At 38.3% G+C, this 61,678-nt stretch overlaps 4 protein-coding genes and 1 long non-coding RNA gene across 5 annotated transcripts; all 5 read right to left on the reverse strand.

Moving 5' to 3' along the window:
• Positions 1 to 13,917: 13,917 nt before the first annotated feature.
• On the reverse strand, positions 13,918 to 14,931 carry TAAR5 (trace amine associated receptor 5). Its single transcript, XM_029943642.1, has one exon. It carries the CDS (start codon positions 14,929 to 14,931, stop codon positions 13,918 to 13,920), a length of 1,014 nt encoding a protein of 337 aa, XP_029799502.1.
• Positions 14,932 to 23,156: 8,225 nt separating this feature from the next.
• On the reverse strand, positions 23,157 to 24,200 carry LOC115295480 (trace amine-associated receptor 4). The gene has a single exon (XM_029943359.1). The coding sequence runs from the start codon at positions 24,198 to 24,200 to the stop codon at positions 23,157 to 23,159; it is 1,044 nt and encodes a 347-aa protein (XP_029799219.1).
• A 14,193-nt stretch (positions 24,201 to 38,393) lies between these two features.
• Positions 38,394 to 39,425, reverse strand: LOC115296909 (trace amine-associated receptor 3). Its single transcript, XM_029945386.1, has one exon. It carries the CDS (start codon positions 39,423 to 39,425, stop codon positions 38,394 to 38,396), a length of 1,032 nt encoding a protein of 343 aa, XP_029801246.1.
• Positions 39,426 to 40,062: 637 nt separating this feature from the next.
• Positions 40,063 to 47,286, reverse strand: LOC115296910. The gene is made up of 4 exons (XR_003911136.1): positions 47,220 to 47,286; positions 44,746 to 44,861; positions 40,971 to 41,020; positions 40,063 to 40,140 (listed from the first exon to the last, which is right to left on the reverse strand). It is a non-coding gene; the product is annotated as an uncharacterized LOC115296910 (long non-coding RNA).
• Positions 47,287 to 52,417: 5,131 nt separating this feature from the next.
• LOC115296980 (trace amine-associated receptor 2) lies at positions 52,418 to 53,398 on the reverse strand. The gene has a single exon (XM_029945464.1). It carries the CDS (start codon positions 53,336 to 53,338, stop codon positions 52,418 to 52,420), a length of 921 nt encoding a protein of 306 aa, XP_029801324.1. The 5' UTR covers positions 53,339 to 53,398.
• Between the last annotated feature and the right edge of the window lie 8,280 nt (positions 53,399 to 61,678).

The raw sequence follows: 61,678 nt of genomic DNA on the forward strand, positions 1-61,678 counted from the left end.
GGTGAATGAACAGAATTCACTGAGGGTAAACGTAAGGGTCAGGTGTAGAAGGAAGGATGGAAGATATTCATGTGAAGATCAGGGAAAGATTCAGATCTTGTGCACAGCTTTGTACACCCCAGTAATTATCTTAGGTTTTATCCTATGACTTGTGCCTGGAGGTAGAGAAAACATACTTACCAGCAGGTAAAGATCTCAACTACCACAGAAGGCAATTTTCTTGATTTTCTGTAACTTATCTTTAAGGCTCTTATAAGCTGCGTGTCATGGGATGAAAGAGAGTTAAGTTCATTCAACTTGGGTTTCCCACTCTCTTCTCCCAGGGTGGCATCTCAATTTCAGAGTAGCTACCTACTCTGCTCATTTCCACATGAATCGGTTAGGATTTTGTCTGTAGGTGTCTTCTAGGATGAAATGGCCATCTATCACCTAATGGAAAAGCAAATGTACACACAACCCTAAAAATAGATGTACACACAAATAACGTGCTTAATAATTTCTTCCTCTAGACTATGAACCTGACGATCCCTTACACGTGTTCCAGACCATCCATGCCGCAGTGAATGGCATGCTACCTTGGCTTTTTCAGATTTGACAGTTAATGTTCCCTCTTCAATCTTTCTTCTATCCCCCAGGAAAAGGTGCCCCTTCTATTGAAATGAAGAGATTAATTGGGGGTCTTAGTTCTGTGTCTAAAGGCCCTGCCTTTTCAGTGTCCTCAACTAAGACTCAGAGATTTGAGTTACTTTAGAATAATCTGTCATTTTCTCTTTAGTTTTCTTTCCCTCCTTCCATCCTTCTTCTCTCTTTAGCCTCTGCAAAATACCCTGAGTCCATCGAGGAAATCGAAAACATTCTGAAGTTCTGTCTTATCATAGTCACCAGGTATTTCTCAGCCTACTATAATTGTAGAGCCCCTACCTAACATCTTTATATGAATTTTCTTAGAATCTGTATCATAGTTCATATGTTTTACAGAAATGTTTCCTAAAATTTTTTTTGAAATTCTGGAAACCCAGAATTATCTTCTGTGAATCACGGAGTACAGATTCAGGTGCAAAACATATTACTTTATTGTTAAAGCAACTATCATTATAACAGTAGCAAACAGCTTTTGAACAGTTGCTATATGTAAGTGCTTTACATGTACTAAATCATTAAATTGTCCCATGCGAGAAAAACCCATGAAGCCAGCATGATTATTTTACAGAAACATGCAAGCTAATCACTTGCCCAGGGGTAACATCTAGCAAATGCTGAACTGGGGGTTTGTTTCCAATAAATATAGCTTCAGATATTATGTTCTCTATGCTCTGCAATTATGAATTTACCTCATTTCTGAGCCAAGATCCCTAACTTCCAGGTGATAGAAACTTCCTCTCTGTCAATCTGGGTTTCCTCTATCTTCCCTTCTGAGTCACTCACTCATAGAGATATGATCTGGGTGACCATCTACCTACACTGATGCCCAATAAGATGACCTTCCTGGTCTCTGTTCTGTCACAGAACAGTCATCCTTCATACCTTTCGTTCTTATTTTTATTGGTCAATTCCAGTGCCTTTCTCAGAAATTCAGCCATAGTTGTGGCATCACAGGCAGTAGATCATCTGGTGGGGTTTCTAGGACCTGTCATGACTCCATGGCACCCTCAGGAGCTAGAATTTTCACTAGAAAATGTCATGGTCCTTGTATGGTGCAGAGCAGTGAGGTGCTCTGTGAGACTGTCTCAAGCTACATGCTCAGACAGCCTATGCAGCCATTTCTGCCCTGTGCACAAGGAAGGAGAATGAGTTTCCCTTGCACCTGGATCTTTTCCGCTTAAACCTACCTGAATATATTAGCTTCCTGTGGTTACTGTAACAAATTACTACACACCTAATGGTTTAACACAACACAAATTTATTTCCTTCGAATTCTGGAGACCAGAAATACGGTATCCATTGTACTGAACCAAAGTCAGGGGGTCTACATAGTCTCATGCCCTCCGGAGGGTCTAGGGGAGAATCTATCCTAGCCTCTTCCAGCTTCCGCTGGCTGCTGGCTCTCCTTTGCATCTGGTCTCAACACTCCAGTCTCTACCTGTGTGATCGCACTACCTTCTCCGTGTGTGGCATCTCCCTGGGCTTCTTTCCTATAAGGACACATGAGACAGCATTTAGGGCCCACCCAGATCATCCTGGACTCCCTCTCAAGACTTTTAATTTAATCATTTCCGCAAAAAATATTTTTTCCCAAAAGAAGATTAACAGGGATAGGTTCCAAGTATTAGGAAATGGATCTCTTTCAAGGGGCCAGTAGTCAACCAACTGCACTGGTGGATCAGTTTTTATCCTTTCTCAATTCTCTTCCAGAGAAAGAGAGAGAGAGAGAGAGAGATGGGGTGCTCCTGTCTCTGAGGTCCCCACTATTTTCTCCCTTTTTGTGGGCATCCAATTATCTCTCCTACTCTTATTCTGGAATCAGGGAAATTTTGATATTGCCTATATCTTCCTCAAGTCTAGTGACTATCAGCTCTTTCTATCCTGAATAGGACCTGGGCTTTTGAGGTTCAGGTGCTTGAAAAAAACTTCTGTCTTTCTCATTTCAACTACATCAATTAGAGCACAATAGATGTTCTAAAAGTTTTTTTTCCAAGTGTTCCTTTTCTTAGTGTTTTTGATTATATGGAGATTTAAAATTTGTGGTAAATCTTCCAAAGTTTTCCATTTGAAACTATGAAAATATTCAATATTTTTCTAAATTTTTATGGTTTTGTATTTTATACTCAAATCTGTCCCATGGGATATATATATATATATATATATTCAGGCATTTGTGGAGGAAGGATATAACTATTTCCCCCAAATAGATAGGTAAATGTCCAAACACAATTTTTTGAATATATATTATCTTCGCATATAAATATGTGATGTTGTAAGTTTGCATTATACTCAATATATAAATATATAAATATTTAAAATATATTATGACTTGCAACTATTCCCACATGATGCTGAAGAAGTGAAGTGGATAATCATGTTGGAAAGATAGTTATTGTTATAAATACATCTTTTGGTCACGGTCGATTTCACAGTGGAGAGATGTCCTATGGAGTATGTCCCTTAAACATCAACTCTTAAGCTTGTGCCAGACTGAATTTGACATGATTGCCTTGCTGGTAGAAGAGCATTAGTGAACAAGAGGAACTCTACTCCTCACTAGAGCATGAAGCAGAGGGAGCTGAGGAGATTTAAGAAAATAACTCCAGCCAAAGAAAATGTTGGAATGAAAGCTGGTCAAAAAAGCAAGCGTCCAGGGGAAGACAAAGAGGACATGACATTACTAGAAAATAGGAAGAAGCAAATGAGCAAGCATGAAAGGTGAAAATACCAAGAAATCACACCCCCAGAAGGCTGGGAAGTGGAAAAGTGACAGGACAGAGAAGTGGGCAGAATCAGCAGTAGGAAGTATAAGCTGTTCACTCCGTCAGTAAATCAGTCTGTAGCAGATGCTTGGAAAAGCTCACCTGAAGCCATGTTTGATTAAGTCTGAGGAGTGCCTTTTTTCAAATTTGATATCTTATTCCTATACTGCTGGGAGCCACACCAGCCTTGCTGGATGACACGGTCACAGTAAGGAAATGGTGGACGCCGCACGGCTCCTGTCACAGGGGCGGAAGCTAGCATCTCTTTCTGTTAACTCATTGCTTGTGTAAAATTAAGCCTGTTGCTATTGATTAGACCTCACAATGTTCCAAATCAGACCGATATTCCCCAAAAACCTCATGGGAGGAAGTATATTCCAACCTCTATGAAGAGGAAGTTAAACAGGGCACTGCAGATGTTTGTCGGAAAGGCTCTTCTATTGAGCTTCACAAACTTAAGACATGAAAATAAAGGGGGTTAAAGAACACAAAGATAATGTTTAGCCTGGCCCGGAGTGAAAAGCCTAATTTAGGAAATAGAAACAAACAAGAGCCAGGCACAAGTTACTGCGCATACATATGCTAATTTGGTGCCCACTGTGAGGATAGGTAAGAGTAGTTACAACTTAAACTCATATGCAAAGGCTGGCTCTTCTAGGGGCCTATGGCGTCTACACCTTCAACATCAAAGAACAAGGTTGACACAAGGTTTATTTACTAACAGCCAGTGCAAATACATTCTTCCCCTTGTGAGCCAAATAGAATGCCTCCTAGCCTTGTTTATGACTGAATCTTAGCGTTATTGTTATAAAATGTGTTTGCTGTCTGCTTCTCACTGAAAACATCCTGCTATCTTCTTAGTTGTAAGATTTACTTACTACGGGTTCAAACAAATGTGTATGTTATCTGCTTTTCACTGAGAATATCCTGTTATCCTATGATGTGTAAGTTATCTCATTGTAATTAGAATAGTTCTGAAGAAATGCCTCTGTAAAACCTGTTTCTGCACCCTTTTCAAAGCATCTTTATCACTGAGAATTATTTGTAAAAATTCCACCTTTTGATGTCATTAAGTCTATAAATAAAGGCCCAAGACCTGGCTAGGAAGAAGGAGATATAAGGAGATAGATACAGGAGGAGTGAAGGAGACAGAGGAGTTAATCGGAGATACAGGATACAGAGGAGATACGGGGATAATAAGGAAATAGGACAAGACGATGCCAGGCTGGACCAATTAAGAAACTGCGCTGCGTGAGTGTCTCTTCACTGCTTCTCGTCCGTCGCTACCCCTTCAGGGAGCCCTGGACCCACCAGAGTGGGCCTCCAGCAATATGCCATATTGCATGTCACAATACATGGAAAATTCCCAACACATCACAAATTCCTCAGTTTTAAGTTTGGACTTATGTTGAAAACACATTTGTAGCAGACAACTGCCTTTAGTTCTTGACCTGTCATGTTGTTTGAATCCTCTCCAAATCCCAGGGTCAAATCAAACCAGGGATTTGACCCTGAATTTTGAAATCCAGGTCAATAAGTTTGGTAAATATTTCAATGATTATTTTTCTATATTTTTATAATCATTGATGCATTTGGGTTTAAATCAACTATCATAGTATTTTTTCATTCTTCACAATTTTTCTTTGTTCTTTTATTACTCTGGACTCATTTCAGATCTTTTTTTATTATTCACTCTTTCTCTCCCATGAAATTATAAATTAGACTTACATATTATTCTGTTGGAATCCTAAAGTTATAATATGTGTCCCTGATAAATTAAATTCTCCAATAAATTAATAATTTTAGCAATTCAGGGCAACGCAAATATTGCCAGGAATTGCAAGATACCGTTTAACTCCATTTGTCTTGGCCACCTTTTGTTGATAGTGCCGTCATTTATTTTAATTCTGTGTATAATTTAAGTCAAAAAGAGATTTTATTTTTACTTTTAGCATTCATTTTATTTTTCTGATATTGACATCCTATGGCACACTTCATCTAATTCCCACACCACAATGCTTCCTCTGGGATTTGTTTTTGTGCCTTGAAAATTCTTTTAATGTTTGTGGGGGGAGGGGGGTTGCTGGCAATGAAGATCCTTGGGTTTTGTTCACCTACAAATACTTTTATTTCACATATTTATGAAAGGTATTTATGCTAATTTCAGAATTCAAGGGTGTCAGTTATTTGTTATAAAGGCTTAAAGATCAGGACATCTGGGTGAGTCAGTTGGCTAAATGTCCAACTCTTGATTTAGGCTCAGGTCATGATCAGGTTGTTTGTGAGATGGAGCTCAATGTTGGGCTCTGTGCTGACGGAGTGGAGCCTGCTTGGGATTCTGTCCCTTTCCCTCTCTCTCTGCCCCCCTCCCCATGTACATACACACACACACTCACACACACACACACACATACACACACACGCACACTCTCGCTCTCTCTCTGTTTTTCTGTGTGTGTGTGTCTCATATAAATAAAGAAAACATTTCAAAAAAGAATAACATTCCTAAAAATCACGGTTGAAAATAACCTTCCAAGTTCACATGTTATGCTATAGGATTCCATGCAGGGATTTTCCCATTGACGGCATTGGTTATCTGGAAGGACTGTGTGCTTAGGCAAACAGTGCTGGTAAGACAACAGAGATAAGATTAAAAAGAGGTGACCCTTCAGTCCCACAGTTACATCCCATATCAGTGGCTGTTGCCAAGAGAAATACAAAGATAGAAAATAAAGATATTTATGACTAAAAAGAAATTTTATCACATCAAGGGAACCAGATATTTTTAATTGAAATCAACCCCTCAGTACTCTCTTATTATATAATTTAATTTTATTATAGAAATCAAAAGAGTTACAATAAAAATGGATCCTATCTGATAATTTCATTAAACACCCTTGTGGATTTTTTTCCCAGATGTATTGAAAAGTAAAATTTCATTTTCTCTGTGAAAATCGAGAACAGAAATTTCCACATGTAAACAGCAGCATCATGAGCAGCACCTGGTCCTCACCTGCAGCCCATCAGCTCTGCTCCCAGAACACGACCATGACTGGATCCTGCATGAAAGCTCCCAACTCACCCAGACCCCGACTCATTCTCTACACAGTGTTGGGCTGTGCTGCCTCTCCAGAGTCCAGCCCCAGCAGGTCCAGGGCTCCCTGAAGGATGGACGGTGTCGGCGAGAGTGAGAGAGCCTCAGCTTCTTTCTGCTCACCAGGCAGGCGTCAGCCTTATTTATTGAAAAAACGTATAGGGTACAAAACAGAAGTGGCAATTGCCTTAGACAATAATTTCTGATAACAAATTCTTTGGTTTATAACAATTTCCCAGAACATAGGTAGGTGGAAGACTCATGCAAAACCTTTATTGATAGGTGACTAGATGCTTATCATTTGGGGAAGGGAGGGATCTTTAGCATTCAAATACAAGAGGATGTTTTTAGCACAGCAAAGGCAAGAGTTAGGCCTTTGTGAGCAGGGGTCAATAGCCTGTTTTCTGAGGGGAAGAAAAACAGGTTTTCTCAGAAAATGTAACACTTGCTCCTATAATCATAAAAGAAGAAACTCCTGTATCAAGTTTTTTCACAAGGTACAATTCACATATTTTTAGCATAAGAAGGCAAGTCACTCATGATATCAGTCAGTCAGGTGCCTTGGGCATCGGTGCTCAAGCAGTTGAGTGGGGATCAAGTGGGTACAGTCGCAGGTCGCCATCTGATGGTGGGAGGCCTTGCAAACCTGCCTTACTTCAGAAATGGCTCCTAGCACTGCCTGTTTCTGGAAACCTCCTGGTGGTGATTTCAATCCTGCATTTCATGCAGCTGCACTTTCCAACCAATTTTCTCATCACATTTCTGGCCTGTGCTGACTTTCTAGTGGGGGTGATGTTATGCCCAGATTTTAATAACGCCCCCAAAAACCAGAGCGCCAGGGAGGCCGAAGCACGCACGCAAAAGCAAAGGGCTTTATTACGAATTTAGGCCCGCCCAGCCTAAACTCGGGCTCACAGACTTCAACAACACACTGGATCCAGGTGGAGTGAGCCCCGAACATGGCAGGGCAGGGCCTTTTATGAGTTTGGGAAGGGGGAGTTACAGGAAATTGTAACACAGGTACAGGGGTCCAATCAATATAGCATCACATCATTGACAGTAGCTTTAACCAATTACAGAGTGGACCCAGAACCCTCAGGTAGGGCGTGACTAGTCTTAACCTCCATCTTTAGGCCCGCCCTCAGAAATGTTAATGGTGTTAGCAGGCCTTCAAGGTCAGAGGGGAAACCTAAATCAAACCTGCTTCCTTACAGTGACAGTCTTGCCCTTCAGTATGGTCAGGTCTGTGGAGAGCTGCTGGTACTTTGGGCCAAGTTTCTGTGTGCTGTGATACGGTGTTTTGTTACTCATCTCTCTTCCACTTGTGCTACATCTCCATCGACAGGTACATCGCTGTTACTGACCCTCTGCTCTATCCTACCAAGTTCACGGTGTCTGTGTCAGAAATATGCTTTGGCCTCTCCCGGATCCTGCCTCTTGTATACAGTGGTGCCGTGTTCTATACGGGTGTCAATGATGATGGGCTGGAGGAGTTAGTAAGTGCCCTCAACTGTGTAGGAGACTGTCAGACAGTTGTAAATCTGAGTGTTGATAGTTTATCCTTCTTTATATCTATTCTTGTTACAATACTCTTTATAGCAATATTTTTCTTGTGACTAGACAACAGGTTAACAAGATTGAAAATACTGGGGGCAAAATAGAATTGCTATCAGCTAGTTATAAATCCAGAGTAGCCAAGAGAGAGCGAAAAGCAGTGAAAACCCTGGGTACCACTGTGGTAGCATTTATGATTTCATGGTTACTGTTTACTATTGACTCATTAATTGATTCTTTTATAGGCCTCAATACCCCTGCCTAAACTTATGAGATTTGCTATTGGTGTGCTTATTGTAACTCAAGACATGAGCCTTTTGATTTATGTTTTATTTTACCTATGGTTTAGAAAAGCCATAAAAGTTGTTGTGAATGGTTGGCTTTTAAAGAACAGTTCAGCCACCATGAATTTGTTCTCTGAACAAACTTAAACAATTGGACTGAAGAAGTTAAAGAAATCTTTGCAATTTCTAAATGAAATGGGTTTTAAAAATCAACTAAGACTATTAATGAGGAGAAAACAAATTACTCTTCAAATGAAATAGCATAGATCAGTATCTTCCTCTCATGTTAAGTGTGAACTTCTTTGTCACTTCTCCAATAGCATGTACTTTACTAATAAATGTTAAATTTTTATTTGGACTACTTCAGAGCTCGGCATATCCCATTTTCTAAAGATGCTTTTCTCTTTCCTTTCTTCTAATTCAAAGTCTCTTCCCTTTGTTCTGATATGTGACCTATAAACATCTTCATTATTTGATCCACTTTGCTCTTTTCTAACAAAGCTTTTTACTCTAGCAAACAGCCAAAACTTTCACCTGTGAATTGTATTCTATAGGTTCTTGCTTTCTTTTGGTTTGCTTAATTTCCCAAGGGAGCCTTTTAGGGGGTAGTTGAGTATCTTGTGCTTAATGTCTGAGGGGAGAGATCTGAAATATTTATCTATAAATTGTGTGTAGACTAACACAACCACTGTGTCTGATTCAGAATCAGTGATTTCTTGGGGGTTGGAGGGCATTTGCAAACACACACGTTATTTTGACTAAGCTGTTGTGATGGCCAGACAAATTACTGTCATCCCATGAAATTATTTCCTCCTCCAATGTAGGAAGCAGAAGCCATTGTACTTCCCAAAATGATGGTAAGATAATTCTTGATCTACTCTTCTTGCTACTGCTATTACTACTCAAATCTGTGCAACTGGTTGGTATGGAAAGCACTCTATGCTATGCTATGCTATTTTGTTTAAACACATTGAATATTATTACTTCTCCAATCAGGAAGATTCTCTTTTGAAACCAGTCTTTAGTTCTTTCTTTTTCTATAACAAAATTTAATTTCAACAGAAAAATTTGCTAGTTTTTGGAGACAAGTGCAATATACATCAATAAAAACATTCACATATTCATCTTCTTTTTTCATTCATGAAACATGAATCACATGCTCCCATTGTACCAAATCAGTGCTGGATTACATATAACAGTAATAGGATCCTACCTTTATGTTTAAGAATCTGTAACTCTGGCAAGAAACAATATGTTAGCTGTGAAAATTTTGAAAGGATAAACACTGGCTCAACTAGATTAAACATCAATAGTGACAAGTCATATTGATAGCAGCATGCCCTTGTCATGATGTATTGAGAATAGCATATCATTTCAATGCCTTTTCCCCCCAAAACCTATAACCCTAGTGGAATCATGAGAAAATCATCAGACAAACCCTCATAGAGGACTATCCTACAAAATGCCTGACCAGTCCTCCTCAAAACTATCATCAAAAATAAGGGAGTAAAAGAAACTGTCAAGGTCTAGAGGAGCCTAAAGAGACATATTAACTAAATATATATAGTGTCCTAAATGGGAAGCTGGAACAGAGAAATGGCATAAAGAAAAACTGAGGAAATCTGAATAATGTATGGACTACTTATTGACACATGAATAATAATATATCTATATTGGTTCATTAATTGTAAGAAGTTTATGATACTAATCTAAAATGCTAATAATAGCAGAAATGGGGTACAAGGTATAGAAACTCTCTGTACTATCTTTTCAGCTTTCCTGTAAATTTAAAATATTCTAAAATAAAATGTTAATTTTAAAAAATATAGGGCACACAATTATGTGAAGACAATGGGCATGAATTCTTATATTACTGATTCATTGATCCATTTCACAAAGACTTAGTGTTCTGGGTTCTGATTCAGTGCTTCAGGAATACAAAACAAGAACCTTAAACTATCTTGTAGAAAAAACTGATATACCAACAATGTTTATGGTTTGGAATTCATGGAGGTTTAAATGATAAAAGATGTGTTTGAGTAGCACAAAAGAAAGGAGAACTGGCATCCTGATGGAAGATCAGGGAGACATATTAAAGAACTGGCATTTACTCTGGAAAACAATGTGGAGGTTCCTTAAAAAATTGACAATAAAACTCCCCTATGACCCAGCAGTAGCACTGTTAGGGATTTACCCAAGGGATACAGAAGTGCTGATGCATAGGGGCACATGTATCCCAATGTTCATAGCAGCACTTTCAACAATAGGCAAATCATGGAAACAGTCTAAATGTCCATCAAATGATGAATGGATCAAAAAGATGTGGATTATACATATACCATGGAATACTACATGGCAGCGAGAAAGAATGAAATCTGGCCATTTGTAGCAACTTGGATGGAACTCTAGGGTGTCATGCTGGGTGAAATAAGTCAGGCAGAGAGTTACAGATACCATATGTTTTCACTCATAAGTGTAACAGGAGAAACTTAACAGAGGACCCATGGGGGAGTGAAAGGGGAAAAAAATAGGTGGAGAGAGAGAGGAAGGCAAATCATGAGAGACTCTTGAATGCTGAGAACAAGCTGAGGGCTGATGGGGGAAGGGAAAAGAGGAAGGGGGTTGATGGGTATGGAGGAGGACACTTGTGGGGGTGAGCACTGAGTGTTATATGGAAACCAACTTGACAGTAAACTATAAAAAAAATAATAAAGAAGTGGCATTTAAGCTCGGCCTTAAAAGATTAAGAGTTTTTGCTAGAGGGAAAGGATAGAAATGGATTTTCAGGCTGAAGGAATGGCATGACCAAAGCAACTGAGAAAGACCACAGAATATTCAGGAAATATGGAGATAAACAACTACCAGGGGAATAGTCACCCTTTTGACCTTCCTGAGGTTGGTGTTCAAGCCCCTCCACCTCTCCCTCTCCCTCCATCTCACCAGGTATCCTCCATTTTAACTTGATGGCATTTTTACCTCCACTCATTTCCTTTGGTTTTGACTCCTCTGAATCTCATTGTCTTCTCAGCCAACGTTTCCCAAAGAAGTTTTATCAGACAGTCATCCTATGAAGTGCTCCCGGGGAAAGAAGTTCCTGCATCAACGTTTTGGAATTGCTGCATACAATTCCTGCTCTTGGAGAATAACACTAGACATGACATATTAAAGACTCTGCAAAGTCCTGTTTCAACAAAAACCTGTTTAACATTGTTTAAACATGCACGTAAAAGTTATTTATGCAGAGTTCCACCTCATGATATATTGGAGTGTCCTTCTAGGACAGACAGTGCCATACTCAGTAGATTGTGAAGAGGTCTGGATTTATCTCTAGGAAGAAGAAAATGTATTTTTTAAATATTTTTAATACTTTTTTGAGAGAGAGGAAGTGATAGGGAGGGAAAGAGAGAGAGAGAAAGAGAGAGAGAGAGAGAGAGAGAGAGAGAGAGAGAGAGAGAGAGAGAGAGAGAGAGAATGAGCAGGGGAGGGGCAGAGAGAGAGTGAGACACAGAATCTGAAACAGGCTCCAGGCTTTGAGCTGTCACCACAGAGCCCGATGTGGGGCTCAACCTTGTGAAGTGTGAGATCATGATCTGAGCCAAACTGAGACATTTAACTGACTTAACCACCCAGGTGCCCTGAAAATGTGTTTTTTTTTTAAGTAATGAGTGATTTATACTTTGAAATTTTTAAAAATGTTTTATTTATTTTTGGTACAGAGAGAGACAGAGCATGAGAGGGGGAGGGGCAGAGAGAGAAGGAGACAGAGAACCGGAAGCAGGCTCCAGGCTCTGAACTAACTGTCAGCACAGAGCCTGACGCGGGGCTTGAACCCACGAACATGAGATCTGACCTGAGCTGAAGTCGGAGGCTCAACCAACTGAGCCACCCAGGCGCCCCTACTTTGCAATTTTTTAATTCCTATATCTAAGTCACAGTGTTCCTTGATGTTTCAAAATTGTATATATTAGAATAAATTTTAATCTATAATTCTTTTTAAAATTTAATTATGTAATAATACCAAAGAATTAATTGGAAGAGAAAGAATAATTACTTTGAAAGAAAAATTAAGCATTAAAAATACATAAAATATGTTTATAATAAATACATTTTTTGAGAGAAAGAGAGAGCATGAATGGGGTAGAGGGACAGAGGGAGAAAGAGATAGGGAGAAAGAGACTGAGAGAGAGAGAGAGAAAGAGAAAATCTTAAGGAGCCTCCACACTTAGTATTGAGTCTGACTGGGGACTCCACTCAGGGATCATGACCTTAGCTGAAATCAAGAGTCAGATACTCAACCAACTGAGCCACCCAAGTGTCCCTACAATAAATAATTGTTTAATTAAGAAAAACAATAAAGTCAATACAAGTTATCTCTCTAGCCAGTAGGAAATGAAAGAAGGAAGAAAGGAAGGAAGAAAAAAAGGAAATGAATTCATTTCAGGTAACTTCCATGAGAAAATAAAACATTACATTTTATTTATGGAGATTGATTAATTTATGTTTGTATCTAGATTACATCTATCTATACATTTGTACTTTAGAGACTTCAAGTTAACTTACAAATAAGTTTTCCAAATCACCAATTATTAATTTGAAAAATAGTCTGTAAGATATATGGGAGTTACTAGAGACCTCTAGGAAAAGATTTAGAAAGAAAACAGGCAAAATGTGCATAGAAGATGTTGTACCTTTACTAGTAACAGGTCCTAAGAAACACTTGGTTCAATGTTGAACAAGCAGGTGGCCTAAGTACTTGTTTTCCCAAAGAAAATCGTGTTTTTGTGTCCCTGGAAAGATAGTAGATCTAACTTACATGATATTTTTTTTAATGGAAGAAATATTATAATGGCCAGATGTGGATCATTATCACTTTACAAAATATTTCACTATTTCCAAGCTTCAATTATTAAAGAAAAGCGAGAAAATATTCCTTCAAGAATACAGAACATTTACTCAATGATTATTGAAATGGACAAAACTGGCTTACAGTTCTGTTTAGGGAGATAGGGATTCTAATAGGGACATTTTGAAGAAGAAACACTCCAAACACTTGAGTATGACCATGAACAGTGATGTCAAACAGTGTTTCCCAAAGTTAAATTATTATGCAATATTTGAGCTTCAGGTTACCTGAACAAACAGTACAAAACCCGAGTTTTCTAGCTGAAAGTTGATGAGATGGGAAGAAACTCAAAGGTTGTCAAAAGAGTCTCACCCAAGCACTGCCAGGAGGCAGAACCAGTATGAGAACTCAGAAATCCCCACCTCGCCCTCTTTTCTCTCCCCTTCTGTATCTCCTCAGTCTCAAGGAAGTGATAAACAAAGAACCAAGTATTTTCACAGAATTTTAATGTGGCCAATAAATATTTGGTTGATTTCATTCTCCCCTTTTCCTACATTCTACTACAGAAACATTGAATAAAGAGAGTGCTCTATTTCTTTTTGAATTAAGGTTTTTTTTTCTCTTTCACTTAAGCCATGGTGCCCTAGAAGCATGCCCGCAAACTCATGACACCCTCCTTCACAGAGAACTCATCCTTCCTACAAGGACCTGCCCCTTGCCTGCATTCATTTAAAGAAGTCATTCTTGGTACAAATCGATAGTGGGTGTCCGAGGTGAGAAGATCTCTCGACTCAGGCAGAGTTTCAGTGCTTTTCTGAACCACCGGTAGGAAAAGACATAGATGATAGGGTTGCAGGCTGAGTTGAAGTAAGCAAACCAAATAAAGATGTCAAAGACCAGTGGCGGTGTGATGAAGTTAAGGAGGCTGTCCACCAGCGTGTCAATGGTGAAGGGAAGCCAGCACAAGAGGTATATGCCCACAGCAATGCCAAGGGTCTTGGCAGCTTTTCTTTCACGCTTGGCAGTCCTGGCCAGGTTTTTGCTCAAGGTGCTGATCTGCTGAGCCTGCCTAATGGCAACCACAAAAATCTTCACATATAAGCTGATCATGATAAGGCAGGGGAAGAAGAACATGGGAAAATTTAACCAGCCCCAAAACTTATTGAATAGCAGCTGGCAACTGCCCACACAAGGCATCTCTTCCAGCCACTGACTGAGCCCATCATCGACCACATCTGTGTAGAGGAAGAAGGCAGTGTAAGCTGCTGGAATCCCCCACCCTGCCAGGATGTACCTGATGGCCACCCTGACTGTGAACTTGGAGGGATAGACCAAGGGCTCACAGACAGCACAGTGGCGGTCAATGGAAATGAAACAGAGATGGAAGATGGAGGTGAGGCAGAAGAGGGTATCCAGGTAGGTATGCAGGCGGCAGAGGAAGTCTCCAAGGAACCAGCAGCTCTCCACTGAGCGAATGGTACTGAGAGGCAGCACCAACAGACCCAGAAACATGTCAGCCAGGGCCAAGGAAAGCAGCAAGAAGTTAGTGGGAGTGTGAAGCACTTTGAAGTAGGACACAGCAAACACCACAAACAAATTTCCTAGGACTGTAATCAACATGCCTACTGCGCCTGCCAGGTAGATGGCCAACCGGATGCCCAGAGGATGGACTGTCCTAGGACAAGATCCATTCATTTGGTAGCAGAATGCTGCGGAGTGTTCTTCAGCACCTTGGTTGAGGACAGCACTCATTTATGGTTCCTACTCTTAACTGGCCACCTGTACTGCCAAAAAAAACAAAAAACAAAAAACAAAACCCAAAAAACAAAAAACACAATATGGAGGAGAAGCTGAAGGGCATTTTGTAACCTGGTATAATTTGCTTAGATACTGAAGCAAATATTGTCCAAAAACCAGCAAAATAAATGTGAGATTTAAGGTCTCATAAGGGTCACTTCTCTGTTAGCTCTGGCTTGTCTCACTGGACACTTTTGAAATTAGTGTAGACTATGTCTTTAAGGGAAAAGAAGAAGAATGTAAGCTAACTGTTCCCTCATAGACAAAGCAGGCTATGTCACAGTAGTATTATAAATTATTTCGGTAAGTTCACCTATTGTCACATGTAAGGTGAGAGTTCAAGTTATCAGTCTGAACCAAGGGAAGAATTAATTCTTACTAACAAATCATTGCTTGGGGAAAGAGTAGCATCTGGATCCTCTCTTCAAGAATTAAGTAAAGTGACAATAAAATCAACAGATTGAGCTGTTTAATTGCATGCCAACAAATAAAATAATTCAAAATACAAATAATTAAAAGAGTAGAGAATTACCGATTTCAGTTTTGCATGCGGCACAATGTCTAAAGAGAATAAATACACATTGTTTATTCATCCTGGAAGGGCTATCTGTTGTGGAAAAGTGTTTTTCTATCAACACCAGTCTGCAGTTTTAAACAAGTTCTAATAAACTGAATTCAAGGTCTTAAAACTACTTACAGAAGTAGGAACCAGAATCACTTCATCAGAAGTCTTTCTTGTAGCAGGTGAATTCTCTTCCATCAGCAAAGATGACAGATGTGCAACCAGTTAATGATTTTATAGTCCAAATAGAAACTAGTTCTCGGTGTGGTATGCCATGCAAATGAGTGCTGGAAGAGCACCAAGGGACCTAGTTTGCACTATTCGCAAGTCTCTGTAGTTTGAAGCTACTTCTCAGCATGGGATCATTTATCTTGCCAATTAATTAGAGATGAAGATTGAAGACACCGGTTTTATATAATCTTTTGTTTAATTTTATTTTTAGTGAGCTCCATATATCCTTTCTGCTTTTTTTTTAATTTTTAAAAAAATTATTCATTTTTGAGAGACAGAGAGAGACAGAGCATGAGTGGGGACAGAGAGAGAGAGAGAGAGAGAGAGTAAGAGAGAGAGAGAGACATAGAATCTGAACCAGGCTCCAGGCTCTGAGTTGTCAGCACAGAGCCCAAGGTGGGGCCTGAACCATGGACCGTGAGATCATGACCTGAGCCACCCAGGCATCCCACTGCTTTAGAATTATCCGTGTACAAGGCTGTCTGGGTGGCTCAGTCAGTTAAGGGTCTGACTTCAGCTCAGTTCATGATCTCACAGTTTGTGAGTTCAAGCCCTGCATCAGGCTCTGTGTTGATAGGTGGGAGCCTGGAGCCTGCTTTAAATTCTGTGTCTCTCTCTTCTGTCTGTCCTTCCCTCACTCGCATTCTGTATCTCTCTCTCAAAAATAAATAAACATTAAATATTAAAATTTTTATTTATGTACATTTCTTTCAAAAAATAGTTGCAAATAATTGATCATAAGCCCTTAGATTCATTTCATGTTGGTTAAAGAAATCACAGTAGATGAAACAGTTCCCTGAGCACAGCCAAGTTAGATTCTTGTTCTGTTACCCCCTCAGTCATCCCTCTGCCTCTCCGATGGGAAGAATATCTACAACTAGACTCAGATGTCCATACTCTATATGAATATTATCAAGGAAAATAACATATCCAATCATATTCTTCTCTGTCTGATTTTTGGTGCCAAATCTCCAGGGGGGTGGAATGCCTCTTTATGGCCTTCAAGAGAACATTCCTCAAAATAAACCAAACTGATGTTGCAAAAACCACGTAATTGTAAAGGTGACAAAAGATTACATCTGCCAGTGACGCCTATAGTAGGAGATGTAGAGGTCAAAAAGAATGAAGTAAAAAAAAAAAGAAAAAGAAAGTGAAGGAGGCTGGCAGGCACGTCCACCTTCTCCACAAAGCCTGGGCTGACCCAGTGGGCATTGCTGGTAACTTGCACTGTATCAAGTTCATACGCATAGAAATAGATTTTTGACTCCAGAACTTGATAATCAGACCAGGACAGATCCCGTGTTATCACATGCCATGACACCTTTTCGATTTATATGTTGTAATCCACCTGCAATCAAACAGAGAGTTCCATGGCTCTTAGTCTAATATGACCAAGAATTTGTGAAACATAAGGACGAATATTTTACAAATAAAAGAAGGTCTCAGAAGGAAACTCTCAAAAAGGGTCTTGTGTTTTGTTTGTTTGTTTGTTTGGGGGGATATATTACATCAAACCTGAAATGTAACATGTAATCACATATGTGATTCCTCCAACAAGAGTACCAACTTTCTGTGCCCTGTTTTCTCATCTATTAATTGAATATAATACAATACCTACACCACAATTTTGTCGTGAAGATGAATGAGTGTTAATAATGATTCCTGTTAGGGCACCTGGGTGGCTCAGTTGGTTGAGTGTCTGACTTCAGCTCAGATCATGATCTGGTTTATGAGTGGTCATGGTGGTTTATGAGTTTGAGCTGACAGCTCAGAGCCTGGAGCCTGCTTCGGATTCTGTGTCTCCCTCTCTCTGCCCCTCCCCCACTTGCTCTCTGTCTTTCTCTTTCTCTCTCTCTCTCAAAAATAAATAAACATTAAAAAAAAAAAAAGAATGTTCCCTGTCACAGGGCAAGCTGGACAGACAAGAGTGGGAATAGATACTAGTCCAGGTTCTGGGTTAACCCTCCCAAGTTAGGGCTCTCCTTCCCTCTTCCAGAGTGACTTTCAGAAATACTCTCCAGTTACATAACAACCAGGAGCAAACTAGTTGGAGTTTGGATCTTCTAGATTTTTTTGCTTAGCTTGGGATTGATTGATGTTCCATTTCCACAGTTGTCATATATTTTAGAAACAGGACATAAGAGAATGTGGAATATTTGTAAGATAGTCAAAAGTGTTATTTAGATTTAGGATCTTAATAATTAGTTTTGCTATTTAGTAATGCTAACGCTACTAGGATAGGCTATAAGACAGAAATATTAATGTTCCCCTGCCCCTAAGCAACGTCTGACTCCCTTGAAATAAGCTCTGAGTGTTGGTCCAGGAGAGAGAAATGTTACTGTGAGATATTCTAAAAAAGCAAATAATCAAACTGGTGATCCCCAAGGGACCCATAAATGCTCAGCAATATTTGGGACAGGCAGTTAGTAAGTTTTTAACAATTGCCTCTATTCATATTTACAATCTGAAACTGCAATCACCATTGAGGACTAAGGTCCCAGGAAGATTTTCTTTTTTCTTTTTTTTGACAGAAAGAATACTAAAAGCAATTCCCGTGAGGATACAAATAAAAAAAGCAATTGCAGAACTTATTTAGGGAGTATAAGGTGTCCTGTTTTTAGTAGCCTCTCCGCAATCCAGTCAAGCTCAATTAAATGCATGTGAAAGGGAAAACCTAGGTTAGCAGTAGATAAGGCAAAAAGCATGGGCTTAACCAAGAGATGCACCAGGTTTTGAATATTATGATCTTGGAAAATTTGCCTAATCTCTTAAAGAAACAGGATTTAAGCTAGAGGTTATAGGGGTGCTTGGGTGGCGCAGTCGGTTAAGTGTCCTGCTTTGGCTCAGGTCATGATCTCACAGTTCATGGGTTCGAGCCCTGCATCGGGCTCTGTGCTGACAGCTAGCTCAGAGCCTGGAGCCAGTCTTCAGATTCTGTGTCTCCCTCTCTCTCTGACCCTCCCCTGCTTGTGCTGTCTCTCTCTGTCTCTCAAAAATAAATAAAAAAAATTTAAAAAGAGGTTTAAGCTAGAGGTTATAGGGAGTGCTAGGAAGGTTAGATAGTTCAGTGGTTGGAAGCAGCTTTTTTACTCAATTTGATGACACATTCCTTTGGCCTAAAATGCAGTCTTCCCTACACCCCAAACCAGGAGAAATTTTCCTCTTCCATATTCCCATAACTTATTGTGCTTGGCTCTACCATAAGACATATTACCATGCAGTGTAATTGAGTGGCTATGTTTCTTCTATTAGACCTTGAACCCCTTGAGGCCAGAATTTCAGTTTTATGTGTCTCTGAACCACAAACACTCAGAATAGTACTTGGTATGTAGTAGATGCTCAGTAAATATTGAACTGAGTGGCTTTTAATATAGACGGCTGTCCATGGCTGCCACCATCCTCCTGAGATAACACCTGCTCTATTGAACTTAGATACATCCTGGAAAGGAGAGCATTGGATTTTTAATAGTAATGGAATGATTCACTTTTCCTTGGCCTGGCCACCTTTCACTTGGGAGGAGCATGTGGAGCTGTTTTGAGAAACATGAGCTAATGTTCACAGACATCCTTTGTAAAATACAAAAGTGCTTATGAAGTAAGGAATAATTATGACTGCAGCAGAAACTTCCACCTGCTCTTTCATTTCTCCTCTACTTAGCTATGCTTTCAGTGGACAAGAGAAAATGTGGCCTGTGTCCACAGATCTGAGTTCCTGGATACTAAGTCAATCATTTTGTGTAATTCTAGTTTTTTACTGTTTTGTTTGTTTTTGACAGACAGAGAGACAGAGTGTGAGCATAGAAGGGGCAGATAGAGAGAGAACACAGAATCTGAAATAAGCTCCAGGCTCTGAGCTGTCAGCACAGAGCCGGAAGCGGGTCTCAAACCCATGAACTGCAAGATTATGACCTGAGCCAAAGTTGGACGCTTAACATACTGAGCCACCCAGGCACCACGTCCTTACGCTCTTCTGAGGATCAAATGAGAAAATGAGTATATACTGAGTGAATGGCTGCCCTTCCCATTCAGCCTTCCAGTTCTTGCAGTGCAAATAGCTTTGATGAATCCCTAAAAGGGAAGAAAGTCTCATCATGGGAAGCAGACTGTAAAATACTCCTGCCATTAAATGGTGCTCTATCTATTGACCCACCTAACTCAGGAAGAACATCTACGTTGGCCTAAAGACCAAGGAACTCCACCTGCTTCTTTGAGTCTTCAGAAGGAAGGAGTACCATTAGCCTCTGGAATGTTGCCTTTGGGATTAGGGGCAGAGAAAATCTTCTCCTGAAGGATTAAATGACTGCAATCATTAAAGAATAAACCGATACTTTACCAAGCATCTCAAAACCTAATTATGATTTCAAATACTGTCTTTTGATAATACTAATAATAATAATTTGCCAAAACACTTCAGGATCTAAATTTGCTATATTTAAATGATCAAATTATAAGTATTGTCCTCAGGAAGCTATAAATATTTAATAGAACATGTAGTTCCAGAGAGTATTGGGAATTCTCAACAGAATAGAGATGTTATTAAATGTATTTTTTAACAGTTTTGTTTAATGTTTTATTTATTTTTGAGACACAGAGATTCAGAGCATGAGCGGGGAGGGACAGAGAGAGAGGGAGACACAGAATCAGAAGCAGGCTCCAGGCTCTGAACTGTCAACACAGAGCCCGACACGGGGCTCAAACCCATGAACGTGAGATCATGACCTGAGCCAAAGTCAGAGGCTTAACTGACTGAGCTACCCATGTGCCCCTTAAATGTATTTTGGAATAATGAGTAGTTCCCAATATATAGTCTAGAGTGAAGATAGAGTCAAAAAAGCAAAGGTTCTCAACAGCATTTAGCATTATATATATATATATATATATATATGTGTGTGTGTGTGTATATGAACAAGTGGAAACCTTAAGGATTAACATGCCCTGCATGTATGTGTGATATCATTTGGCCAGGTCAAAGAATGGAAGGGGTTTGGTTAACCAAATATTCTGATTTTAAGTTAAAAATTACTATAGGAGCACCTAGATAGTTCAGTTGGTTAAGCATCTGACTTTGGCTCAGGTCATTATCTCATTGTTTGTGAGTTCAAGCCCCGCATGAGGCTCTCTGCTGTCAGCACAGAACCTGCTTCAGATCCTCTGCTCCACCTACACACCCACCCCCCGGCTCTCAAAAATAAAAGAAAATAAATACTGCCATAAAATGCACTAACATTAAAGCCTATGCTAGTGGTGACAAGATTTCTCTTTGCAAGCTACCAGTGTCTGAAAGTTATAGTGATGGAAAGCAATTTGCTTCCTGTAAAAATAAGCAAAAATTATAAATAAATTACATCAGCCACATACAAACAAATCTAAGTTTGCAGATAGAGTCTATTCAGCTGGAAGAGTCCTTCTATTGAACATCTCCATTCATGAAATTTATGTCAATCTATAATATAGTGAACAACATTTCCACATGACCAAACTTTTCAGTAAAATACTTCCACTATTGAGGCATTAGAAAAGGGAAGGGAAGATCTGACTTGTATCTGAGGAATCTCATTATATGAGAATGAAAGCTTCATTTTGAATGTTGCAAATGTTTCTTAGTCAGTAAGTCATTTTGCGCTATGTGGCTCTGCTGGCTCTGTCCCCAAGTTCCCCAAAACAACATCGTGCACGTGTGACCAAAGAAAACAGGAATTAAATTCAGTTCAATTTCTTCTTTACAAACAGGCTCTTTCCTCCATCTTCCCTAGAGAAAGAGTCCATCCTTTACAAAATTCTTTGCTTTGTAATAGTTCGTTTTGGTGAATTTGAGTAAAAAATGCTCTTCAAAGTTTCTATGTTTTAGTTATCCAGTGAACATGTTCAGAAATTTTAATGGGAAAGTAACCATCCCAGGCACTGTGGGATACAAAATGAAAAATATAAAGACATAGTGTCCCACAGAAGAAACTTATAATCTAGTGAGGACCAACACACCTGTGCACACTCAACTCTGGCACAAAGCAGGAGTCAGAGAAACAGGTTTGGGGTGGTGGGTGTGCATAGAAGGAAGACGCTGGATACAATGAGTTTGTGATCTTCATGGAGCATTCAAAATGACAGTCCATTGGTAGTAAGAAATGAAAGACTCAAGTTTGGAAGAAATGATAGACTGCAAATAAATATATTTGAGAGAAAGATATATAAACGTGTATTTTGAAGCTGTGAGGTTAGCTAGGGTTAAAGCAGGATTTCTTAACCATGGAACAATTGAAGTCTTGGGCCAGATAAGCCTCTATTGTAGGGGATGTTCTGTGCCTTGTAGACTGTTTAGCAATCTCCCTTACCTCTCCCCTCTAGATGTCAGTAGCATCCCTTCCTGGTTGCAAAAACCAAAAAACATCTCCAGACACTGAATGGCCACAAAAGGCAAAGCTGTCCCTGGTTAAGAACCACCAGATTAGAGAGACAGAGGATGGTCAGAAGAATGAAAAGGTTGTAAAGGACAAAGTAAGTTTATGAGTAGGAGAAGCAAGAGAAAGACAAAAGAAGAAAAAAAAAGACATGATTAGACATGTGAGGCATTAAATATTATCCTAAAACTCTGGGGTAGGGAAGGAACTTCAGTTGTGATTGAAGCTCAATCTTAGTGAATAATTAGTATATGTACACAGAGGCCCAAAGACATGGAAATAGCACCTATGTGTATATACACAGGCTGTAAATATATACAGTATATATAATTATATATTGAGAGGAAGAAAGAATATCTCCCTAAACCCTTTCTTTCTTTATTCTTCTCATTCAGTAAGACAGTCCAATTTTACCAAAATGTTTCAAAATTCACATCAATGCTTTTTGCAAGATGTTTAAGTCAGAACCGAAAAAATTGAAAGTAGCTACAACTGTCTGCTTCTTTTTCCCCTTCCTTGTCACTCACATGCTCAATAATCCAGACTCCCAATGTTCTCAAGCTGTCTCCCTAGCTACCCTAAGATAGAACAATAGTTTCAAGAAGATTTAGATAAACTCTGTGTGGCTGTCAATAAGTGTGAAGACCACCTATGTCTCCTCTTTTGATGTTTATAAGAAAAAACAAAGATCTTCATTTGATGTAAATCAAAGGAGTGAAATTCTAAATCTCTAATTTTGTAAATTCAGGAATCAGCAAGCCATGGAGCAGAGATTTTTATTGGCAATTCCTCCTGCAGAACTCCAGAAATTGACCACTTTAGTATCTCTGGTACACCCAGAATGCTAGATCTATTGCTCCTACTTAGATAAATGTCCATAACATCAACTGGAAAAATATACTTATCCAGTAAGTTTGTGGTCCTACCCTGGAGGAGAAGGAGCATCCAGGATTACTTATCAGGAAAGAATCTTAGAGGATGGAGAGCATTGCCTAAGCATCTGCAGGAAATAGGCTTAGGGTGGAAGAGTCAGGGTGGAAGATGGTTCCTGTGACAATCAACTTCAGTGCCTTGCGAAACCAGGGATAAAACATGCCATATATAATGGGATTGAAAGTGGAGTTGAAATAACCCAGCCAGAGGAAGACATTGTATAAATCTTCAGGAGTTGTAAAATTAATGAAAGGGTCTGTGATTGTCAAGATGAAAAAGGGCAGCCAGCACAAGACAAACACTCCCATGACTATGCTTAAAGTCTTAGTGGCCTTGCTTTCTTTTTTGGATGATACTTTCATTTTGCTTTCTGACCCAATGTGTCTCCTGGTGGGACCCATGCCAATTTGCTTAGCGTGCTTCCTGGCTACTGCAAAAATGTGTAAATAAATCCCCACCATAACAGTTCCAGGGAAGAAGAAGGCTATAAAGGAGGCCAGCACCCCCCAGAGCTTGTTAAATACCAACACACACAAACCTGTGCAGTCAATGGCTGCAACAAAGTCTTCTGCCCCAGCTATGTTTAATTCTGAGAATACCAGGCCAAAGGCAAAAAAAATTGGAACAGACCAACTGATGAGTAGAAAGACCTCTATTACAGGGATGGTAATTTTGGTGACATAATGCAAAGGGTCACAAACAGCATAGTAGCGATCCACTGAGATGAAGCAGAGGTGAAAAATAGAGGTGGTACAGAGCATGATGTCACAGCAGCTGTGGACTTTGCAAAAGAGTTCCCCGAAATACCAGCAGGACTCAATGGACCTGATCATACTGAAGGGCATGACCACACAGCTCAACAAAAAGTCAGTCGTGGCCATAGAGAGAATCAGGAAGTTGGTTGGAGACTGGAGCTGCTTGAAGTGAGCAATGGAAATGATCACAACTAGGTTGCCCAACATGGTCATCACTATAGCACCAATCATGACAGCGTACATGGTGCACGCACTCAGCACAGACCTCACATTCCTGGGGCATGAATTGTTGACCAAAGCAAAGCAAAATTGTACTTCTGGAGGGTTCCAAAGTTCAGGTGAATTCATCGCCCTTGTCCTGTGGGTACTATTAATCTTTTGCAAAATTACTGTGCTCCTCTCCTTTCTGTGAAAGAAAGAGGAAAAACAATAAAATCCTTGGTGGGAAAATTTTCAGAAAGGCCCAGCTAGCTGCACTTCCAGTCCTAAACTGAACTCCTTACCAACTAAGAGCACTGCTTCCCAAACATTAATGTACATATGAATCGCCTGGGGATCTTTCTAATAAAACACAGATTCTGATTCTGGGGTGGAGGTTAAGAGTCTACATTTCTCACTGGCTCTCAGGAGATGCCAATGCTGTTAGTCTAAGGACTGTCCCTTAACACTCAATGTCTAAGCAACCCAGATAAAACCACCTAAGTAACCTGGGAAAATGCCCATGTTCTGGGCACTAATTTGTAGCCCTTCCTTAGGATTCCGAATCAATAGGGAGATCAAGAATTTTTTCTGTCCCACTTATATTAACCAATTTGATGGATAAAAAAGCCTCTCAAGAATTACTAGGACTTATGGCACTTTTATTCAATGTTTTAGCTTCAAAAATAATTACAATCTAAAGATTGTGCAAATGCTTTGGATCCTGTTGCTTAATACATACTATTCAATTAAGGGAATATTTTTCTTTCCAATGTGAAGAATATTGTTCTCAGATTTTAGAGCAATTTGTCATAAACTAAAAATATGCTAAAGTCTACAAAATTACACATGAATAATGTCCACCAAGGGGGGCAGGGATACTGAATTGATAGATTCTGTAATTCTTGTACATTAGCTCCTTCCATTTAGCAACACCATTCATGAATTCAAATTTAAATTGAGGTCTCCCAGTTCACAGATTGCAAGGCTTATACTGGTGACAAATTTGACACATGGGCGTGCTCATTGTTTAAACTGTCACTTCACAGAATTTATGCTGTTGCCTTTTAAAATGTGAAAACAATGAGACTGACTCACCTGGAGTATGACAGAGGTTGGATTTGTTTTTCCAGTGCCAGGACTGGCTGTATCGTTCTGATGAACAAAAACAAGCATTACTGGGCTCTAAGGCCAGGTGAGAAGAGTGGACTTTGACCTGAGAAGAAATGAAAATTCACTGGTCCATTGTGGAAACAAACTCACAAACATGTCCTCATGAGATTTACTTGGAAAATACATTAAATGAGAATACAATGACCTTTGAAAATAATATTTACAGTATTTGTTACTATAGCTCAGCCATTTTTCCAAAGTGTATTATTTGGAATTTTAACATCATAGCACATTTAATTGATGTGGATATAATAATTTCTCAAATTAGCATTTTTCTTTAGATATGTTTTAATTTTGCCAGTCAAATTTTGTGCAATGGAGTTGAACTTGAGAAGCCAAAACACAGAGGAGGAAGAGGTAAGAAGGACAAAGACTTATTCAGGTCCTTTTAAAACTGTAGTTTATCAATTTTGGAACACACAGCACAAATTACTTGATTACTTATGACATTGGCCATAAAATACTGAATATAATGAAATCTTTTTTTAAAAATTTTTTAATGTTTTATTTTATTTTTGATACAGGGAGAGACAGAGTATGAGAGGGGGAGGGGCAGAGAGAGGAGGAGACACAGAACCGGAAGCAGGCTCCAGGCTCTGAGCTAGCTGTCAGCACAGAGCCCGATGGGGCTCGAACGCACAAATGTGAGATCTGACCTGAGCCGAAGTCGGAGGCTTAGCCGACTGAGCCACCCAGGTGCCCCTATAATGAAATCTTAAATGCTCAATTAATTCTTTAACAAATTAACTTTATTCTTTCATCATCTCAATTTTTGCAAATTTAAATTTTTTTAATTCTTTAAAAAATTATTTTTAAAGATAGCTAACAGATGCCAAAAAATTACTTAAGCATGTCACTGCATGTCCATAGACCGCATTCCCATACAAAATATACACTCTTCAATCATTTATGGTATAATTTTTGGAGTTCGAAGTTTCATTTTTAAAAACTTAATCCCTGAAAGAATTGATACAACTTAACCTCCTAGGTTTGAAAAGTGAATATCATTTATTTCATTTTACTTATTTATTTATTTAGTGGGAGAAATATGGTATGAAATATCTGCCTGAACCTGACAGCATTATCTCATGTTTCTGATGCGTGGTTATATATATATTAGGGAAGTGTTTAAACATATAAGAGGTCAAGTAAGACAAAAAGAGTTAGATGCACACATTGACTTACAAAGTTATTAGGTGTGTGAATTGTAAGGGTAATGCCAAAGGTAATAATACTTTAAGTCCATAGCTCTTGGTCCCAAATTACAAAAACAAGTAAGCAAATGCAAATATGGCTGCTGGCCTACTGCTTTGTTAAACAAGGAAATTGTCATGAAATCAATTGCAGTCTGTGTTTTGCTTGTTATTTAAGAATATAACAGAACAGATTCCTTTCTGTTGAAGACTCACTTCCAAAACAGATACAATAATTTTTAATAAGATTAAATAAAGGTAGCCCCACTAAGACCTCTCACTTTTAACATAGGATATTATTACTACACCTCGTTTTCTTCTTACCAGTTACATTTCCAGGGACCAAATGCATGACAGCATTGTAAGCAATCACCCAATGCAAGCATAGAAAATTGTTAGTTCTTTTTCCCAAGAAGTAAAAAGAAACATTTACAAACAACTCTGGAGAGGGGCAAGGATTGCATTGTCTTTTAGTTCAAATTTAATTCTTCAAGGGAAAAGATAACATCACAAGGAAACAGACACATGGACTCTGAAATAATGACCTCAAAAATACAAAAGTCCCTCAGAATTGCAAAGAAAAAATGAAAAAGGACTCACATAATAATCTTCCCCAAGCATTAAATACCTAAAATTCTATTAATATATATGTATTTCCCCCAAATAAGAAGGAAAATATTCATCAAGCTCAATAATGTATTATAAATAAAGTGGAAATTTTAGGCAGGGACTAACCTGCTTACCACGCATGATTTTTCTTCTCTTGTTAGTGACATAGTTCAGCTGCTTTACTTCTGAGACTATTACTGTGGGGGAAAAATGATTTTTATCTGACCTTGACGTACATCACTTATACAATAGTTTCTTAGGTAAGGGAGCTTACTTGTAAACAAAATTTAAGAAAGAACTGCTGTGGGTCTTCTTATCATTGTGTGTTTAGAATTTCAGTGATTTAAAAAATTGTATGATCTAGCTTTATTTTTTAGCTTTATTTTTTAGATCAGCATTTTAAGTTTGATTCCTTTCAACCTGCAAAAAAAAAAAAAAGAATGTATCTGATCTTTTTCTTCTTTTAATATATTCTCCTCTGGTTTACCAGAACTTCTCTGGCTAATTAGGTAATTTGGAGCTAAAATCATTGTGAGATGAATTACCTTTTGTGCTGGTTTCTTACCATGCAAGTGGGCATTGTGCCTCACGGCTCTCCTCTTTGCTGACACTCGACCAGAAAAGGCACTCAAGTCCAAGTTCTTATAGGTAGACTCCCGGCAGGCTATGCTGTCATCAGTACGTATACACAAAATATGCCTCCTGAGGCTGCATTACCTACTTCTGTCCTACTTTTGACAGGTGTGTCCTTTAACAGTGCGCTGCCAGCAAAGCCATTATAGCAGGTCACCAGAGAATTGGCTCTGGGGCGGTGAATCGGTTTGTGCTCTTGTCCCTGTGGCTTCAGAGGAATAGCATGGACTAGCCTAGCGCACGGCCAAAGTGGAGAAAAATGAAAAAAAAATGAAGAGGGGGGGGTAGGGAGGACTAGGAAGGAAGGAAGAGTACAAAAGGAGAAAATGTGGTTAAAATCCAAAAAATGCTCACTTCACTTATTACCAAATGATATATGTTTTTAAGCACTGTGTTCTTTAATCTTTACTGAAAATTTGACTCATTTATATAACTGCAGGATTTTAAACCTCAATACTAGGGACTCCTTGTCGAGCCTCTACAAAGAATGAAGAGGAGGACAGCAGCAGGCAAACGTTTATTAGAATAGAAGATCAGTAAGGAAGACTAGTTTTATAAGGACACTTTCATAGCTCTCTTTAAAGAGAGGGGACATTTGAAAGTGAATGCCCGCAGACTCTAGGCAAGGGTCCTTGTTTATAAGGTTCTGATCGCCTCCTCCTTCCCTTCCTCCATGTTTCTTCTCAGGTTCTACCCTTATTGGCTTGATAATTAGGTACCAGTTGCCCATTCCTGATTGGCTCCTTTCCATCATATGAGGGATGGTCTATGGCCATACCACTCCTTGTGGGTCACACCTTTCCTAATCTAGTTATTTTTAGTCAGGTCTTTGTTCAAATTCCTGAGGAAAACCTGAGGGGAAGTGGGTGTTGTCTTGTCTTAAGAGAACCCTTACCCTGAAGGGGTTTGTTGGTCAGACCTCCCAGCATTGTTCCAAAAATGTGTTTTTCTCCACCCGGGGACCTCACCTCAGGCCCCACCCTTTCCCTCTCTGTCTACTGAATCCTATCTTTTCCTATCAATATCTTTTCCTTATGCTGCCATGTATAGGTCAGAGATATTCACACAGCAATTAAGTCCATAATTTTCCAAATGAAGGTCCTAGCCAAGCGAAAAACAATAAGAACCATGTTTCAAACCAACAAAGAAAAGTGAAAACTTCTGGCACCATGTGGGTATTTTTATGGAGAAGGTGTTTCTATCGGGGCACTGCAGTTCAAAACGCGAAGCTTCAAGTCATTTACATTGATAATTTTATCATCCATCAAGGACACAAATCTGTTATGTCTAAATACTCATTGTTTTAGAGAGCATCAGAGTTTAAATATTTATGAAAAATTGAATCACATTATTCGTATTAAGAACTAGCAGAAACTAACTTTATTTCATCCTCTGAAGATTTTTCTTTATAAAATGAAAACTGTTGCTGAGTGGGGATAGTTAGAAGACATTGGGTTTTCCTTCAGTGCTCATCTGGGTTTATAAAACTTCTCTTTCCAAACGTCTTCTTAGATATAGAACTAATAACTTCATAGGATATTTTCATAAATTTTCATCGTATTAGGCAGGGTCCATTCAGGAAAGTAGAAAGGTAAATTGTTATTTTTAAGAGAAAGAAATCAACTCTGAAATTGTTTTAAGAGTTATTGGAGGACTTAATGGTGTAAGGATGCAGGTCCGATCTGGCCCTCACCACCCGGCTGTCCCAGCCTTCCCGGAGATGCGGCAGGAGGCCGTGGGTGGGGGCGTTCCCCGGCTGGCCACAGGTCCGATCCAGCCTTCCTCTTTAAGTAAAGGGGGAGGCTCCGGCTTCTCCTGAAAGGGCGTGCATTAAGGAGGGACAACTCCTGCAGCGCCCAATCGGGGAGGCCAGCAGATACCTTTTACTTTTCTAGAGGCGGGCCTAGTCACGCCCCACGTGGGGCGTCCTGGGCCCACTCTGATTGGTCAGTGCTCCAGATGGTGTGACTGGCTCCCACAACTGCCAGTATTGATGGGAGGAGGCAGGGATTGGATCACTGTACATCTGTCATCATTTCCTGTAACGCCCCCTCCCAAAGGCATAAAAGCCCCTGCCCTGCTTTTGTTTGGGGCTCTCTCCACGTGGCCAGCGGGTCAGGTGGAGACTGTGAGCCCGAGCTTAAGCTTGTAATAAAGGCCCTTTGCTTTTGCAGGCGTGACTCGGTCTCCCTAGCAGTCTCTGGTGCTTGTTTTGGGGTGATTTGGGGCGATTTTAAAAACTTGGGCACAACAATGACCTATTGGTGACTTTCAAAGTTTGTCCAGGTGAGGGGTGCCTAGGTGGCTCAATGGGTTCAGTGACTGACTCTTAATTTCGGATCAGGTCATGATCTTAACAGTTCATGAGATCGAGCCTCTGCTTGAGATTCTTTCTCTCTCTCTCTCTGCCCCTCCCTTGCTTGCTCTCTCTCTCAAAAATAAATATTAAAACAAAAACAACAAGTTTGTCTAGGCTCAAACCAAGGCCCAAATGCTTCAATGGTGTTTGATGAAGCAAAATTATTTAGCATGAAGATTACCCCTCAGTGAGCTTGTGAGCTGATAAAGCATAAAGCTCACATTCAGCTGCTACAGTCGGTTCTGAGCAATCTGATCCGTCATTCCAGATCTCCTGCCGCTCCATGAAGGGCAGAAGGACTTTTGGAGCCCTAGGACTTAATTATTACTAAAAGAACTTAATTTGTAAAAGGAGAAACGATTGCATCCTTTTGACCTTAAGAAGATCTTTACTTTCCTTGGCGTAAATTTACCAGCAAACCACTCTTAGCTACTCATCCCCCGAGATGAAGAAAGTAATATGGGGGGCGCCTGGTGGTTCAGTCGGTTAAGCGTCCGGCTTCAGTGCAGGTCATGATCTCACAGTTCGTGGGTTCAAGTCCCGCATGAGCTCTGTGCTGACAGCTAGCTCAGAGCCTGGAGCCTGTATTCGGATTCTGTGTCTCCCTCTCTCTCTGATCCTCCCTGCTCACGCTGTCTCTCTGTCTCTCAAAAATAAATAAAAAAACATTAAAAAAAATAAAGCAATATGGAATAAAGTATACATAAGAACAAAATAAAATAAAATAAATAATTATAAATTTATAGAGAATAAAATAAAGATCAAAGAATAAAGTAAAAAAAGAAAAAAGAGTGGAAGGAAGGAAAAGACAAACCAGATCAACAGAAGCCTATAAACAGCACACTTGAATTTTCATTAGGATTTCCTTCATACACTAAATAACTAATAGATCTAAATTAAACACAAGATTTACATGGTTCAGGTCAGGAATATTATACTTGAAAATTTTTGCAAAATATTTGTTCATCTGCTCCTATGTTTTCTCCCCCCCCCACCACTAGGTTTCAAATTTCTAGGGGGGGGCGTTAATTCTAGCTTATCACTGTGCTCTGTTCTGTATCCCTCTGGGTAGGCATTGATATCTATGCAATGTATTCAACCACAGAGGGAGGAGGGATATAATGCAATCATGGATATGCAGTAAAATAAACACTGAAAAGCAAACAACTAAGGTGTCTGCTGATATACTCAATTAAAAAATATGTGCTTACATGAGTATTCATTACAGCAGGATTTGTTACTGCAGAAATCAGAAATGGTAGAAATCTAATTATATAAATTATGATACTTCCAAATAATGGAAAATTTTATAGAGTTTTTGAAAAATTAGGAAAAACTGTTCCCTGATAGAGAATGAATCCTGAAGATATACACTAACTGAAACAATCAAGTTGCAGAACAGTATGCATAGTATTTTGCCATCTTTAAAAAAGGTGCGTGAGAATATTATGACATATGATTGTGGATATGCCTGTGTATTTCTAGAAAGATACACAGGAAAGTAATTGCCTCTGAAAAAGGTCTTTAGGGGCACCTGGGTGGCTCAGTCAGTTAGGCATCTGACTCCAGCTCAGGTCATGATCTTGGGGTCTGTGAGTTCAAGCCCCACATGGGGGGCTCTATGCTGACAGCTCAGAACCTGGAGCCTGCTTCAGATTCTGTCTCTCTCTCTCTCTGCTCCTCTCCTTCTTACACACTGTCTCTCTTACTCTCAAAAACGAATAAATGTTAATTAAAAAAAAAAAAGCGGTCTGTAAGTCGAAAACGGACTAGAAGGAAATTTACTTTTTAGTGTACAATCCTTGTTTCCTTTTGCATTCTTTAATATGCATGCAGTCTTTTTAAAATTTTTTCAAAAGATTTAAAACAATTTTTTTAATGTTCATTTATTTTTGAGAGGGAGATAGAGAAACAGAGCATGAGGAGGGTAAAGGCAGAGAGAGAGGGACACAGAATCCAAAGCAGATTCTAGTCTCCGAGCAGTCAGCCCAGAGCCTGACATGGGGCTCAAACTCAGTGACTGTGAGATCATGACCTGAGCTGAAGTCGGATGCTTAACTGCCTGAGCCACCCAGGAGCCCCTCAAAAATATTTTTTTTAAGTTTTTATTTTATTTTTATTTATATCATTTAAATTTATTAATTAAAACTTTGTATACCTATAGACAGCATTTAAAACCCTTATATTCATGCTTGTGAAGGCTCTGAATAAGTCTAGAAATACTGTAATTGAAATTCATAGGATTAATATAGTTTATGTTCCATTTAAAATTAATCTTTGTATATTTGTCATTTTCAGTATTTGTAATATTTGAGAGAATTTAGTATGTTAGGGCATTTATCACCATAACTCGGTGATTCCACTTAAAATGTGTTATTTTTTCTTTTTTATATTAAAAATTTTTTTTTATTGTAGTACGACACAAACATGGGAAGTGTGCAAATATCAAGCAGACAGCTTAGGAGATTTTGAATACATATAGACCTGTGTATCCAAAAGAGACCTAGAATATTTCCAGTATGTAGATGGCTCCCTTGTGCCCCTTTCCAGTCACTTCTCTCCCAGTGAGTAACCACTAGTCTGACTTTTTTCATCAAAGATTAGTTTTTCCTGTTCTTGCAATTTTTTAAAAAAAGTTTTATTTATTTATTTATTTAGTAATCTCTACACCCAATGTGGGGCTTGAACTCACGACCCCAGGACCAGGAACTCCTCTCACAGAGCCAACCAGCCGCCCCTCTTGTTCTTGCTATTTTTACAAATGGAATCTCAGTGTATGTAAACGCAGTGGTGCCTTGCTCTTATGTCAGGTGACCAAATATATGTGGGTCTGGATCTGGGCTTTCTGTTCTGTTCTATTCTTGCAACCATATAACACTGTCTTACTTGCTGTAGCTTTAGGGTAGTATGCAATATTAGGTAGTGGAAGTCCTCTTCTTCTTCTTCAAGATTGTTTTCTATATCCTTTGCATTTCAACATGAACATTTTAGAATCAGCTCCTCAATTCACACACACACACACACACACACGCACACACACACACACACACACACCTTAATGGGCTTTTGATTGGGATTGCTTTTAACCTATACATCGACAGGGAGAATTCAGGGATTATTGTCATCTTTAATCCATGCTGAGAATTTAAATCCATTAATATGGAATATTTTTCCTACTTATTTAGATCTTTTTTATTATGTTTTAACATATTAATTCAGGAGAGTTAAAATACAGTGTTATATTTATGTCAGGTATATAGTACAGTGATTCAACAATTCTATACATTACTCAGTGCTCATCCTAAGTGTGCTGTTTAATCCCCATCACCTATTTCACTCATCCCCACAACCCACCTTCCCTCTAGTAATCACCAGTTTGTTCTCTGTTGTTAAGAATCTGTTTCTTGGTTTCTCTCTCTCTCTCTCTCTCTCTCTCTCTCTCTCTCTCTCTTCTTGTTTTGTCTTTGTTTTATTTCTTAAATTCCATAGATGAGTGAAATCATATAGTTTTTTTATTCTCTGACTGAATTATTTTGTTTAGTGTTATATGCTCTAGCTCCATCCATGTCGTTGCAAATGTCAAGATTTTGTTCTTTTTAATGGCTGAATAATATTGAAATGGATGTATATACCTCCACTTCTTTACCCATTCATGGACACGTGAGCTGTGTCCATAATTTGCAATTGTAAATAATGCTGCAATAAACATAGGAATGCATGTATCCCTTTGAATTAGTGATTTTGTGTTTTGGGGGTAAATACCCAGTAGTGAGAGTATTGGATCATAGAGTACTGCTATTTTTAACTATTTGAGAAAATCCATACTGTTTTCCAGACTGGCTGCACCAGTTTACATTCCCACCCACTGGGCAAGATGGTTCTTTTTATCCTCTACATCCTTGCCAATATTTGTTTCTTGTGTTTTTTTCTTTTCTTTTCTTTTCTTTTTTATCTTAGTCATTCTATCAGCTGTGAAGTGATATCTCATCATAGTTTTATCTCCATTTCCCTGATGATGAGTGATTTTGAACATCTATTCATGTGTCTGTTGTCAATCTGGATGTCTTCTTTGGAGAAATATCTGCTCATGTCTTCTGCCTGTTTTTAATTGGGCTATTTGTTTTTTGGGGGTTATGTTGTATAAGTTCTTTATACATTTTTTATACTAACCTTTTATAGGATGTGTCATTTGCAAATATCTTCTCCCATTAAGTAGGTTGTCTTTTAGTTTTGTTGATTGTTTTCCTTTGCTGTCCAGACGCTTTTTATTTTGATGTATAAAATCTGTTATTAAATAATTAATTTAGCCAGGATTTTTATGTTGAAAGGCATAAGAAAAGTTTGGGAAGTCTACAAATGGTATCATAATTGTTAAGAATCTTAAATTACCAGGTCACTTGGATGACTCAGTCAATAGAGCATCTGACTCTTGATTTTGGCTCCGGTCATGATCCCAGGTCATGATATCAAACCCTGCACCAAGCTCCATACTGACTATGGAACCTGCTTGGGATGCTCTCTTGCTCTCTCCCTCTGCCCTTCCCCCACTCATGATTTCTTTCTTTAAAAATAAAAAATAATGAAATAAAAAAGGGATCTTAAAATTATCATATATGTAAGTCATTAAATCTACAAGAGTTTCTAAGTATTAGAAAAAGTTTAATGCATTAGTCTGGCAATTTTCCAAAAGGGAAACTGAGGGGTGCTCTTCGCTAATTCAGTCAGTAAAGCACAGGAGTATTAATCTTGAGGTTGTGAGTTCAAACCCCTATGTTGGGTGTGGAGTCTACTTAAAATAAAATAAAATTAGAATTAAAAAATAAAAAAATTACAAAAAAGGGAAATTGAACATTTTAATTTGATAAATACAAATAAAACATTAAAAGAATATTTAAGCATGTTGTTGAAGATGTTGCTAAGTTACTAACTGCAGAAATAGAGTAACTATATTCTGTTTATAAGTTAAAGTTTTTATGTTAAATAAAGTAGTACGCTAAATAAGATTTTTGAGGAAGGGCTACGTTTTTCAACATTATTATTTTGTAAGTGAAAGATTAATTTTAAAAGCCAAATTTACTGCAAATAATCTCTCCTATACACAAAAATGACATCTGAAATCTCAAACTGATTACTGACCCTAAAAATAAAAAGTTTGTCAGGTGGAGGAGGAAGGTGAGTTGCCCCCACGTAGGGCAAACGGAGGAATGATTTATTGGGCACCAACAATCCCTTCAGAGAAGTGTGGACGCCTGGAGAGTGACTAAATGTGAAAACAGAAAGGCCAAGTTGGGCTTGGACAGACTTGATGCCTTTGAGGAGAATTTCACAACTTTGTCTCAGAACAATGAAAGCTACACTCGTCACATGTCTAGCAGGAAACAGATGGCACAATCAAACTGGGTGACTGAAGAGAGTTTAATAAAGGAATTATTTATGATGATGTTGGCAGCATTAAGAAAAACAGCAAGAAACAGCCTAGTACCCAGGGGGAGCAATAACATAGAGCCACCATGCTGTGGGGCCCTAAGTGACAGGGCAAGGCAGGGGTTACTGGAATATCTGTATGGAGAGAAACTCCACGTGTCCTTTCCTGGATAAACTCAGCCAACCCCAGGGCTGAGTGGTTATCTGGGTTACCCTGATTTCAATTTCTGGTCATCCTTTGATCTCCCTCCTATGGGTGCTTCTCATTGGTACAATACCATTGGACACCCCACAGCAAGGGAGCCCCTGAATCCTAATCCCAAACTGGGCTCTCCACTAGTGTAAACAGAGAGAATCTAACATAGAAACAATGGGAGATATTTAAGAAGAAAGTGGTTAACTTCAGATAACTGTGTAGATTAGAAAGCTGTGAAACCGGAGGCAAGACCACTTGTTAACATGGATGAATATTTATATCCTTCACTGAAGACTCAATATGTATATCAATGAATAGAGACAGTTTCATATAGCCTTAAAGGTATCTATTTCATGGGGCTGGCTAGCTGAATCTATTCAAATAGATTATTTCATTTATATTTAGATAGATCTCTATCTATAGTCAGCCCTCAGTCTAACAACCACATGCCAATATCCCACATGCTAAAAATATGACCATCCCTGGAGTGCTCCCTCCCTCCTTTGCAAACTCCTGGTGCTGCTTCCATGAGAAGAATACAGGTGGACACACAACAAAGTTTCTTTGACCAAACTTTAATCAGGCTTCTTTAATCCTTGTGCTTACATAGACCTGGAACTTGGAACTTAGGCTTCCCTCCATGACCTGTAGAATCCAGTTTGAGCTAGAATCCTGTTAAGTCAGTTCAGCAAAAATCCTCCACCCTTTGTATCTAACCAGTTTCAACATCTTATCACTCTGGCCTGACTTCAGCGAAAATTCTGATGAGTCATTCTAGCAAGAATTCCCTTTAACCTTGGTGTTTCCTCTTAGCAACTTTCCACTCAATGCCCCACACCTTTTTCTTTGGGTGTGGAGCTTCACTGGAGTTTGTTGGAGTCAAGGTAGAGTCCAATCTCCCCTACTATGCTAACCACACTGTAGAAGCCTCCCTTGAGTAAAGTCTGCCTTACTGTCTCTATCAAGTGTGATAAATAACTTATTCTTTAACACACATACACACACATATACATGTGTGTGCCATGATGTTTTTAAATAGAGAAATAGTTCAGAAGTATAGAAACAGATGAGACTTTTAAAAGTGGGAATTGAGAGGAAACAAGAGTCACTGAAGAGGAAGCATCGGTCATTACTGAAGTTGAGCAAATCATTTGTAAGGTCTTCATCTGTGATAATTTTTTTTCAAGTAGTCTTTACACTCAAGGTGGGGCTCAAACTCAGGACCACAAGATCAGGAGTCACGTGCTTTACTGACTGAACCAGCCAAGCCCCCTGGTCCTCAACTGTGAAGGAAGAGGTATACTTGGGTGGTGTCCACAGTCTTTTGGGGGAATCTCAGGAAGAAGGAGCCAGGCAGTGCTACTCATACCCAGTCATTCTTCCTGGATACAGCCTGAAATGTTCATCTCAAGATGAGCAGTTATACTGCATTAGTAAATAATTTGGTAGACATGAAAGTACTTCAATTATACATTTATTATTCACCTTTGCTTTTCTACTAACAAGCACAGGAAATGAAAACTGTAATGGTGGTGAAGAGGAATCATCCTTATGGAATTATATTGTCTTACAAGGCACAAGGTGAGCCTGATGATTGTCCATAGCTGAACCTAGGACACGGGTGTCAGGTTATGGGGAGAGAAGGGCTTAGAAGAGAGTCAGGGAAAAGCCAGAATAAAATTTGCTTATTCAGAGTCTGACCTAAAGCTGAACTTGGATTCAGGAGCAATCTGCCCTCCTTCTGCTCCTCCTCTTTTGTGTCCCATAACTTAATCCCATATAGGAGAGGATGTGGACATGGTTGTTACATGCATGCATGTATTTCCAATCTACCAGATAAAAGGAAGTTTCTGTTTTTTCTTAATGTTTCACGGAAGAGCCACTGGAAGGATTCTCATCAAACATTAATGAACTGATTTAAATCATAGGCTTTGTGGTGTGAATGAAATTTGCCAGGACTGTAGGACAATTTACAGAGAAAGTGATTTAAACAAGTACAGGGAGAGGACTTGTGATCACTGGCCAATGGTGTAGATACGCCATGCAGAGAAAGAAGGTAGGGACAAGGAAATAGGAAGTCATTTAAAATATAAACCACAGGGTGAAAAATCATGAGGATAAAAGCTCAAATTGTATATGATGATTTGTAATCAACTGCTTCTCCTATGGGCAACTCTTTGTCATAAGCTTCAGGTTGTCAGGAAATGTCAGGATATTTATATCATGATAGCTAATAATTCTCCCAAGCCAAACAATAAAGGGACTGACTGCTAGTTGATAGTAAAGACCAACTTTATGTTACACTTCTTCCATGGTTCCACAGGCCTCAATCTTCTCCTTCTTCTTCTTCTTCTTCTTCTTCTTCTTCTTCTTCTTCTTCTTCTTCTTCTTCTTCTTCTTCTTCTTCTTCTTTTCTCTTTTCTGAATTTCTAGAGTGGAATCAGCTACCAAAACCATTAGCACTTTATTTTCTTTAGTCTTATATTGGTTATAATTAATTGTCTCATAGGCTAACCTATTCTGAAATGTTCTATGTTTCTTTTGTATATTTCCCCACAGTCAGATGGGAATGTTGATTAGATACAGAGTTCACAATTAATACATGGTTGATTGTTTGATTGGTCAAAGATACTGTGCAGGTTACAAAATGCTTATCCAGATTACTAAAATGTAACAGAATAATTAATGTGAAGTATGAAGCCAAAAGAATAAGTCTCATTTTCAATACTCTCTTCATTTTTGTAATAGCTTTTTTATTAATGTGCTTCAGGAAACAGATTTGCAGTTTCTGAGTGAGAGCTAAATATTTTGCCTGAAACTATATACTTAAGAGCTTTCCGAAACCATGGATAAAAAAACCCATGAATGAGGGGGTTGCATGTAGAGTTGAAGTACCCAAGCCACACCAAAAGGTCAAGTACTATTATGGGAGTGGAATAGCCTAAATATGGGTCTATCAAAACAGCAAGAAAGCAAGGCAGCCAGCAAGCTAGAAACACCCCCATTACTATTCCCAGGGTCTTAGCTGCTTTCCTGTCCTTTTTCTTAGATAAGTTTTTTTTCACTTCCCCCATTGTGTTTTCAGGCATATTGCTGATAACACGAGCATGTCGTTTGGAAACAAGAAAGATTTTGCCATAAATACCAACCATGATGGAGCCAGGAGTAAAGAAACACGTAGTAAACAATATCGTCCCCCAAAATTTGTTGAATGTAAGTGCACAGAAATGGAAACAAGCAACAAGAATCTCATAGCTCTGCATACCAGCAACATTGGCCTGGGATAGAACTAAACTGAATGAAAACAGAGCAGGTGCCGACCAGCAAAATGCTAACAGTCGCTTTATCATGGAGGTGGTCATTGTGGTCGCATAGTGTAAAGGGTAACACACGGCATAAAATCGATCAATAGCAATGGAACAGAGGTGGAAAATGGAGGTTAGGCTAAGCATCATGTCAAAGCTTGCGTGGAATTTACAAAAGCCATCCCCAAAGTACCAGCAGCTCTCCACTGATCGGACCATGCTGTATGGCATAATGACAAAACCCAGCAGAAAGTCAGTGGTTGCCATGGAGAGGATCAGAAAGTTTGTGGGAGAGTGAAGCTGTTTGAAATGTGATATAGAAATCATTATAACCAAGTTTCCAAAGATAGTGATAAACATGGCTGCAGTCATAATTGAATACATTATCACCCGGACATGCAAAGAGCGGTTAACAGGAGGACAAGATTTATTTCCAAATTTTGGGCAACTGGATAAGTCTTCAGGAATATAATTTAGATCCATAGTGCTTTATCACTTAAAATTCCCTTTTTAGGAAGATGAGTCCATGTTTCTTCTCTTCTTAAAAATGATTCCAATAAATTTCAGCTCCTAATTGTATAATAAGGCTCAAAGACATATTATTAATTCATTTCAATTTCTATTTATTTAAATATTTAAACTTATGTCAGTTGTGGTTGCATTCTGAGTCATATGCTGCATTAGAAAAGGAAAAGTCTCAGCTGTTTATTCTTTCCTGTTCTATTTTATTCTGTTCCACCCAACCATTTGTTCATTCAACCTAGGTTTATCTATTGAGTGCTCTGTTCTTTTTAATGTATTGGAAGCTTCTTAAGAGTTTATTTCACTTATAGGTGTCTATGAGAGTCAAACTCAGGCAGAGCATACAATAGTGATTACCAGAATGGGGGAAGTGAGGAGTTCTCATTCATGGTTACAAAGTTTCAGTTATGCAAGATGAATAAATTCTAGAGATCTGTTGTACACCATAGTCCTATAGATAATAATATGGTATAGTGTACTTCAAAATATGTTGAGGGTAAATCTCATGTAAATATTCTTAACACACACATACAAACAACTAAAACTCAAAAGAAAAGGGCCAGAACATGTTGGTTATATCCATTACCTTGACTATGGTGATGGTATCACAGGTGTTTGATGTCCAAACTAATCAAATCATGCAGTTCGTTGTATATCAATAAACTTCTCAATAAAGCTGTTTAAGAAAAAAGAATTTAGTCAATTTTTCCCTGAACAACCACTTTTCTAGAAACTCCTTTGAAGTACAAGTTAACATCTCTCATCATAAAAATACTTAATACACAAAAGCTAAGTGAAATCACAGTTTTTTTCTTTATGTATTCTTTCAATAATTTCAACTCTTAATTTTAAGGAGTCTGCAGTTGTACGAGTTATAAATGGCATATAGTTTTTGAAATATAAGGAAAACCGTATACCTATGTGTCAAACCATAGGCACCTGGGTCAATGCTTCAAATCTCTACTGTCTACTCCCTTCCTCTCCTCTCCTGTGCCCTTCTTTTCTGCCCTTCCTTGTATTTCCTGAGTGTTGTCACTCATTTGAAATCCTAACTACTGGACATGTCAAAAATGCTCTCCCTGAGTGACTCAGAAGTATCACAAATTTCATATTCATGGACTTGGGTCAGTCAAATCTCATATAACTGCTGTTGGTCACAGTGAGCTGAATAAAAGATAATGGACAATTGCTTAAGTCCAAACTCTCAATAAGTTATTGCACCTGCTTTGCTATTTACTTTGGGCTACCATCATGAAAAATAACTGGCTGGTTCTGGAGAAGCTACACATTGTTCCTCTCACAAAGCATCAAATCTACTTAGTGCACTGCAGAAAAATAACTCCAATCTTGTCTGAGTCACACACAAGAGACACTCCTGACCTTTATCAGATTCTTCTAAGCCATAGAGATTCAACCATAGCGTACATTTGGCAAGTTCATCCACTTAGGCAGACTAACTTAGTTTTACCTTTAGAATCTTAAGAAAGAGCACAAAAGGTCCCTTACTTGTATCAAAGTGTCAGAGACTCCTTTCATTCCTTCTGATTTTGTCTCTCCTATTTGACAGGGAAAAGAAAAAGAACCTTGTCATGACCAAGGAACCTGTTCAATGTTAGTTGGAGAAGTTTCTTTTTCCAAGTCTCAGGAAGGTTTCTCTTCAGAAAGTTTTAGGGGGAACCCTTTTGAGCCAACTGCTCCATGTGGTTCTCCTGTTTGCTCTGTGTTAAAGGCTTACATCACTTCCAAAAAAGAGGAAGCAAAAAAGCCTTGCATTAGAGGTTCTTCATCTAGTGTGAGCATTACCTCTCGCTAACTGTGAGCTTCTGGTGAAATGAGGTGTGCAAGAATAAATAGCCCTACAGGTTCTTCCAGCTATGAAAATCTGTGAATGATTGGCACCTGAAAGATGATTAATTTTAAATCATCTTCCTGTTTAAAAAAAATAGAGAAAAAGGAGGAAGAAAAACACAGAATAAAGAATGTGGCTCAATGTAGGAATTCACTGAATATTAGTTTCAGTCTTGAGGCACATCTGACCAGGATCACGGATGTGTTTCTCTCCACTGTAGACACTCCTCTACTCCTCATTGCTTCTCTTTCTTCTTTGGTTTTCACCAAGAAAAAGTGAGCTTCTAACCTACACCCCATTTTAGCATATAAATGATAGCACTCGATAAACAATTTTTGAATGTATTATCTGTGTTAAAATATACTCTAGCTCACATCTTCTCTTTTCTTGCCTTTACCTCCTACAATCAACTCTAAGTAACAGCTACCTCTTATCAGATGCAATTTTTAAAATTTATTTTAGCATCACGAGGCAAGGAACCTGTCAGATCTCATTCACCCCTGGATTCTCAGCACCTTGGTTAGTGCTTGTGGCAGACACTAGATACATATTTTTGAATAAATAAAAATAAAAATGGCATATTATGTTTGTTTTTTTAAAATATCTGCATTGTTGCATTAAAAAAGATTGCTTCAATGTGCTTGAAACTTTGCTATAAAAGAATGGACTAGATCCTGGAGCATAGTTCATGAGCATATCTTCCAGGACTTAATTGCTTCTGATGGTGTCATAAAATAATCTCTCATTATTTAGACAACATTTAGACAAGCAGAAGAGAGATTGCTGTAGACATATTTTGTTGATCCCTAGGCTAGTGAGAAGAGGGTTAAAGAAGTAAGTTCTGATAGATACAAAGGTGTCAGTAAAAGAAAAAAATTTTGCTGAGTGTTTTAGTTAAATGTACCTGGGAGGTGGTGGCAACGTTGGCATAAAATTCAGTTGGTGCTTCATGAATGCATTAAGATGAGGTTATACTGGTTCTTTTCACCTACTTTTGCAATGTTCAGCACCTTATATACTTAGAAAAGTTGAAGATTTCCTTCCTGCCAAAATTCACCCACTTTCATAAACTGAATACTGTCTGGAAAGCTCAGACTCACTGTTGAACTTAAACAGTATGTAAGTCCAGGAAGACATGCACTTAAAGTTTAGTGTCTCTCTGTCACACCTCAGTTGCCCATATGACCTTAATAATGACAGCTGTGATGTTGAAACAACATCATATGAGTGCTGCATATAAGCAACTGCTCCATTTTTTAAGGGATTGAGAGGGTTCTAGGAGGTGTTTTAACGTGAGATCAAATTTTCAACTATGCACATTACTATTTATATAAGGGAAACTTCACACACTTGCAGAAGTAGAGACCTCAAATGGAATGTTTACAAAGACATATTATGTGATTATGTATGTTTTCCAGTTTCCCGACTATCTTACATCCCATGGGATGGCTTTGAAATCAAGCTTTGATGATGGGCTCTAGCACTTAATAACCATATTACTCTGGACAACTTTCTCAGTGTTCCTGAGCCTTAGTTTCCTCTTTTATAAAATGGGGACATTGTCTCTGAAGATACTGAAGACCATTAGCACTATTTTTACCTTCCTCCTTCTTTTCTGCATAAGAATTACGGCATCTCCTCCAAGTTTGCTTTGTTTTGAACTTTCAAGTACTCTGTTATGTTGAAGACATGCCTCTATGAAATTGCCATTTTTGTAAGTTAAAAATGTTAGAATATTAATAATTTAGAATAATTTACTATTGAGATCCTTTTCTTTTCCCCCCTTAGGTTTCAGTTTCAAACACTGACTGATAACAAGGTTGGCATATCTCCAGTCACATACTGCACATACGTGTGCAGGAAGTCAGATTTTCAATGCAAAATTGTATCATGGAGCTAAAGCTTACTGAAGAGAATCTTCATGTGGGCAGATGATTGCAGTAGGAGGACAAGGTGGTCCAACAGCAAAATTTACGTTCAGAATCTAATTTCTATAGCCTTAAAGTATAAGATACAGTAGAAAATGGAAATTTATAATCAATGGTTCTAATAGAAGGAGGCAAATATTTGCATATGCTATTAACAAGGCACCAACTAATATAAGTATCACCATTGCTAGAAAACACATTCTCCTCTTCTGGAACCTGGCTATTTGGTAAAGAACTTAAAATTGCTATCACCTCCTATGTATGTACGTATATGTACATATATGTAAATTAATCCAAATTAAGATTTCTCTCATTTAAAAAAATTTTTTTAATGTTTTATTTATTTTTGATACAGAGAGAGACAGAGCATGAGAGGGAGAGGGTCAGAGAGAGAAGGAGACACAGAACCAGAAGCTGGCTCCAGGCTCTGAGCTAGCTGTCAGCACAGAGCCTGACGTGGGGCTGAACCCACAAATGTGAGATCTGACCTGAGCCGAAGTCAGAGGCCTAACCGACTGAGCCACCCAGGCGCCCCAAGGTTTCTCTCATTTTTAATTGTTGAGAAATTATCAGGTATGAAGGATCAGCAAAGGAAGATGTGAGTCAGTATTATTGTTCTTTAATACTCTGGCTCAAATTAATGTAGTAAGAAGGAAATTTTAAAGTTTCTTTTTTATTTGAATAATAATTTGGATAATGATCATAAATGATGTGCTTTCTTTTTCTCTTTTCTGATTGCCCTGGAATTTAAAACTGCAGTGTAAAATACCTGAGCTGATTACCTAACAAATGAAGCATGTAAAACTTCACTCTAGCCTCTCAAACTATAGGCTCTTCTGAATGTCTGCTCATGGTGTGCCGGGTAAGACAGAGTCTCTTATCAAAACTGGCGCTGATCTAAAGACTTAGAACTAACACCAACAATGACTGTTTCATTTCTCTTGCCACAGGTTAGAAAACAATGTCAATTTTCATATAATCTTCCAAGAAATTGATCTGAAGCTGCAAAAGCCTCAGATACAAATTTTAAAGCTCCAACATCATCCTTGGCCTAAAAGCAAATTCCAACCAAAGAGTAGATTTTACCATGTTAATTTTTGATTAAACATATTAAATCAAGAGCACAGGGTAATGGTACAAGGTGTAAATAGTGTACATAGTGTAATAGTAAAAATAAGTCAAGGTTTGAAATTTATGAATCCATGATATTAGATATTTTCTGGTTAATTCTTTAATATCTACTATAGACTATAATGAATATTTTTTGACTGTAATAAATATTTAAAGACTACAATAATGAAGACTCTTTGGAAGACATTTCAGGGATGATAATAAGTAGGCTGCATTCAAATGTAACACCAAAAATGAAAACAAACAGAAGAAAAGGATTATTTTTTCTATCAATCTACTTTACAACAATCTATACTAGTTTACACATCATGACATCAAAAAGTAAAAATGGTATCTAGCATGTAAATGATGGATTGACCCCCAAATGGCTCACCAGCAACGGACAGGGATGACATCTTGAAAGTGTTGTCTTCTCCAAGGCAGCTGGGATCAGGAAACACATTTTAAATGACAGTAAACACACGCGGAGAACAGACAGGGCAACCTCCACTGCAGAGAGCACGGCAGAGAGAAGAGTGAAAATTAAGAGCAAAGAAAACCATCTTTCTAATAATTAGCTATGAACCATGGCATGCTTGAAAAGCAGCAGAACAGAGAAATCTTTCGAAAACTGTGCATCAGAAAGTGTGTCAGAAGTGGACAGTCCAAGAGGAAGTGATCTAAATACATCTTTTATCAAGACCACATATACATTTTTCAGGGGCCACAGGGGAGAGTCTGAGACAGCACACCTTGGCTACAGCGACAGAGCATTATCCTGAATGCTATAAATTCACACTTTCATCATCTGTCCGTCACCTGCCCCCACCTTCAGTCTGCGATAGTGCAGCCACTTTTGCCCACAGACCTCTCCAGGTTGCCCTGCAAATGCCCACTCTGTGGCTTTGCCAACCCCTTTTCCTCTGCCTGATTGCCCATCCCTCGCCTCAGCACGGCAAGGCTCCGCAAAAATATCATTTCCTCCCGGGAACCTATTTTTGACTCTCCCAGTTAGAGTTAATCTCATGAAATTCCAAACTGTTGGGGTGGTCAAAGATCGTAGAGGTAAGTAGTTCCACTTCCTCATCTTACAGCTGAATTTGAGCTCAAATACTTTTGTTTCCTTTATCAGCACAATTTTTTAAAAGTTCTTATTTAATTTCTAGTTAGCTAACACAGTGCAATATTGGTTTCAGGAGTTGAATTCAGCGATTGATCACTTACCTACCACATTCAGTGCTCATCCCAACAAGTGACACAATTGTTTTGGTTTTTTTTTAATGACTTCATCTTAACTGTAAAAAACTTTCAATCTATCCCATTAACTTTCCTACTTTTGCAATACTCAATACAGAGCTGCGCGTATGGCAGGGATGCAGTAACAGCTAGTTGAAATTAATTAAATTTCAATTGAAATTAATTCCAACAGATGATGCAACCTGGTTAAAAAGTATCTCCTCTCCTGGTATTAGAGACATCAGGTTTGGGAAAGATTAAAACATTAGGAAAACAGTAAATGCTGTTTATCCCCCAAATAAACAGTATTCTAAATGAAACTTAGTCAACAATTAAAATTTTGTGTGTCTTAAAGTTTCTAAATTACTTGAAAGCCACATTCCCCCCATAACTAAGGGCTTGAGGTAGGCATTGCCACTAAATGCTGATAACATTATCATCTAGGTCTCTCGGCTCCTGTCCAGTGAACCTCCCACCACCTCTTACTTTCTCTAAGTATGGCAACAATGCATTTCTGATCTGTGGACAGCAAGAAAGTCTATGGCTTAGTCTGCTTATAGTTTCTCCTACTAGGCTTGCTGATCAAAATATGCTCCACAGACCATCATTATCTCCAGGGAATAGTTTGGGAGATGAAAAATCTTAAGCCATACAGGGGTGCCTGGGTCGCTCAGTTGGTTAAGCTTCCGGCTTTGGAGCAGGTCATGATCTCACAGTTCGTGGGTTCGAGCCCCGCATCAGGCTCTGTGCTGACAGCTAGCTCAGAGCCTGGAGCCTGTCTTCGGATTCTGTGTCTCCCTGTCTCTCTCTGACCTTCCCCTGCTCATGTTGTCTCTCTCCCTCTCAAAAATAAATAAAAACATTAAAAAAAAGAAAAAGAAAAATCTTAAGCCATCCAAAAATGTACGTCTTTGCAAGATACTTATGTTATTTGTATGCCCGATGAACTTCAGAAAAAAATTCTAGACAATAGAGAAACTGCATTTTTTAGTTTGGACACTGTTTGTATCTGAAATGAGTGAATAATTTTGAGGAGCAAGGAGCAACTGAATGCCTTTAAGTCAATGCTGCTGTCAAGAGAAAAATATGAAAAATGAAATATGTAGTGAATTAAATAGTAGCCATGAATTAAGTAATATATAACAGGATTTGCTTATTAAAATATAATATTAAAGAGAATACATTTTAGCATTATTGAAACATAGAAGTACCTTGCATTTATTAAATCATTTATGGCATAATTCTTAAACTTTACAAAAACATTCTTTTATATGACACCACACAGAAATTTATATACCTTGCTGGGTAAATCTTAGATGGAAAATTTAAGAAATTTCTTTTTTTAATTTTTTAAAATGTCTTATTTTATTTTTTGAGAGAAAGAGAGAGACAGTGTGAGCAGGGGAGGGTCAGAGAGAGAGGGAGATACAGAATCTGAGGTAGGCTCCAGGTTCTGAGCTAGCTGTCAGCACAAAGCCCAACACAGGACTTGAACCCATAAACCATGAGCTCATGACCTGAGCCAAAGTCAGACGCTTCACAGACTGAGCCACCCAGATGCCCCCCACATTTAAGAAGTTTCTTTCACTTAAATGTCACAATTATCATTTTCTAGTTAAAAACATACCTTACCTCTTCTATTGCAACAGTTTCTGGTTTTCCATAAAATTTAATCAGTTCTGCTCAATTAACAAATAGCAAAAAAAAAAAAAAAAAATACTACATTTCCTAGTCTTTTTATTGACTCAGTACCTTCCCTCTCCTGAAAAGTTAGTTGTGAATTGTTGAGTCTTTTCAGGTGCCTTGACAGGTATGAGGTCAGGAAGTTCTAGAAAGTGTAGGGTTGAGGAATAAAATGCCTGATTTATATAATTTTGCTTCTGCTCTCAAGAGACCGGGAGTGGAGAACTCAGATCCAGGAGCTCTGAGTGAGGAGCTAACTGCAGGGCCCCGGCGGACTTGCTCTTCTAACCTTTTGTGGAGGATGTTGAAATATTCTGTGTATTTTTTTAATGTCCCAAGGAGTTTTCAATTTCCTTGTTTTCCAAATGAAGGAAACTTTCCTATCAATGTCATGGGCATTTGGGCTTCATTCTGGCAAGATAAAGCACCAAAGATAAGGTATCCTTTCTGTATACTAAAAACATATAAATATGTGTAGGCCAAACTAAGCATTGGCTGATATCCAAAGGAGGAACAATTGTCTGACTCCGAAAAGGTTCCTGTTTACACTTCAACTCCTGACTGTGCTAACATATGGGTGTGAGAGGGCAGTATTTATTCTTACTTTAGTGATTTATATCAGTTTGACTAAAACCCTTAATAAAAAAAGAAGAAAAGCCAGGTAAAGTGTCACAACACTTGAAAACCAAAATCAGTTCAGTGAACAAAGAATATTGAATGAGAAGCAGGGAGAGCTGGGTTCTGTTCCGGTTTTTCTAATTAGCTATAAAATCCAGGGCAAATCATTTAATATTTCTCATTTGCTACCTGCTATCAAATCCTGGGTGTGGAAGGGAGGCTACTTTACTAACTGGGAAATGATGGAAGGTGGACAGTAGACAAGAGGCTGGATCACTTTCTTCCACAGCAAACAAGTCAGGATGACTGCATTCTGAAACCAAAAAGTGCCGTGAAAACCCATAGAGAAAATTATCTGTTTCAATGAAAGGGGACTAACTGAGCAAAATGTTACAGGGGGCTATTTGATGGTGTAAAATATGAATAGGATCTAATAGATAAAAGAAAGAAGCATTAGAAGGAACTTCATGGTGCACGTAGGACTGCCAAAATTTTATCGCAGCTGTAAGCACCAGCATAAACAATAACCACCATCACAAACATCCTTTTGTTAAAAAAAAAAAAAAAAGGAATGTTTAAACCTGTTGGAGAGGTTTACATTAAGATATTTAGTTTTATTTTCTAAAGTCGTAGGTTAAGGGATTGGGAGGAAATTTAATAAATACTAATTCAAAATAATTCTACTTTCTAATAAAACTAAAATTTATTTTACTTACTTTTTTTTTTAAAGCAATTGGCCTTTTTAAAATAAAAACAGAACATCTGTGTGTGGGAGGGGGTGTTCAAATACCAAAGTTTCATAAATGTCAGTACAGTAAAACCTTGGATTGTAACTTGCTCTGTCAGTGTTCAACAAGATGAGCAAACATTACTGATACATTAAAACAATTTTTTTCTGTTTTTTATTTATTTTTGAGAGACAGAGATAGACAGCATGAGCAGGGGAGGATCAGAGAGAGAGGGAGACACAGAATCTGAAACAGGCTCCAGACTCTGAGCTGTCAGCACAGAGCCGACACGGGGTCAGGGCTCAAACCCACGAACTGTGAGATCATGACCTGAGCCGAAGCGGGATGCTTAACTAACTGAGCCATCCAGGAGCCCCCATTACTGATACATTTTAACTTCATGAACAAGCAATGCCTTGCAATAATGAGCAGGACATGATGATTCTTCTCTCCCAGGCTCTCTGCAGGATTGTGGGTGATCATCTCCCAGGCTCGGATGCTTGGTCTCAGGCTGCGGAGTTTGGCAGAAATCAGTGATTTTTCAGAACATTGGAAGGTGCCCACGTCCAGCACTAGTGTACTTTTTGTCACTTCAAAGCACCTATGGACAGTCCTTTGCTTTTCCATACAAGAGTAAGCTTAGGAGTGCTTTGCTTCATTCTAGGTCAGGCTGCCACCAGATGTAGACTCTTTCCTCTGTTGCCTTATTGCCAGTTACACTAAATACAGTAGATGACAAGAGTTTATTGATACTGTACTGTAGTCACTTCCATGCAGGCGTATAGAGTCGCCCCCATGCAGGAAAAGGCTGAAAAGAAAGACAGCTATAAGAATGAGATGATTACAGTGGAAGTTAAGAAGGAAGTCACTGAGCAGTACAAATGAGGAATGTGAGTGGCTGAAGTTGGAAGATTTTATAAGAAGTCTAAGTCTGCATCTTGTCTGCAGAGGAGGCGGAGAAAAAGGTGGAGGAATCCTTTACATCAAATGAGATTAGGGAGATGCGTAAAATGTGGGAAACAGTGCAAAATTCAGTGGCAAACATCACCTGAACAAGTCTGTAGCAGTGCGATGAATCTGTTTAATGACGATGCAATGTCACGTTTTCACGAAATCCTCACAAGGACGCAAAAGCAAGTGTCATTGTTAAAGTTAAATGACCTTGTTAAAGTTAAAGTTACATGAAAAAAAAAAGTTTCCATTGAGTCAATATGTAGCGGCGATTCTGTTAGTGATAGTCAAAGTTGTCCTACACAATAACCCTTCTCTCTCTTGTCTCACACCAACCACAAAGGTTTTCAAAGGAAAGTGCAGGTTTATTTATTTTTCTTTATATTTTATACTTTCTTTATAATTTTGTATTATTACAATATTATGGTTTGTTTGTTGTTTTTTTTTTTGAGAGGCAGAGAGAGACAGCACAAGCAGGGGAGGGTCAGAGAGAGAAGGAGACAGAATCTGAAGCAGGCTCCAGGCTCTGAGCCAGCTGTCAGCACAGAGCCCGACGCGGGGCTCGAACCCACGAACCATGAGATCATGACCTGAGCCAAAGCCAGATGCTTAACCAACTGAGCCCCCCAGGCACCCCAGTATTATTATAATATTGTAATCATTTTTATATGACTATTTTGGGGTTGTGGAACAAATCATCTGAGTTTCCATTACTTCTTAAGGGGAGATTCACTTTGATATACAAGTGCTTTAGATTACAAGAATATTTCTGGAACAAATTATGCTCACACATCAAGGTTTTACTGTATTTCATTAAAAAGAATTACCGAAAGGACACAATAGCATCCAACACACCATATTAGCTTTCATAACTGCACTTTAATTACTTTAATTACTCTTTTCTTGGAAAATCGTTTCTTCCACTTATTTTGCACTTGCAATCTCTTTCACCATCTCAAAGAATCTCCATCATCTCTCCTCTATGTTAAGGCTCTGGGGAGGACCCAACCTATCAGCATGCTAGCAGAGGTGGAAGGCTTAGACCATATGCAGCAGGGCCACCTTTGGGCAGGTCCACAAAACTGATATTCAGCTGACCACAGAATAGTCACTGCTTAGTTGAGATTTGTGCAATTAACTGGGATCAAAGCAAATTTATGGGCAATGATGTAAGCTTTTCCATAAAGAAAAAAGTTGCTAATCTGTCCATCAATATAGTGTAAATAAGGAAATTAACCACAAAACATTTTAGTGGAATGCAGTTCACTTAAACACACACCCACAGAACTAAATTAAAACATTACAAAGCAATACTTACCCTCAATGCAAGTGACGTATTCTGAGATGAACTATTTTCTTCTGTTTGTTTTTCATGAAAAATATTGTTGGCAGCAGGTGCTGGGCTGGCACCTCTCATGCCCACTGAGAAGAACAGGTTAACTTTTCAGGAATTCTGTGAGCCAATTGGCATCACATTTACAGCTTGATTTCAGCTAAATGAATATATATATGCATTCAGCTAAATGAATATATGTGTGTATATATATACACACACACATACATACACATACTGGAATAATTTTCAGGGAATAATGTAAATAACAACATATATATAGAGAGAGTATAAATATATATGTGTGTATGTGTATATATATACATACATATAGCTAATTCTACAAATCAAGGCTTATTTTTCCTTTTTTTTTTCCTTTCTTTTCAGAGTCAGGTGTCAAACACTTGGCAACACACCACTGGTTGCAAACCACTGACTTTATTTCACAAGTTACTAATGGGCCTCAACTTACAGTTAAAAAGACACTGAATTACAAATATATAGTTTCTAGTACCCAGAGCCTCCCCCCTATAAATATTAGTTTTCTTCTTAGACTCCTAGAAGAATTCTCCTGGTAATAAATAAAAGAAATTGCCAGTGGCTGTGATTTAAGATGATACAGGAATGAACCAGTGAATGAAATCTGTGACCTCACTCAGTTTTCATTCTTTCATTTAAGAAACATTTAATCTGGGGTCCCTGGGTGACTCGGTTGGTTAAGCCTCTGACTCTTGATTTTCGGCTCAGGTCATAATCTCATGGTTCATGACTTCAAGCCTTGTGCTAGGCTCTGCACTGAGAGTGCAGAGCTTGCTTGGGATTCTCTCTTTCCCTCTCTCTGCCCGTACCCTCCTCTTTCTCTCCCTCAAAATAAGTAAATAAACTTTATTTTTTTAAAAAGAAACACTTAACCTCACAATAGTAAATTCTCATAAAGGTTTAACTCTCAGCTAACCAGTGACTGGTTCCTGACAGCATATGCATGTTTGAAATTATTTCTGTATTTATTTACCTGTAATGATTCATTGTTGATGTTTCAAAAGACATCCAGTCAGACACTAAGGAACAAAAGTGAATGGAAGTATCACACAAACTGCCCGTTGTGCTAAGAGGTAGCAGCGACTCAAGCTCAGCTTATGCTCCGATCCCTTCCAAATAGTATCAAAACTGTATGTTCTTCTCACACCATTCCTACCTTTTCCTTATCTTCTCTTTATCTCTTTATCCAATAAAATGGTGAAGAAACAGGGAGACCAACATAAGAAGTGTCTTCCTCTTTTTGCCCTAGAAGTAATAGGTATATGAAGTATTCTGAAAAAGAGAGATTCTTGGTTCAAAGAGAAGATTCCTTTTATTGTTTCTTCTCAAGTCTTAGAGACTAAAAACTTGCCTTGGTAGCCAAAACCACACACACACACCTACATACACATATACACACATGCACACACCTCTACATGCTTTAAGTGACTATTCTTCTAGGTTCCAGTGCTTTTGCTTCATTTCACTCATACAGAAGTCTATTCAGTTTCTTTTTGAGTAAACAGATTAGTAGTATGGAAATGTGAGCTGAAAATTTTACCTAGTAAAATGTACTTTAGCGCTCTGCGAAACCAGGGATAGAAGAAACCATATATTAAGGGATTACATGTGGAGTTAAAATAGCCAAACCATGTCAAAGCATCAAACAAAACGACAGGAGTAGAGAAGTTCAAAAACGGATCCAATAAAATCGTGAAGAAACAGGGAAACCAGCATAACAAGAAAACGCCCATCACTATTCCTAAAGTTTTGGCCGCTTTTTTGTCTTTCCTCATTTGATTATTTTGATTTTCGGGCAAGTTATTGATTGCACGAGCATGTTTTCTTGATACTGCAAAAATCTTGCCATAAATCCCCACCATCACAGACCCAGGAGTGAAGAACCCTGCCATGAACAAGGTGGTTCCCCACAGCTTGTTGAACATCACTGGGCAGGAACTGGAACAAGCCACCAAGATGTCGTAGCCTTCTATCCCATCGGCGTAGGCCTCAGAGAAGACCACCCCAAAAGCGAATGCTCCGGGGACAGACCAGCAGAGAAGGAGCAACCGCTTAATGACAGGAATCGTCATTTTTGTGGAATAACGTAAAGGGTAACAGATAGCATAAAATCTATCAACAGCCACGGAGCAAAGATGGAAAATGGACGTTATGCTCAGCATCAGGTCAAAACTATAATGAATCTTGCAAAATGTAAGCCCAAAATACCAGCAAGTCTCCACCGATCTGACCATACTGTAGGGCATGATGGCGAGCCCCAGGAGGAAATCCGTGACTGCCATGGAAAGGATGAGGAAGTTGGTTGGTGTGTGAAGCTGCTTGAAGAAGGAAATGGAAATTATCATGGCAAGATTGCCAAACACTGTGATGAATATGGCTGCTGCCATAAATGAATACATAGCAGCTCGGACACCTAGCGGCCTTTCATTTTCTGGGCAGGATCCATTTCCATATCCAGAGCAATCCAATATTTCCTTCAGAAAAAGCAAGAACACATGAAATTTTGTCAGGAAATAATCAAATATTCTGTATTTTATGTAAATATTTATAGAAAAACTCAAGAAAATTATAGAAGACACAAGGGAGATAATTTATGCTGAAATGTTAATCATGGTCTTTCTCATTTATTTATCCTTTTACTTGTAACTCCATAGAATTTTAACCTGGGTTTAAACCACCTTTATTTACTTTATACTTTCCTAGATATAAATTTTACCGCAAACATTTAGTAAACTCTTAATTTATTCCAGGGTCAGAAATGAAGAAGGAAGAAAGGGGGAAGAGAGAGAGGATTGGGAAGGGAGGGGAAGAAAAGAAGCAACAAGTTCATTAGCTAATTGATTATAATTGATGTTCCTTATGTTCATAGAAAGAATCGATATATATTAGACAATACATTCTCTTCTTCCTCAAATAAGTCCAGAGCACTTAATCCACTTTTATTTGATTAAAGTCTACTGCCTGGTGGACCCTGCATGTTATCATTATTTGAAAATTGTTTCATTCATGTGTTGTCTTATTTTCATGGCATTTCGATTTTGTTCATGCCAAGATTGTATGAAGGAGAAGAATCATTTAAGGATGACTACTGATTGAGTAGAATCATCTTCAGCCAGTCATAGAGACTTGACAAGCATCTCACCAGCCAGAGCAGCTGAATCAGACAAGGGCAGAGGTCAAGGTTGGACCACCCTCACTTCCTTGTGAATAACGAGTGCTTCTCCTCAGAGCCTTGGGCAATGCATATCATGCAAAATGAAAGCCTAATAAGTTTCAGTGTGTGGGTTACAGAGAGAGCTATAGGAGCAGATGGTTAGTGAGCTTTAGGACAGCAAGGCCTCTCCGCTCCTTCCTTTTGTACAAAAATCTGCATGATGCTATTTACATGTATATTTGGAAGGTAACATGCTCATGAATTGGGATAACTCTCTTTTCTTTTAATTTAATTTAATTTAATTTATTTTTTTAACTCTCCTTTTTTTAAAGTACTCTAGGGGAGGAAACACTAATACAAAAAGAATAACTATTAATACTGCAGAGAATCTGTGGCCATCAAAGACTTCAAACATATTAGACCTGACCAGTTACTAACAGATAAACCAATAAATTCTCTGCCCCTGTGAGAACCATCACACACTAAGCAATAACTGTTTACTGAATGGCCACAACTGTTACTGAATGGACACAACAAAAGGAACAACAAAGGATGAACTAATGCTTGGCCTCAGAGATTCTATAAAACTGAAGAGGCAGAATTTAAAACCTAAGTGATTCTGCACCACAGATAAAAACCAGCTATGGAGATTAAAAGGAGTCTAGCCAAAATGTGCAAAGATAACAAAAAATGGGTGAGAGAATTTCAGGCTGGGGTAGACAAGAATGCTCTGGTGAAGTTGGGACTTTCCATGTGGTTCTCAGTGGGTGAATGGGATATAATAGAAGAGAGAAAGCCAGTTCTAAGCAGAAGAAAAGGTGAAGGAAGAGCTCAAGGTTGTTTGAAGATTTTTGAAAGTCATTCTCAGGGTTTCCAAAACATAACAGAGAAAATAAACGGTTGGGAGAGGATAGAGTGGGAGGCGGGAGGGTGTCTAGTTTCATTGTTGCCCCCCAAGCCAGTGGTCTTAGCCAGTAGACAATCAAGGAGGTTTCTCATTTTTCTCAAATTTCAATAGTGATTTTAAAAAGAAAAAATAAAGAAAGCTTAATCAAGATAGCTGCAGGAGAATGAGTGCAGATTTTAAGTTAAAACCTTTTCCAACTGATTCTTTTTTTTTTATTGAAGACTAATTGACAGACAAGACTGTATTAGTTTCGGGTGTACAATATAGAGATTATATATATATATATATATATATATATATACACACACACACACACATATACATACACACATATATAATGAAATGGTCACTACAATAAATCTAGTTGTCATCTGTCACCAGGCAATGTTGTTACAGTGTTGTTGAGTATATTTCCTATGCTGTACATTACATCCCATGACTTATTTATTTTATAACTGGAAGATTGTACTTCCTAATTCCATTCACCTATTTTGTCCATCCCTCCGGTCTCCCTTTTGATAACCATCAGTTTGTTTTCTGTATCTATGAGTCTGTTTCTGTTTTGTTTATTTGTTCATTTGTTTTGCTTCTTACATTCCCCATATAAATGAAACCATATGGTATTTGGCTTGCTCTGCCTGACTTATTTCACTAGCATAATACCCTCAAGATCTATCCATGCTATTGGAAATTGCAAGATTCATCCTTTTTTATGGATGAATGATATTTCAATGTAACTATATAAACCATATATTCATACACCTATCAATGGACATTTAGATTGTTTTCATATCTTAACTATTGTAAATAGTGTTGCAGTAAACATAAGAGTGAATATGTCTTTACGAATTAACATTTTTGTTTTCTTCAGATAAATACCTAGAAGTACAATTACTAGATCATATGGAGGTTTTGTTTTAAAATTTTTGAGGAACCTCCATATTATTTTCGACCATGGCTACACCAGTTGACATTCCGATCAACAGTGCACAAGAGTTCCCTTTTTTACACATCCTTGCCAACACTTGTTATTTCTTTTTGATATAAGCCGATCTCACAGGTGTGAGATGGTAGCTCATTGTGGTTTTGATTTGTATTTTCTTTAGTGATGTTGCACATTTTTTCATGTGCCTGTTGGCCATCTCTAATGTCTTCTTTAAAGGAAAAAAGTCTATTCAGGTCCTCTGCCCTTTTTTTACTATTTTATTTTGTTTTGTTTTGTTTTACTTTTTTATTCTCAAATTAGTTAACATACAATGCAGTTGGTTTCAGGAGTAGAACCCAGTAATTTATCTCTTACATATGACACCAGTGCTCTGCCCATTTTTTTTTGTTAGATTGGGTTTATTGTTGTTTTTCTTTCTGTTTGTTTGCTTTTGTTTTTTTGATATTGAGTTGTATGAGTTGGATGTTCACCTTCCAACTGATATTTTGGATGTTAGTTCTCCAACTAATTCTAAGTGTTGAATCCAAGGCAACTTTATCCTACTTATCCCTCCTACTCTGGTTCTATGTCACCCTATACAGAACTGATAGCCTAGCTGTGGATGGGACACATTTTAGCAATGGAGCTAAAGATGGAGGAGGAACATGGCTGTTTACAACCACATAGGAACGCTTCCAAACTGCATTTGGGGTCTCTGTTTACAGAAACGACAGACTTATTCTTGAAAGGCAGTTTTGCCAAAACATTTTCATCTACAAATTTTAAAAAATGTGTACTACTAATTCACAAGTTGCATTCATTTTTAGCAGCTACTTTAGGGGGTTTTATTATGTATGTAACATTCATACTGACATCTGCATAGGAAAAAAGGTAGAAGGAAAAAAACAAGAAGCAAGGAATTTTCCCCTTGTTTGGTACCAAGTTTTTAAAACAATTACTATTCTTGTTAGCCACCTGCTTACCAGTTAAGTAAGTATCAACACAGAAGAAAATACTGAGAGAAAATGCAGTATAGTTGAACCTTTAACAATGCAGGTTTGAACTGCATGGATTTACCTATATGTGGATTGTTTTCAATAATTCATCTAAGTGTAGTCTTTCTTTTTAATGATGTTCTATTTTGTTCAATGTTTTTACTTTTATTTTTGTGAGGAGGTGTGTGTGGTGTGGAGGGGCAGAAAGGGAGGGAGACACAGAATCTGAAGCAGGCTCCAGGCTCCAAACTGTCAGCAAAGAACCCAATACTGGACTCAAACTCAAGATCATCACCTGAACTGAAATTGGACGCTTTATTGACTGAGCCACCCAAGCTCCTCTTGAATGATTTTCTTAATAGCATTTTTTCCCTCTAGCTTACTTCATTGTAAGAATACAGCATTTATACCTATCCCATATAAAACATGTGTTAATCAACTATGCATATTACCAGTATGGCTTCCAGTCAACATAGGCTATTCGTAGTTAAGTTTTTGGGAAGTCAACAGTTATACATGTATTTTTGAGTAGGGGGGCTTGGTGTCCCTAACTCTCAAGTTGTTCAAGGGTCAACTGTGCTATGAAATAAAAAGGAAAGTTCTATTTTGTTGGCTTATTTTTGAGCCACTTTCCCTCTTAGAAAGTAAAGCTAAGAGAAATAAATAATTTCATTTTCATGAAAATGGCACACACACGCACACATGTGCGCACACACAGTATTCTTGTGCTAAAGGCAACTCCATGACAATACATTTCAAGATTTAATTGCAAACTTGTTTGTGTTCCTGGCTTAGTGATTTTGGTATTATAATCAGCCTACTGTCCATTTTTGGTTTTTTTTAATTTTTTAAAAAATTTTTAAAAATTTTATGCTTTTTAAAAAAAATTTATTTTTGAGAGACAAAGAGAGACAGTGCGAGCAGGGGAGGGGCAGAGAGAGAGGGAGATACAGAATCCGAAGCAGGCTCCAGGCTCTGAGCTAGCTGTCAGGACAGACCCCGACGCGGGGCTGGAACCCATGAACTGTGAGATCATGACCTGAGCCGAAGCAGGATGCTTAGTCGACTGAGCCACCCAGATGCCCCAAATGTCCATTTTTGGAAAGTCAGACTCAATCCTTCTAAGCTTCAGATCTTAGGGTACAGAACTTACCTCCCTTCCCTTTAACATCCAGGAACCTTATTAGCCAATCAACTCTAAGAACCATAATAAAGTTCTGTGAAACACAGAGCACGATGTGTACATTCATATACATCATGAGGGGTCTTCCTCAAATTCCTGCCATGGAGCAGGAAGGGGCACAGTGGATGACTATTTGATGACTTCATCAAACAGGACTTTTAAGTAACTTCCCTCTAAGCATTATTGTCCTCCATGGTGTATTTGGCATGTTTCTTGCATGTGACATCCATCAGCAATTCAACCCTTTCAGTGGTCACATCTTTCGCATCTTTTACAGTGATAGACTGTGAAAGCTAAATGCATAAGGCAATTCTTTCAAGGCTGTATTCTTCAAATGTCATTAAAAAACGTTTAAACCAGGGCACCTGGGTGGCTCAGTCAGTTAAGCATTCAACTCTTGATTTAGGCTCAGGTCATGATCTCATGGTTTGTGGGTTTGAGCCCCATGTCAGGGTCTGTGCTATCAGCGCAAAACCTGCTTGGGATTCTCTCTCTCCCTCTCTCTCTGCCCCTCCCTCATTAAAGCATGTTCTCTCTCTCTCTCTTTCTCTCTCTCTCTCTCTTTATTTCTGTCTGTCTCTCTCTTTCTCAAAATGAAGAAAAATAATTAAGCCTATTAATATAAGCACATATAGCTACATGGATGACAATGGAATTAAAGTATAATCTTTTCTCCATTGTTGGTGTATCTACAAGAAGCACAAAAACTAAAGACTCAGAATATAATGAACTGCTTGCACATTCACAAATAATGAAAGATGAATAACATGTCTAAGATTTATTCTACTAAATTGTTAAAAATAAAAGTGTTTTCCACACTCCCTGAGAAAGTGATTAAATTGCAAGACCATGTCTACAATAATATTTTCTGATTTTCCTAATGTAATCTCATTTCTCTTTACCTTATTAAATTTGGTAAGTGCTTCCATATTAAACATTCCTCTGTTTTAGCCACTATTTTTTCAGCTTTTAACAGACTTTACAAAGTCCTTCTTCTTGATAATCATTCTTTCTACCTTTCTGGAATTAGTCTGCCCTTATCCAAGCTATTGGTTTCTTTCAGTTTTTCAATTTCTACCAAATATTCAATGTTAATGAATCTTGACATATTAAATAACACATATGAACAGCCTTAGCACAATGCATGATGTACAAATAACACTATCAAGATTACATTCTTTTCATCTTTCTCCCTTCTTTGTTGGGATGAACATTCAAGAATACATTTCACCAGAAAATATGTTTTCCTAAAAAATAAAGGAATGGGATTGTATGTAAATTCCTAGGTCGGCTTTAACCCTCTGCTTCACTTAGGTGAAACACTGATAATTTGCTTACCCATTTATAAAGAGGTAACACTTCCCAGGATTCTATAGAAACGTTTCCCAAGAAACGTGTTACACTGTAGGGCAACACATTATCCTGTTCACATAATAAAAAGACTCTGCCTTTTATTACAAATTCATATTGAGTCCTGCACCTACTATCTTTTATTTATTCCTACACATTCTCTCTACACGTGACAAAAAATACAAAGAAGAAGAATCAAGTCATGAGTAATGCTGTTGGATAACGAGTGACAATTTACTTCCTAACAAAACCTCAAGAAAGAGAAAACCCAGGTCTGTCCTTAATCCCTTCTCCACATACCTGTTGCATTGTAGATGATGCCATTGTTAATTAAAATCCTTCCAGATGGACCTTGTTTCCTTTCTAACCACTGTGAATGTTTATATGGAACTAGAAGACCTGAGCTATGTGGATTGTGTTATTCTAGAATTTTCCAATTAATCTCATGGGAAATGGGACTGAAAGAGAGATAAAAAAGCAACAACAAACCCTTGCCGTTTTAGAGTCCAAACAGCTTAATAAGCCTAAACCACTTCTCCATCCTCTCAGGGGTCTCTGCTACCTAAGCTGTCATCACCTGAGCCTGAAGTCCCTAAGTCTGCTATTACGTAACAACTATAAAAACAGAGCTGACCTGTTGCATTTCAGGTGGCCCTAAGGAAGCTGATCCCAACCACACAGGAATGAGGCCCATAATTCCAGTTGAAAAATGGACATGTGTCCTCCATCTCTTTGGGAAAATCTGAGATTGTCACAGTTCATATTTGTCTCACATTCCGTCACTAAGAAGAGGCCTTACCATTCATTGTTTTTCTTTTTTTCCCCTGCAAAAATGTGATTAAAAGAACAATTCTCATCAACCCTTTTAGAGCAACTTGCTGAATTCTCTTATTTTAAAATTTTCTCTGTGTGTGGATATTTGTGGATTTTCTATGTGGTTAATAATACTACCTATAAATAATTGTGGTTTTATTTCCTCCTTTTCAATCCTTTAGGCTTTCAGTTATTTTTTCTTAATATGTTGTGCTAAGACCCCTAGAACAGTGCTGATTAAGGTACACTTATAAAATGACAAAGCAGCTTTTAAAACAAAATTCGTACTTCTTATGACAGTTAAGTCTTCTAATCTTTTTCTTTTTTAAGTATTTTAATGTTAGTTACTTAACATATAGTGTAATATTAGTTTCAGAAGTAGTACTTACCACACATCACTTACATATAAAATACCTCTATACCTGCTCATCATAAGTGCCCTCCTTAATACTCATCACCCATTTAGCCCATCCTCTGCCCGCCTCCCCTCCAGCAAACCTGTTTGTTCTCCAGAGTTAAGATCTCTATGGTTTGCCATACTCTCTTATTTTTCCCCTTTACCCTATGTTCATCTGTTTTTTTTTTTAATTCCACCTATGAGTAAAATCATATGGTATTTGTCTTTCTCTTAGTGACTTATTCCACTTAGCATAATACACTCTAGCTCCATACATTGTAAATGACAAGATTTCATTTTTTGATGGCTGAGTAATATTCTACTATATATGTATACCACATCTTCTTTATCCGTTCATTAGTCTATGGACCTTTGGGCTCTTTTCATAGATTGGTTATTGTTGATACTGCCACTGTAAGTATTGGTGCATGTACCCCTTCGAATCAGTATCTGTGCATGCCTTGGGTAACACCTGGTAGTGCAACTGCTGGGTCATAAGATAGTTCCCTTTTTAACTTTTTGAGGAACTTGCATACTGTTTTCCAGAGTGGCTATTTCCAAGGGTTCAATTCTATCAACAGGGCAAGAGGCTTCCCCTTTCTCACATCCTCACCAATATCTGTTGTTTCCTGTGTTGTTAATGTTACCCATTCTAATAGGTATAATGGTGGTATCTCATCGTGGTTTTGATCTGTATTTTCCTGATGATGAATGATATTAAGCATCTTTTCATGTGCCTGTTAGCCACCTGGATGTCTTCTTCGGAGACGTGTCTATTGTCTTCGGCCCATTTCTTCACTGGATTATTTGTTTTTTGGGTGTTGGGAGTGATAAGTTCTTTATAGATTTTGAATAGTAACCCTTATCAGATATGTCGTTTGCAAATATATTCTCCTATTCCATAGTTTTGTTGGTTGTTTCCTTTTGTTGTGTAGAAGCTTTTCATCTTGATGAAGTCTTAGTGGTTCATGTTTGCTTTTGTTTTCCTTGCATCCAGAGACATGTCTAGTAAGAA

The sequence above is a fragment of the Suricata suricatta genome, chromosome 7 (genome assembly GCF_006229205.1).
Source record: "Suricata suricatta isolate VVHF042 chromosome 7, meerkat_22Aug2017_6uvM2_HiC, whole genome shotgun sequence".
In the NCBI taxonomy this organism is placed as follows: domain Eukaryota; kingdom Metazoa; phylum Chordata; class Mammalia; order Carnivora; family Herpestidae; genus Suricata; species Suricata suricatta.

What these genes read in the sequence shown, in the direction of transcription:
- TAAR5 (XM_029943642.1), bottom strand. Translation starts at nt 14,931, where the DNA reads ATGAGTGCTGTCCTCAACCAAGGTGCTGAAGAACACTCCGCAGCATTC.
- LOC115295480 (XM_029943359.1), bottom strand. Translation starts at nt 24,200, where the DNA reads ATGAATTCACCTGAACTTTGGAACCCTCCAGAAGTACAATTTTGCTTT.
- LOC115296909 (XM_029945386.1), bottom strand. Translation starts at nt 39,425, where the DNA reads ATGGATCTAAATTATATTCCTGAAGACTTATCCAGTTGCCCAAAATTT.
- LOC115296980 (XM_029945464.1), bottom strand. Translation starts at nt 53,338, where the DNA reads ATGTATTCATTTATGGCAGCAGCCATATTCATCACAGTGTTTGGCAAT.